General features: G+C 40.0%; 2 protein-coding genes across 3 annotated transcripts in view; both read right to left on the bottom strand.

Moving 5' to 3' along the window:
• Positions 1–3570, bottom strand: part of pappaa (pregnancy-associated plasma protein A, pappalysin 1a) — a 94097-nt gene extending 90527 nt beyond the window's left edge. The window contains exon 1 of the mRNA XM_071912651.2: positions 3180–3570. Within this exon, the coding sequence (XP_071768752.1) occupies positions 3180–3570 (391 nt within the window). The remainder of the gene's footprint in view (positions 1–3179) is intronic.
• A 21701-nt stretch (positions 3571–25271) lies between these two features.
• Positions 25272–70047, bottom strand: znf618 (zinc finger protein 618). Of its 2 annotated transcripts, none has more exons than XM_071912652.2 (14): positions 69813–70047; positions 57200–57539; positions 55335–55412; positions 54896–54940; positions 45932–46021; positions 45664–45744; positions 44628–44717; positions 37806–37898; positions 34754–34831; positions 33942–33986; positions 33111–33188; positions 31777–31935; positions 26471–27570; positions 25272–26224 (listed from the first exon to the last, which is right to left on the bottom strand). In XM_071912652.2, the coding sequence occupies exons 2-14, from the start codon at positions 57510–57512 to the stop codon at positions 25673–25675; spliced, it is 2802 nt and encodes a 933-aa protein (XP_071768753.1). In that variant the 5' UTR covers positions 57513–57539; positions 69813–70047; the 3' UTR covers positions 25272–25672. The 2 variants fall into 2 exon arrangements, with proteins under 2 accessions (XP_071768753.1, XP_071768754.1); XM_071912653.2 differs by having other exon boundaries at positions 37818–37898.
• Positions 70048–72089: the final 2042 nt, after the last annotated feature.

Here is a 72089-nt window from a genome sequence, read left to right as displayed (position 1 = left end):
ATTCTGTGTCATCACACTAAATGATAGCACCAAGATATGATATCTGTTATCGAAGCTTTTATCTGCCAACGTTTGCACATAATTGTCCCCAGCAGGTCATGGAAGAGAGCCTCTGTTCCTCTTGTGATTTATTTTCCTGTTCCTTTGATGCGGGACAACCCAACATGACCCGGATGCAAGGGCTAATAGGGCACAACAAAGTTTGCATAACATTTGGACACAGAACTCGATGTTCTGATTGTGTGTGTGTGTGTGTATGCGCGCGCGTGCGTATGTGTGTATAACTCTCATGAGGGGTTTCAGCCTGGGGCAGTATCCAATCAGCTTGAATTACAGCTGGTTGGTCGTACTTTCCAAATGTCCTTAAACCTGGGATCAATTCTGACCATATGTAACTATGTCACAACAGGGAAATGACAGAGCAAGAAACACACTTTCTTCAAACAGTCTAGCAGCTAAATGTAAAAGAAAACAAGAAAATCCATCCTAGTATTTAATGATGGTTTTGATTGGACATCTGTAGTGTAGAAAGTGCCTGCTATTGCCAGTGTGGTCATGGCAGTGGTAACTCCATACCTACTGCTGTGTTTGTTCCATTGGTTCTCATTACGTCCTCCAGGTCCCTAAACGTTCTATTTTCACCCCAAACTGATCAAAAAATTACAGCATCCATGACGTAACTACCCACTACTTTTGCTCTGGTTACGCATAGGGATTGTTATAAGCAAATATGTCAACTTCCCTTAATCTCACTCAGATTTAACAGGCATATAATCAGACAGAGAAATCTCATTTTTAAAGACTGTCAAGTTTACCTTTATATTTCACATATGATGACAATTGGGTTGGTCAGCCTTGGGGGTCAGTTACAGGCTCTTATACATTATGCCTAAACAGATATTTTGGCAAATCCACATCCACCCACAAACTGAATACATTCTCATGTGTCTAAGGACAATGGACAAACTCAGTTCGATGGCAGTTTTTTTTTATTTATTTTTTTACCTCTGTATCAATAAAACCAGCAAAACAAGCAGAGGTTGTGCTCATTGTATGTGTGCGTCTGTAACAGTATGGTATATCAGATTGAAGAAAGTAAGTTTAGTTGTGTGGTCTGTTGCCCTCTCTTACCAAATGCTGAGAAAACCAACAACATATTTAATGTGAATAGACATATAAATGATATATAAATGAACAAATAAGTAAATGAAATAATAGATAGATAGATAGATAGATAGATAGATAGATAGATAGATAGATAGATAGATAGATAGCAAAAAAAAAACTGTGGCGGTCAAAACAACAACAGTCAAAAAACAGCTGCAGCAAACAACCCTGGGTTGGGATCAAAACAAGGGGATGGGGCTTTTTTAGAGGCCCTGGGATTGTTGGGAGCCTGAGAGGCCTGAATTGGATTTAAAAGATTAGGCATTATTGCATTTGCTTGATGGTCATGTTCCTTCTCAAAAGGTCTCCCATGCTACACTGATCTGACTGCGATGCCAGCAAACGTTAAAATTGAACGCACAGGATAAGATAGGACATGGTTCACACAAGAGTAATAATCTTTTAAGCAGCAGACAGTACAAGACATGTATGTCTAAGAGTCACACAGCTCACAACAGACCCCCCCCCCCCCCCCCCCCCCCACTTCAAATGCTTGGGGAGAATCTAATAGGGGATTGGCTTCGTAGAGCATGTCCCTGCCAACTGGCTAGCACTACCTATAAAATGTATCTCAATACACAATCGCACAAACATGCTCACACACACACACACAAACACAGACAAGTCATCATTTGTGTATTTGTCTCTGTGTGTGTGTGTGTGTGTGCTATGTTTGGAGAGAGACAGAATGAGAGAAAATAAGGGGAGAGGGTAAAATCCATCATATAGCCTACTCCAGTCCCTAAACGTCCAGACTGGCATTATAGGCTACAAGAGGCTGAGGAGAACTAAGTTCAGTTCAGTTCAGTTCAGTTCAAAGCCGGCCATCTGCACTGGTACTGTAGCAGGCAGTGAGTTGTGTATGCAACGCTCCCTGTCGGCAGTCCAAAGCAACACGAGCCAGTCACACACCGTAACGCACAAACAGCGGTGTTGGTCACAACAGATGATGCAGAACAGTTTTTAAAATCTAAGGATGCAAGATGCTTCCTACGGCAAGGCTGCAGACCTGACTTGACAAAAAGGAGTGCGCACAGATGACATCAACCAAGTGGCAAGCTCTCCTCTGACGACATATACTCAAGCGTCTGTACATCCTCCTCTGCGCAGTCAATTGATAGGCGTGCATCAGTGACTATCTGATTGCAATATGCCGTTAGAATAGGAAGTCGGCGAACAGCCTATAATTTCGCACATGTGTCTGCTTTTTTTTTTTTTTGGAGACGGGAAACGTCACCGGTCACCGACACTGCCACTGCACAAACACAAGCAGCAGGGCAATTTCGCGCAAGGGGAAACCCTGGATCTCGGTCCTGTCTCGCAACGCCGGTAGCAAATCCAAAGGTGTCGATTTTGGGGGACACTCAAGATTGCGGCTTGCGCGGTGCTCTGGGCACCTCCAAATAGCCTAAAACTAATCTCTCCCGCTTTGTGCCCGCGGTGACGTGCTCACTTGCAAAGTTTTGGCCATTACATCATAGTTTTAAAATAGCTACTCGGCTCACAGAAATTACATTTTACGCACAGTGACATCAGCTGCCAGTCAAATGATGCAGTATAAATGATATCAGCAGGCTTCGGTTAGGTTTTAAGATCATATAACTACAAGTCATCGTTTTTCCAATCAGGGAAAAGTGTGGGGGAAAAAAACAAATTCTAAAACATCGCATCACAGCTGGATATGTGTCTGTTATGTGGTAAACTTAAATGCGATCAAAATCTTCAGTGACCCTACTACACCATGCTTGCGCCACCTAAAATCTCCGCTGTACTTTTCAGAGCATTACATCATTGTCTAGTCTGATAGATGAACTCATTTTCAACTCACTGAAACTGCATGTTGCTTTGGTTGATCGGTTGTATGACATTGGGAAGATATACATTTGCATGTAGTCAACTCGCATTACCCAATTTAACTCGCCAATTTCGGAGTTCGGCTAACTAATAAAAGGAGTTAGGTTAACAATAGGGTTGTTTCTCACTGGGAGCCGGGGATGTGTAGACAATCCTACCTGCAATCACTGTGGGTGATCGTTGACCTCCCTCCGGTTTGATCCACATCTCCAGAGTGAAATTTCCTCTGGGTATCTCAACGCCAGGCTTTAGCCGTAGTTGGTCTCCCCTGCCGGTAAAATAGACAGCTTTCCCCCGACCTGGAGAGTTTTCCTCCGCCTGCGAGGAGCGCCGACGTTGGCGAAGCACCCGTCGCTCCAAGCCGGGCAAAGACCGTTTGCCCCGGGGCAGACGTGTGGCACAAGCCCCTGGGATGGTGGCTTTCGCCTCCCTAATGCGCACCAACTCCCTCTTGGATCTCCCCTTTCTCCGGACTGTCCCGCACTCTGATCCAAAACACAAGATGAGTATCACCAGGCAAGACACCCAGGGAGATGTCCAAAGTTTCATTTTCAGGAGAGGAGATGGTAAAAAATATTTAAAATGAGAAAAAAATAAAAGAAACAACGGAATAACTAGGAAATTGGTAGGTCCACAATGTTCTCCTCTTTGAAATCTCCTCTCGAGTTTTTCCTTCTCTCTCTTTTTACAGCGGTATGCCAAACCGTAGAAACTGTCTAAATAAACCCATAAAGCTATGCTGTTATTCCCTCTTTATAATGCTAAGCCACGACCCCCTCTCTTAAGCAAAACTACTCTTCTGGAGACATTCAGGGGACACAGGAATATTTGATTCATGTATGTGTTCCACGGTGCCTTTTCAATGGGTCCCATTTAGCCAAAGGGATGACTAATAAGTAATCAATCAAGAGGGGGGTCCGGCCGATGCCCCCTCATCCCCTTTGGACGGTAGGAGTTACTCGCAGAAATCCACAGTTGTCCGCCAAGCGCTTGTCACACCTTTTTGTTGTTTCCTTATCCTACCCGTAAAACAGCATAAAAAATGCCACATATTAAATTCCAAAGAAAAGTGAAAACAAAGCGACCTCTCATATTTATTACACAAAACAAAAGAGGAAAATTGTGATTAAAAATGAAGCCCTATAACTTCCCTTTTGCCTACAGCCTGTACAAAAGTTGAAATGCACTATAATATCACTATAATCTTGTAAGGCGAGAGAGAGAGAAAGAGGGACAGAGAGCTGCAGAAGTAAGCATCGCGATCTTCATTGATTGCCTGAAGCAGATACACTTGGAGAGTCAGAACTGGTCGTCCGCTTTAGAAGCAGTTTCCCTGCAAGTCTTTTTAAGAGCAACTCATGTTTCAAATGTTCCGGGGCTGTGTTTTTTGAAGTGGGAAGTCACACAGGTAGGCAACTCTCACTGACGGCAATTTTCTCTATGGCACATAGTGATAGGATGGTGTTTACGGAGTTTGGAAGGCGTATATGTATCCCTCTAGCGGTTACAATTTAAACAATCTGAGAATCTACACTTTGACCAAGTCCACAGCAGAGGACCATAACCCAGTATCCTGGTAAATAACAAGAACTATTCAAGCCCCTGTTTGTCTTGGTTTAGACCCACGCGTAATATCTTCTTGCTTTGTTTTGAAGTTGATTACGTTTTTTTGAAGTTATAGATGCCGGCTGCCACACTGATGTGTCAAATTCCTCAAGATGTGTGAGAAAAGCTTAGTTGAATGGATGGCTAATGTTTGATATGTAGGTCAAACTGGTAGAGGCAGCACATAATGTAACGTACAGAGCAACATAGTTTATCTAAATAGTGTTTTGAGAGGTGATATGTTATGAAATGAAAGAGTACATTTACAAATCTTAAAAACAAATATATGATCTACCACAATATGCTTTAGAATAGGCATCTCAACTTAATTTCATGGTAAAGTAATATTGTATTATTAAAGGTAGACCTAGTATCCAGTATGCCTTTTGAACATTTAGTAAGCACTGCATCAAAGAATAAGTACCGGATGACAGTAATTGGAGATCAATGATAAAGTCATAGTAGTTCCTGTCCCTTCTCTACTTAACTTGATTTGGTGGACAATGTGTCATTTCTTCTATTGATTTGACCACCATCCTTCAGTGTTTTTAGCCACAAAATGGCAATATGCACACGGTGTGTGTGTGTGTGTGTGTGTGTGTGTGTGTGTATGTGTGTGTGTGTGTGTGTGTGTGTGTGTGTTTATTGGAACCTGCCCCGCACAACCCCACCCTAAGTCTTTTATCCTAAATCAGTACAATTGCTTTAGGCTTTTTGTCAGTAGGCTACTTGAAAAAAGCAACACAAAATTCAAGGGATTTGCAAGTTTCAGGTTAACCCACACATCATTAGTGTTTACTGATCTGTCAATTTAGATGGATGTGAATTTCAACACCACACTCTTAACCAAGGAGGTGTGTAAATGAGACCAGTGACAAAGCCTTCGTAAGACCAATTGCTGAGTTTTTTTTATTTAAAAAAAAAAAATGCTTCAGGCAGTATTACTGTTACCCCAAGACTACTGTGACATGGGAAACAGAATGACTGGATGTTCCTTTTGATGGCTTTCCACAGAGACAGTCAGCTGGAATGTCAATATTTCCCTTTCTGTTCTCCCACGGTTGTTTGTTGTAAATGTATGCTTAGACAGCCAAAAATCGCCACCTACCATAAAGGCAAGAGGGAACAAACATTAAATATTTGCTTCGTTCTTCATATGGTGTTGTGACTTTGGGCCATATATTTCCCTTTGTCTCCTGAGCAGGGGGAATGACATATATTGAAAGGTGTATGACCTTGGAAGTTGCTGGGAGCAGCGTTTCAAATGGACCACATATTTTTAAGTTAATGTTCTCAGCCAAAGGAGACAGTGACTGGCTTCTGTGTGTCCAAACCTGCACACTACAGGTTGTATTCCCACATGCTCCTTTCAGATTTGGTTGTGTGGCAACCCTTCCTTCCCTTTTAAAGTCGTTATTTGCATGCTGGCCTCAAAGATGTCGCCTTTCTCACAGCTGATTTCCCTGAGATGGCTTACTTTTATGTGACATACAAATTTCATCACCAACACCAACAGTTAGAGTATAGTCTTATTTTGTCTCAGAATGGAAACCCAAAGTTCTTTCTAAGAGATTGGCTAACATCACAGAACCATAACATATTTAACACACGGCCATGAAGCATGTTCACATTTAAAAAATAAAAAAAACATGCTTTTCCAAATGGTCCATAAATAGTTTTTCAATCAGTAATAAATTGATGGGTCACAACATTGAATGCAATGCAGTGTTATGATGCTACTCTTGCAAAGGGACTTTTTTTTTATGAAATTGACAATGAATTGGTATCAAAACCTAACATAGAAGGGAAATGGAAATGCAAAACCACTTAGGTGCCAGAATATCATAATGACAGAAGAAGGAAGAGCTGCCTCTCTCCAATCTTGCATAGGTAATTACATTCTTCACCCAACGTCACACTGTCCCTCTGTCCCTCTGTCTCTTCTGAGGAAAGTGAGTGCTGAAGATAGAAAATATGACCTAATGTCTTATAGTCAGCACCCCTGTGGACTGGTACACTATGTACAGACAGGAGGAAAAAAAACTGATACATGCACACATAAAGGTCATTCACCATCCCTCCGTTATGCAAGGAGATTGAGTTGAATTGTTTTAGTATAGTCTTGCACCCACCACCCAACCCCTCAGGGCATGGACCAATCAACATGCTCAAAGTTCAAAGTACGCATCTCCCTAGCCCTACCATTTGCCAATGAAAGAGCGTCACAATATCTCCTCTTTTCAAAATAGGCTGATTCCCAGTTATTCCTGGATTTGATGGTCCAGGAAGATAACATCCCATCTTAACCCATGACCTGTGATGGTTCATGTCATGGAGCCCCCGTGCAATTCTGCAAATCCCACCGCAAATCTGAGTCTTTCAGTAAATCAAAACCCACTGTATCCCTTTCAGATGGACATCAAGTAATAGGTCAGTCACGGGTCATCAATGAATAGAGCACCGCTGGACAAACACAGACCTTTCACATTGCCATGTCAAATCAGGAAATAGGTTGTGCTTACAGGACACGCACGGCACATGGTGTTCAGCTGAAGACTGTCAAGCAGTGATTGGTAAATCTTGAACAAAATGAAGTGTCTCCCACTTTTTCCATTACATTAAAAATTCTAAGATCTATATTTTCTTTGCTAAGTTAGCTAGAATAACAAGCAAATAACAGTATTAGTGGTTATTGAAGTTCTCAGCACTGCTCTGGGATATGGTGGGCTTAGGTTGAGTTGAGTACAGTGTCTTTCTAACATAATAGATAATCTGAGGTACAATGATCTCAAATCAGATGGTCATTACAAATGCAACAGACTTGGAATTTGCCCTATGCCCTAAGTTATATCGCCCATACTGCAATGAGCCTGTTGGCCACCTGTCTCCTGATCTAGCCATGTTGTCATGATCAATCTTCTCTAATGTCCAAATCCAAGCATCTATCCTTCGATTTTTAAAATAACCCATTCATGTATCTTTATGTATCTCAGGCTAGGAAATTCACTGTAACGGTGTGGCTCCAGACCACCTGGAACAGATCTACATTGGATATAGACACAGTAAAGATTGATCCTTGCCCATGTTGACTGCATTCACAATAACCTGGAATATAACATAAACAGTTGTAACAATAACTGACAGGATTATTCACGTTCAACATCAGAATGCATGCAAACACATTTTTGCCTTTTTTTTTTTTTTTTTTTCCTCTTGCCACTTACTCTTGGCCCAGGCAGATTACAGCTTAATTCTTGCACCGGGCTGCACAGTCTAAAAGTAACAGCTTGGTTAGACGGGTAAAATGTGGCACATGTGATGGACACAGAAGTTTAATGGAGCTCAGTAAGTTTACATTCAACAGAGGAATGGGGAAAATATGGGTGTTTTTACATTTTGTTATTACTACAGTTGAAGACGTGTTAAGTAAAGAAACCATAGTAATTCTCTCCAACAGCATGTCGTTTACAGGGAGCCACACTTAAACTTTAGCTTTTGCTACAGCGTGCTCCAATGGTGATTCACCCATTGCTGTTTGCCTATCACTTCTGTTAGAGAGAAGTGGTTGCAGTATTGTACAATAATCCCACTACGTCATCTGAGTGAGTGGCTGTGGAACAGTGCGAGTCAAATAGGAAAAAAACATTGTCCCATAATCCATTAATGCACCCAGCTTAATCTGTGACAGTGGCTGTTCTAAAGTGCAAACCTAAATGCTTTTGCCTCATTTTTTTGTGGATGATCTGGAGGATAGTAAAATGATGTACAGAACGTTGACACTCAAATGTCAACAATGTAACAGTATAAAATATAAGTTTAATGCATATTAGGTTGACAATAAATATGGGCAAATTCTGTATGGTTGAGAGATATCAAAGGAACATAAAAGCGGGTTTGCAAAGCTGTAGTGACAATGAGATTCCATGATAGCACCCGAAACCTTGTAAGGAGATGTCTCTTTCTAAATATAATGCCGTTACAGAACACCCATTAAAGCCTTTAAGAATATAATCCCATGCTACCTACAAACTCATACCAGATCGAAGTTCCCATGGTTCCATGAAAACTGTCACGTAGACAGAATGTCTGGTAAAAAAGAATCCATTCCCAGCAACAACAGTCAGAATGTGCTAACTGAAACAGAGGTGTTTGTTATCACTTTTAAATAGAATATACTAAAGATTACTGAAAATGTATACATTCGCATAAATCGGCTTTAATCTTTTCTAATGCTTATGACAGCTGTCATTTATGTGCGCTTAGCATGGAAGGGCAGCCAGTTCAGCTGGACAGCGGTGTACTATATATGTATGCTGGGAATTGAGAATGCTTTTGATGTTATGGTTTAAGAATCAAAACACAATCAGAATATTGGCGAGAGGCAGAATGGTACATTAATCGTTACCATGCATAGCATACAGTGCTCAGAGTACAGTATTCGTATGCTGTATAAAATCAATCAGTTGTCATACTTTGTTGACATTTCCAGTATCGACAAATGACATGTCATTTATTCCATCCTGGTCTATGTGAATTATTACTTTCTTTACATGAATTCATCACAACAAATAGTACCTATCTTGAATCAGACAGTAGATAGATCATTCTGAATCACAGTATATAGTGACACGCTGATTCAAGCACATGGCTGTGTCCTAATTGCATATCTGTAATTCTATCATCTCTCCTAAGTGCATTTGTGTTATTATGTTGCATTGTGTTCGTACCCAGTGAGATAGTACATCCTAAGCTTTTTCCTATATGTCATCCCAATCCCCCTGTAACCCTCCGGTCTCCACCTTTATCTTCCCTTATCCAAGTGCTACATCATTTATTAGTCATAGCTTCCAGCTCTAGGGCAACGGGAAGCGAGGGGAGGGACGGATGTGGACTGTGTTGTGTCTCTGCCTCTCACCTTTTCTCACAACCGAGAATCCCTGCCTCCTATACTCCAATCACACTACATCTCCCCCGCCTCCTGATGCCATCCCCTCCACCTGATCCTTTTGCGTAGATTTTTGGCATCAAATCACAACTCATCTTCAAGATTTATACCCAAGTGGAAAGTTTACACTTAATTGCTGGCTAACACAATTTGGCGTGAACAAATAATGCTTGACTCAACATCTTTAACAGACAAAAAGCTTTATCTTCTTTGGTTTTGCTGTTTCTGGGTTTCTGGGAGCTATAACGTCATCAGGCTATCACAGCTTTAACCTGATATAGAAGCTTGAAGCACCTTCACACTCGAAAACATACACACACAGACACACACACACACACAAACTCATACACCACCTTACTTAACTTTTGGCATCATGTAGTGCGTAAGATGCACTTTCATTATAGGTGCAATTTAATGGCTATATGCTCAATCACAGGGCACCTCATTCATTTCTGCAACAGTTCATGGAAGCTAACCAACCAACATATATGGTGTCATTTCATACAAACTTTCCAGTCAGAAGTGAATTGGACCTGGCAGGTGAAGTGGGGAATCACACCCACTCTATAATTTCACTCTATAGGTTCATACCATTGCTGAAGCAGTCATATTCACTGTGGTAGGACATGAGTATAAAGCTCTAACCCTACACTGTAAAGAGAGAAGGAGAGGCAGAGAAGAGAGAGAGAGAGAGAGAGAGAGAGAGAGAGAGAGAGACGGGGGGAGATAAAAAGACAGAAAAAGATGAGAGCAGGAATGTCAAAACAGCAAGGCATGTGGCTAAGGACACCAAAGGAAGATGGAATTCTCTCTCTCTCTCTCTCTCTCTCTCTCTCAGTCTCTCTCTCTCTCTCTCTCTCTCTCTTTTCTGGTTCTCTGTCTAGTTTTTGGTCACCTCTGCTCAGAGTGCAATCAACACTGAAACAACAACCTAATTAGAATCACAAGGCCCAACTGTTGCCCCCTCTGCCTCATCCCATGGTCCTCTAATCTCAAACACATGATGAAGACAATACAATACAATACAATACAATGAGCAAGATGAGCAAGTCCATACAAGTGTATTGTATTGTGTATTGTAGGACTAGATAATAGTCCTAGTAGTCAGTACAATAATTCAAAGAGTTGGGTAACTTATGCCATTATTTCTGTTGTATTGAGGCTCTTCTAGCAGGTCAGTGCTAGAAAATTTAAATTAAGATAGATTGATGAAACGTTTAATTGATCTGCACACTGATCTGAGTGAATGATATAGATATGAATTGATCACCACTGGATCTGTACCAAGACTCAATGGGAGAATACATATGGATGTGAAATGTTTGCAGTTAAATTGCAATAGCTATGTTGTATGTAACCTACAAAGTGAAAACCAGGCAGTTCCTAGGCGTTTCAGTCGGACACAACTTCAGTAATTGCATCAAGGCATTGGTTAATTACTCATGGACCATACAGAACCACACTGAAGATCGCAATAGTGTCTGCATATCTAAACCTGCATAAGCGGTGTGTTCCTTGTCATCATCACATCCCAGCTTTTGGCTGTTACTGTGGGCTGTGTGGTAAACAATAACCCATAATGGCTTGCCCTCGGTTTAACTCTACTGCTTGTGGGAAAGAATTAAATGTGTAGGGGTGCAGAGTATGGCAAAGTCAGCACACCACTGCCTGCCACCACTACTGCCCCTCCGTCTAGTCGTTAAGGCATGTCCATATGGAGGTGGTTAAAAAGCTCATTAGTCGGCCTACTTGAAATACAGTCGCAGTGACGCTTGTCCATAAAAACACAAAGTGGAGTGGTTTCTGCAGTGGTATTAACCAGGTTGAGGCATCAAACCCCCAAGACTGACAACAATTTGGCTCAGGCCCCCAATTCACCAAGTGATGGCTGAAAACTGAATACTTTCCAAGAAATGGAGAAGGAAAGAAGTTTCCAGGAAGATTTCTGGAACTTTTTGCTGGAGGTATTCTGATCCGTCTTTGGGTGAGGAAGGATGGAAAAATGTCTGGTAAGGTGAATGGGATATGGTCCATTGGAAGAAAAATGGCTTGGTCTTATTAAAAACATTAAGGATCACACAAGGCTTGCTTCGGGGCAAGAAAAGGTTTGAGGAAGAGAATGCAAAGACAAAATTTAGTGATGTTCTTCAGATAAGAGATAGAGTATGTAAGTTTACATCTTTGATACTTTGATACCAGATTGAAAGTAATAGAATTATACCCATACATGAAAGACATTTACTGTACCCAGCCCCCTTTTCATTTGACCTCAGGATCTGTTTGGAGAGCTTTAGATTATAATAGGCAAGCCATAAAGTCACTCCTTGCCCATGCAACATCTACATTCAAGAAGACTGTTCAAGACTGTTTGAAAGGCTTCACAGAATCAACCAGCAATCCACATTTCTTGTTCTGTGTTATTTCTGTGTCAGGCCAATACAATCTGAATGTTCAGTCACTGCAAGTTATTTTCCAATTTGGTCCTATATCAAAATGCTAGTGGTAATTAGAAAATTACAAAAAACAACAACAAAAAAACCCTTAAACCTTTGTCTGATTTTCATCTCACATCCATGCGTCCTGCGTACTCTTACACGAGGGTGAAGGGAGGCTGTTGTCAAACCTGATAAATCTGATAAATCAGGTTTGACAACAGTGACCGCAGAGCAGCACAGTAACACTGCTAAGCACTATGGAGTGAAAACCTCAGACACTCCAGATAAAAGATGTGGTTAACATATATACAATAGGTTTTAATTGGGTTCACAGTGGAGGTAATGCTGCTGTAAAGCTGCTGTTTTTTTTGGCACAAATTGTTTCACCCAAACCAAAACAAAACACCTGCAATGGGGCACAGGGTCAGTGCATCACAGTGGCTATTTTTAAAAATAGAGTCATAGAACGGGGTATAATTATAGAGATCACTGGGGTTTTCATTATGTCTTAGCAGTTGTAGGCCAACTTGTGCTCTCTCTCTCTCTCTCTCTCTCTCTCTCTCTCTCTCTCTCTCTCTCTCTCTCTCTCTCTCCCTATATACGTATATATATATATATATATATATATATATATATATATATATATATATATGTATATACTGTATATATATATATACATACATATATATATACATCAGTGTATCTTTTGTCTACCTTGTCTATCTGTATTTTAAAATACAAACAATTAGGCAGTAATACAAAAACAAATGTATGAATATCTGTGTGCACTACTGAGCTGCAAATGCAAGAATGGTTTACACTAAATCAATGGCTGTCAAAAGTAGGACGAGCCCAACACAAGGACCTATCCACAAAGTCAACATTCGCTCAAGTATCCATTGTGAGCACATCTCAAAGCCCCGCACCTATTAAAGTGTTCCCTTTAATAAAACCAAGACTTATTGCACAATATCTTTGAGGCTATGGTTTTGACTGGCAGGGCATATTTACACTCATCCGAACAATAAAAGATAAAGTGTGTGCCAAATGTTCATAAAGCATCTGATTCAACGAGTGGCGCCAGTGTCAGTGCTGAGGGTGTGTGTGTGTGTGTGTGTGTGCTAGCATACTTGCATTTACACATCGCAGATTATGAATAGAATAGATTGTACGTGGTGATGGAGGTGGTGTTTTACCTGTAAGCAGAAATGGAAATACCCACACAGAGTAGGTGGGAGCCTCTGTTGTGGTGCGCAACACACTGTGTGGTTGTGTGTGTGTGTGTGCATATGTGTGTCTTAGTGTGTGTGTGTGTGTGTGTGTGTGTGTGTGTTCATCAAAATTGACTACACCTAGACATGGAATGCAATATTTCTCCTTGTCCTTGTCTGATCCCAACTTGCACTTGACATGCGTCGCCTATGGCATTCTAACATGTCCATGGAAACAATATATGGCAAAAAAATGTACATGAATTAAAGTTGTTCTTTCTCTGTAATGAGAGTAATTATAACAGTTTCTTCACCTGTAATTACTCAATAGTTTTGATATGATATTTGATTGACATTGCACCAGTTTTTTTTGTTTTTTTTTATCTAACTGGAGAAACTGCTCTTCTGTCAGAACACATTTACATAAAATATGATACAAGAATGTAATGTAGTTGGGATGATGCAAAGTGCATGCTTGTACATCTTGTACCAAAAAATCTGGAACATGATAAAAAATAAAAAAAAAATAAAAAAATTTAAAAAAGCCATCTGAATACCCACCTAAATAATTGGAACGTTTTGGTCAAGTCTAAGGTTGTTGGGTATTATGTAACTTTGCATTCTCAGTGGTTAGAGGTTTGAAACCAAGGTACAAATGTCTGACAGCACGCAAACAGATGTGGCCCCTCGCTGACTACACGCATGTTACAAAAAAGAGATGGAATGTCCAGAATGTTGTTGGTAAACAATGTCACCAAAAAGCGTTGGGCTTTGTAAACAGCTTATATACCTTATGCTATTTGTGTGTGTCAGAAATAATCTAGGTGCTTAGTGGAGTACATAAACAATGTTGAGGTTTTTGTAGACATAACATACTGTGTTGTGTAAGATATATATTGTACTGTGGTGGGGAAAGGAAACAATATGCACACAGTTTGGTGGTGAAGTCAGTGAGCAGAAAGCACATGCTGCTGTGCTCAGCATAAGTAAACAATGCATATGGCTACATTGAGACGAGCAAACAATGGGCACGTGCTGATTTGCAGTCAACAATGCAATGCCCGCACCTTAATGTGTCTGGGGCAAACAATACGCAAGCCGATTATGCAAATTGGGGTTATCGAGGGCATTGCAATGTAACAATGGCACCAAGTTGATTGAGCTGGGCTGTGTGTGTTTGCTACCCATCCCCTCTCTTGGGTCTTTCCCACAGATGCCCTTCCCAAAACCCCCTATCCTCTGCTCTCTATTCCGAGGCCTCATTATAGGGGCTGCTGTCAATCGGAAGGTCAAGGGTCATGGCAGAGGATCAGCCTGATCAATAACCCCCCGCCTGATCAATCAGCTTGTCTTTTCATCTCCACCAATAAGATACTAGCTTCCATCAAAACAAAGGAGCGAGAGAAAAAGAATGACAGAAAGAATTAGGGGGAGGAGGAAAAAGAGAGAAAGTAAACAAGCCAGCCTCGCTGAACAGATCCCCAAAGCTTTTTTTTTTCAGTGTAGGATGACATTGTCAAGGACTAGGACATTGATGAGTGGAGTGCGTCATCATGATGCACCTGTGATGCCCTGGGGTCCTTCTGTGTTTGCTCCACATCTGAGAGGTCTTGCGGGAGATTTAGATCACTGGCTGCATGGTGATCAGTTCCTTATGGCATTAATACCCACAAGTATACACAGGCCTTCCTGTTCTTCTAGTCGGTGGTAACAATAATGTTTTATAGTACAAAGAGATTTGTGGATACACACATTCAGCTGAAATCATTGCGCTGATTAAAACAAAAACAAACAAAAAAAACATAGCATTTTGCAAAACAGATTAAACATCGAGCTTTACTATTACCAAAGTGAATTTCCATCTAATTATAATTCACCTCAATGCATATATCCAAATTACGAGACATGTCTGTTCTCATTTTCCTTTAGCAATGGCAGAGTTTAGAAAATGTAAATGATCCATTAGCCTTGATTATCAGAAAGGCTTAATAAGGGGGCCATTTTTCAGTATCCTTGCAAATTGAAATTGCCCAGTTTGTGTTTTGAGTTGAGGGTCTGCTTCTGTGCCAAGGAGGAATTATTCTCCCTGAAGATTAATTCCAGGCAGCCAGAAGTTACAAATCATGGAAATGAGATGACGGAATATAGAATAAAAAGCCACTCAATGCTAAATCATTAAAAATGTACTGCTTTACCTTGGGTCCAGAGTGGCCCCTTGCATGACATTAGTTGGCTGAGAGCCAAATGGGGAGCAAGCTGGCCTGTCCTGTGGTAAAAGGTAATTCTTTACAAACCAACTGCAATATTCTGACAACACAATCATGGTCTGCTGCAGTAGAATAAGAGATTTAAGTGGATCTCAATCATCTTTCAAAGGTTCGTAATCCAATTTGAATGCTCTGAAAACATGCAAAACAATATACTTCAGTAATGGCACATGTTCTGCTGGTAGATGGAAGTCACACTCAAAACTGTTGTCTCTGTTAACTCTGTTAAGGACATTATACACATTCAGATTGCACGCCTTCAATTTCCAGTAAAACAATAACAAGACAAGACAAGACAAGACAAGGCAAAAACTTTTATTAAAGCCTCAAAGAATTACATGCAAATTTATCAGCAAATTTATCACAGGTTATGCGTCTGTATGCAATGAAAGCCATAGCAGCTATATAGAAAGGGGGATGGGAAAATTAGATAACTTTCAAATGAAAACTTAATGAAGATTGTGTTCTGTGCTGTTCGGACCACCAAACCGCACTCTCTGTCCTTCTCTCTGTTCCTCCATCCTCTTTTTGCCTAATGACTTATTCATGAGATTTTTCAGAAATACAGGGAAGTGACACAAACAGAACAGCACTCTTCAATAACAAACAAAGTGACAAGAGAAGAAAACAAAGGCACAAAGCATGGACCTTAACAAGACAGAAAGGCATTCAACTTAAAAAAAATCATAAAACAATGGTGTGCATTTTATAAGAATTAGTTAATATAAGGCTAAGACAAGATATAGGATAGGAGAGTCAGAAGTGGGATAGTTGAGTTTGAGAACATCTATATGGCCAAAGATCTTCAAATCTTTTGAAAAGATTGTTTCAAAGGCATTTTTTGCATTATTGGACAGTATACAGTGGAGATATACAGCACAAATGGTGGAGAGAGAGAGAGAGAGGGGATGAAAGAACAAGCAGGTAATGGATTCAACTGCTGGATTCAAACTCACTGTTAGAAGTGCATGGTATGTGCTTTATCCCAGTGATCCACCATCACACCCCAAGGGATTGCAAGATTCTGTCTAACAACTAAAACTGGCAGTGGAAGAGGAGGGGAAAGTTTGAACGCTGCAGCGGCATGCAAGCTGATCCAGTATCTTAAGACTATGCAGACACTGTAGAAACATAACAGGGGAACAAAAAGACATCAAAAAGAGGGAACACAAGAAACAGATTGTATAATCAGCCAAGCCAGAGAGGGATTGATTATTTTCAGGTTCTGTCATTGCATAATAAATTGTCAGCCAAATAACGCAATTCTTTATGCAATGCTACTTGTCAAGCCTTAGATTCTGCTGTTGCTAATGAAATATGGAATGGGGAAATTATGCCAGCGAAAAAAGACTACATTAAAAATAATGTCCTGGCAATGACAATGGTGGAAAAGTCCAGCGTTAGCAATCTCAAATACAGCAGTTTAACAAAAGGGCAATGATGTTTTCACACAAACCACCAAAGATGTCTGTTTCACTAATCCCAAGATATGTGAACTTCATTGTAAGGGTCTTAAATGCAGCTTAGATTCTTGTCCTCCTCTTGTCATTGTCATCAGTTGTCAGAAATTGTATGGTGAGGCTGGATGAGCTCCCCAGATCATGACAATGATTAATAAATAATAACGGTGAGATCAGGGGGACATCGCTGAAGGGCTATTTATAGCCCGGGAACAAATTCAACCTTGACCTCCTTTCGCACAGTGGCCGCACTTGCCTTCCTCAAGCCAAGACTCAAACATCATCTTTTCACACTTCACCGTCATCTCATAACTCTGACTTGGATATGAAATATTAAAATCCTGCACTGCCTACTGTGTTAGGCGGTGCTTTTCCTCCTCAGGAGCTTCACAGACTGTGTGTGCTTTGTCTCAGAGAGAGCTTGTCGCTAGCACCTGTGCACTGTACATACGGGGAGTGCAAAAACACCTGGACACTCAGTAGTGTGTGCCAGTGAGGGGCTTCATGGGGCATTTTATAGTTTGGGTCATACTGTATCTTACTTGGCTTTGGGCACAACCTGGCGGCATGTGAGACATCTCTGAAAGGTGCAAGAGTCTCCACATACTCAATCTTTTTGGCCTACTGTAATGCCCTGGCCGGCGTTAGGACTAAAATTGAATCTGGGCCAGAGTATGATGTGCGTGCATGTGTATATGTGTGTGTCTGCACAGGTGTGCAGGGGGAGCAAGGCAGGCAGGAAAGCAGACAGGCACATCGGGTGCCTGTGAGGTCAGGGGCTAGGTGGAGTGTTAGCGGGAACGACACCTGACAGCAACTGGGTGGATGCGCCCTGGCAGTTCTGTACGTTCGTGTCACTACTGATAAAAGTCAGCACCCGCTGAGCAGGAGAAACTACAGTGCCAGTGCCACCGGGTCCTCCATACAGGACAAGGGGAGGAGGATGAGAACACTTCCTTCCTCTTGTCCTTCCCTGTCCCTCCAATGCTCACTGAGCAGACACGTCTGGACAGCTGTGATGGCCATTGGTTGGGCAGAGGTGAAGGTGCCAACCTTGTCACTGCCAGAGGTGGGAGCAAAGCTGCTTGGCACCGCCTAATTTGGGCATGGAATACAAAACCTGGGTCTCTCTTTTGGTTGTGTAACAGGCAAGGGCAAAGGCATTTCTACTGAACTTTTTCTGTTATTGCAAACACAATGGGATAGCGAAGTGTGTTTTACTGAGCAGAACTAAACAATCAACTTTGGGGGCTGGACACTTTTATTGAGATTAGGACTACACTGGCTGAAATACCGGTCAAGTGCAGCAGAGTGTTGGTGCTGAGTGTGGAGCGAGTTCAAGACTATATTGTGTAGATACGGTGGCACATGGTGGCTCAGTGGTTAGCACTGTAAACTCACAGAAAGAAGGATGCAGGTTCAATCCACAGCCCAGGTCCTTTCTGTGTTTTTTGCATGTTTTCACTGTGTTTGCATGGGTTTTCTCCAGGTGCTCCGGATTCCTCCCATTGTCCAAAAACATGCAAGTCAGATGGATTGGAGAATTGAAATTGCCCCTGGGATGAACTGGCAACCTGTCTAGAGTGTCTCTCTGCCTTTCTTTGCTGGGATAGGCTCCTGCCCCCTAGGCCCTGAAAAGGATTAAGTAGGTAGAGAAAGTGAATGAACCCAGGAAGTCATCAGATCGGACCCTTGAGTGGCTTGCTTACCTCTTTTACACCTTGCATGGTACAAAGGCAATGACAAACACAATTTTGTTTTATTTCCCCTTGAGGGGGTCTACACTGAAAGAATGTCCCCATCCCCCACCCACCTTACCCCCACCTACACACACACACAAAAGATACCTTATATTGTTCTAAACCTAAGTCGAGGTAGCACAGTAGAGTGCCAAAACTCATCCCTCATTCTGGAAAGAATGAGGGAAGCAACTCCTGTCTCTGTGTATATGGAATACAGAAAAAAACATAAACAAACAAAGGCACAGGGGCCAAAAATTAAAGCCAAAACAATTAAGATCGGATGTACCTCGGGCTGTCTTGGCAAGCCTCAGCCCATTCAAAAAGATCTGTTTTGCCATCCATGTTCTGACATGACCATCTACGAGAGTCAGTGAAGAAAAAGGAACAACTGCCCTCTCAAACAAAAAAACAAAACAAAAGCAAAGCACAGCACATCCCATCCCAACCTGGGTTACCTGGACCTGTACAATATGTCAAAGTGCACCCAAAACACCCCTGCATAATGGCATGGTTAGGAAAAAGCCAGATACTGCCACCTAGTGTTCATGTGTTGGTACAAAGAGGGAAACCCCTTCACATTCAACTGCTGCTGTATTTACCATTCTGCCAATGTAATCTAAGTCCAAATTCAGAATTAAAGTTTAATTTGAAACAACGGCAGGGACTGGAAATGGTGACTTCAAATTTCTGCTTATATATGATTTGTATGCACGCTTGCTGAGTGCAAAACAGCCCCACACGTTCCCTCTCTTACTTTCCCTTAAGAAAGAGCTGATCTGCAACTTTTCCGTAACCCAGCACGTAACGGAAGCAATTGTCCAACGGGTGGGTTGTTTTTCCACCATTTCGCTTCTCTAAATGACTGCAAATGAGGGCCGGCTCCCAACACTTGGTGCTGTAAGCAAAAACAAACTTAGCATCTCACTCTGTGGTTATACGGTGTGGAAAAACTCACCTTCAGGAGGAGGAGTGGGGCTGTGGAGGGAGGGAGGGAGGGAGGAGGTGAGTGTGTGTGTATATGAAGGGGAGGGGGGGGGGGTAGTGGAAGAAGAGTGTGTGTGTGTGTGTGTGTGGTGGGGAGAGAGGGGGGGTACAAGGAAGGGAGGCAAAGTCGGACGCATGTGCTGCGAATTAGGCTTTCGCGGGCAGCCGTTGTGGTGGGAGTAACCAAGGAGACTGAGTGCGGGTGTTTCTGCATGGCTGCAGACTGCTGCGCCTTGGGGGCTCACTGACCCGGGTGCGAGCGGAGGAAGAAAGACAGTGAGGCTGAGACCAACACTCGCAATTTCCCTCTTTCTTTCTTTCTCTCTCCCTCCCTCCCTCGCTCTTTTGCCCCATCCGTGGCCCCTGGGGAGCCCTTGCACGCACCTCCAGCCAGCCTCTGTACGTTCACTCCCCATGTGTGAGTCTTCAATCTCTCTGTCCTTATATAAGGCCTCTTTCCCCCCTCTACATATGTTTGAGGCCCTCAATCTTTCTTTCAGCCACTGTGGAAGGCCCAGCTTCCTTTCTCTCTATGTGGGAGTCCTCAACTCGCACTGAAAACAAGCCACATACACAGTATATACCTCATTTTCAAAGGAAGGTATTCAAATATCTTCCAAACAAGTTCTCTTGATTCCTAGGTTTTTTTAGTTTTACTTCTCCCCTTAACTGAAAAAGATGTGGATCTCAAATTTAGGTTGGGGATGTTTATCTTTTAGTTTCTGAGTTTCAGTCATGGTCTGCTCCAGTGAATTTGTCTGCTTCTTCTAATTGATATGAGGAATTTGACATGTGAGGGATTTGACATATGTGGAAGCTACACTGAAGGTAGAGTGCTTGAGTAGACCTCCGCAGGGGCATAAAATCAAACTTCATGGCACTGAAATTCTTTCCAGGTCCTCCATCCTTCCCTCTCTTGACAACATACAGTATACACACAGCTTACATATGCATACAGTAGTGTTAGTAATCAGCACAGGATTGAAGGGCAGAGTTTGACACTGATTTGAGTTTATTCACACATCACATACTACAGTGGGTAATGTATTCAAGAAACATTGAACAGCGCTGCCATATATGACACAGAAAAACAAAAGACGTTGAATCCTTTCTTCGCCGTTATATAAAAATAGTGTTGCTACAAAAGTATAAATTAGGCTTACTAATAAGACAACTCAGATCTGAATCTACACAAGAATCTGCTGCCAAAGTGCGATAAAAAAGACAAATCAATAGAATCAAATAAATTTTTTGCATTTTAGCAGAGTATAAAAGGAAGAAATGCCTGTAAAATAGGATGAAAGCAACACTGATTTCTTAACCTGATTTGATAATACAGACTATAATCCATACTAAAACATAACAGATCTCCATGTTAGCATTCTTATACCATATTTTACACTTTTAAGTTTATTATTTGAATAAGTTAAATCCTGAAACAAAATAAACCTTAAAACTGAATTCAGTTTTCTAATAACAGTATCTAGCTTGAGTTTTTGTCATATCAAAACCTTTTGAAATGCTACTGTAGAAAAAAGAGGTATGGTGTTATTGGTGCTCCCTATCTCTGAAATGAAGGCGCCCCCTTGTGGCATAAAAACAGCAGTTCTCTTGTATTTACACAATGCATCCTCTGAAAATGGATGATGTCACCCCATAAACACCAACCCAGGATCAGTGTCGCTTTCCCCCTCATAAGGTTACAATTCAGACTGGGGATGCTTATCTGATTGTAGATGAGGGTTTGAAGGTAACATCTACTCAGAGCCAACATGAATCACTTCCATTTTATAAGAAACACTCTGGCTTATAACTTTATAGATCAGTACTCTTATTAAAAGCATGCATATCTTAGTGATAATTCTCATTTCACCAACAAAAGAATGTTATAGGTAACTTAAGTTGTGTTGACATCATTACGTCAACAATGGCATTTTGTCCCAGAGCATATCCTATTTGAAATACTAATGTAAAAACTACAATAAAAATCCATTCACTTCAATTCAACACTTCAATTGAGGACCATTGCTAAAGCCCACAACCAATGTACAGCATTTTTACCATTTCTGTGACCAGGCTTAAGTTTTGTATTAACAGCTGAACTCCAATTCATGCTAAAACCGCAACATCAATCCTGTGTATTGATAAATGCCTCTCACGACTGAGGTACAACATTTGATCTGTAATTTAAAAATCAAGTTTAAAACAAATGGATCATTTACAACCAATGTTTACCAAAATGTAAACGTGTGATATTAATCAATTTCAAAACGTCAGTATACATCTTGACTTTAGGACTGCAAATTATCACAATGCAATGATGTATGTCTTGGGCAGCCTTTTGCTATTAAAATGTTCCTCTGAATCAATAGTCATTCTTCTGCTTCACAGAGAAACATCAGATGAGCAAAATATAAAACTATATTTAAGTGTGACCAAATCAACTCACACATCAAGAATTAATTCAGTGCATAAATTAAACTACAAACAGCCACATGAGCCTAGCTCTTTTGTCAATTTGATTGTGGACATTGTAAAGAAACTGTTAAAAAAAAAGGAAAGGGGGCATTTATGACACATTAATAAATACAACATATCAGACAGATTGAACATAACAAAGGATGCCTTTTATATTCAGTATTAACGTACGCTTAAAAGGACAGTTCAAGTTTTCAAGAAGCCTATTTGATATTTCATGAAATTAGAATCCTTTAGGTCCATCCAAAAAGTATTTGCATTAGTATATTTGGTCATTTAGATATTGTAAGCAGGAGTTGGTTAGCACTTGTTAGCAATGCTAGTGGAGATCAAAGGGGCTGAAATCAATTTATCAGAAAAAAAACCCCCTCCTCCTACATAGTTGTGAAACAGGAAACCGTTTGGACCTTGCAGTCTTTGACTTTTCAGCTGACAAAGTTTGTTATCGTAATAATCGACACAGCTGCATTTGGGTGGACTAAAAAGATTCTCAGTTTAGTAAAACCGCAACCTGTTCTTGACTTGACATCGCACTTTGTTCACTGGAGGTCTAATACTATCAAGTAGTCAAGTAGTCAAGTAGTATACTGCGACCCTGATGAAGACCTGCTAGACTGATAAGCGCTTGTCCGGTTTTCAATCTACTATGGAGCCAGTTCAATACAGGCTTTACACAGTGGGCAGTTGTGCCTAGGCATCTTATTTTGGAGGGTCAAGATTTTTTATTTTATTGGTTTTATAAACCAAGAGTTGACTTCAAAGCATGCATACTTTTCCTAAATTGGTTAGGTCTCTTAAAATTCTGAACTATTCCTTTAAGATGGATTAAGACCACATTTAGTGGTATATTCATGTATATGAAATTGAAAAGTTATTCTTAATGTTTGCTTATTTTGTGTTTGGATTCTGGAACTAGTAATTCCCAATCACAACAGAACAATGTTATTTTTCAGTTTGCCCTTGGCTATATATGCTTCATGCTTAATAACAAGCTCATACATAAAACTCTATCTTAAATGTAACTTTGGGATAAAAAGCATTAGTCCAATGGTACAGTTGTCAATGACTGAAAGGTCCATATTAAACCACCAGAGGACACTGTTTCCAACTGCCAGCCATAAGTCCCTTTAGGTCTACAGGAAAAAACACTACTGTATTGTCAAACAACTACAAGCTGTAGAAGAGATTGTGAACAGAAGGCCATTAAATAACAATGTAAAGGCATGATGTTGGTTCTAACTGTAGGGATCAAGGTGATCACGAGAGAGCGACTTAAGGCCCAATGACAGAGATGACAAACTAGTACTTGACTAACTAGTACCAGATGCAACAAACAAATTCACATATTTTGATCCAAGTCATTTTAAGAGCTACAAGCTCAGGTAATTTTATTTTCATTAAATCAATTCCTAAAAGGATAAATAACTTGACTTCAATAGTATGTGTCCGCATGGTGAATCATGTAATGACTGCATAACTGTTTTCCGTGTCCTAGTTTATTTCTGAAAACTGAAATTGTTAAAACCTCAGTGATCCGTTTTTGGTTTGTTGCAAATGGCACTAATTGTATTAGGGGTGGAACGATTCACAAAAGTCACGGTTCAGTACATACCTCGGCATTGAGGTCACAGTTTAGTACGTATTCGGTACAGTGGGGAAAAAGTGTCAGTGCCTGCTGGTTGCGCTCATTCCTGAGAAAATCCCCATTAATTTGACTAACAGAAAATAATTTTTCATTAATAATTAACTGCAGGACCTTTACCAGAACAGTCATTTTTGAATAGATAAGGTTGTAAACTAAAACCTACAATAAAGCTTATTGCCTTAAAACACAGTGAAAACTCAATTTTAAGTTGCTCGCATGAAGGAAGACTATTTTTATATGGAAATAATGGGATATATATTTTCAACTTCCCTATAGACAAGACAAGCCTTTTCTCACCGAGCTTTGAACACAACAAAAAGATGGCGTCTACGGAAAAATGTAATGCAGATATCAGTAGCCTATTTTCTGTTGACACCACTAGCTCACACAAGTGATGGCTAGCAAACATTACTGTTTTTCATCTGATGGCACAGCACAGGGAAAACATCTTCAGTGGTACAAACAAATGTATTGAATTAGACTGTGCTGTTTGCTTGTGTGTGTCTGTATGTGTGTGTGTGTGTGTGTGCATGCGTGTGACAATTTAACTGCTTATTAATATGCCTCTATTCACAAAGCTGACTGACATGGCATTTCTGAATTACCACGCTGGAGAAGAAGGCTAGCAATGTTGTTTAGTTGACCTGGAAGCTTCCACCAAGCCAGCCCAAACCGCCTCATGTCCCCATTATCATAATGTATTTACTGACATAAAGTATATTAAGGCTGAATGCAATCAGTGTTAAATCTTGGAGGATATCCTGACAATGTGTCATGCAGCAAAACTCGGCAGGTCAAAAACTGATTCTGATACAATGCCTTCCTCTTTGTGGATAGAAAAAAACAACTACTGTGTATGTAAAGAAAGTCACTCAAAAGTTGGATTTTGTCCCAAAATTAACTTAGTAAGTCTTACAACATGGACAGCTTGGCCCTTCTATGCAACTGCAGCATTGACCAATGCTTGACTTGCATACCTAGCAGTCTAAGACTTACTAAGTTAATTTTGGAAATAAATCAAACTGTTGGGTGACTTTTCTTTAAATATTTTTTTAACATACATCCAAGGAGGAAGGCATCATGTCAGAATCCACTTTGGACTAGCTGCTTTTTGCCACAGTGATTGGATTCAAGATGTGTCAGTACATGCAAATGAATAGCAACTATATTTTGAGGCCATTGAAGCTACCACCAAACTGGCTCCCAGTTATCTGCTCAGTCCTCATGGCCAAATATCACACATGGGGTAGAATTATAATTCTCAGTGGTGCATGGCAGTGAGCTTTCACTGCTCGAATTTACTGCCATACACCACTGAAAATTATAATTCTACCAGATGTATGGTATTTACTGCCATACCCCTTATGGCAAAATATATCTGGTAGAATTGTTTTTTTTTTTTTGTTTTTTTTTCAGTGGTGTACGGCATTAAATTCAAGCCGTGAAAGCAAATTTTACATTACAATGTTGCCATGTCATGAAAATAATAGCATATAGCCTGAAAGTAGTTAAGTTATTAGGCTGGAGTTATTCAAATCTCTGGCCATTAGACCGAAAGTCATCCTGCTCACATGTGCATCCCAAACCGAGGGTGGCGTACCAAACAGGACAATTTTTTGACAAATACCGTTCCACCCCTAAATCTTGTCCACAGTACTTTATGATTATCCTTGCCCACATACAGTATTTAACTAGCCTTATTGTTTTATGGATGTTTGCAACCTCTACAGTTTGCATTTTCCTGTAAGTATTTGTCTTGAGGAGTACTTAATGTCCATACACATTTATGTTTACAGTTGGTCTAAAACCTATATAAATATAAATAGTCTTGAGTCATTGGTTGGAGGTGGATGTTTGGTTAGGGTTGGTTGGTTCTCTTCTAGCCCATGTTGGAGCGAAGGAAAATGAGTTTGTTCATCTCCTCAGCTGTTACCTGCTGCCTCCTCTTCATAACCAGGCTCTGCTCACACACAGTCACGCACTCGCTGCGTACTCCCACAGCAGGCACCGCAAGTAGCCACAGCGCCAGGCGAGCTAGCTTAGGGAACTTCTCACTAACTGCTGAGCTCCAGTACTGGAAGAGGTCGGGTGTGCCCTGAAGAAGAGGCTCAGCCAGGTACTGAAAAATCTCTTGTCTAACTTGGCTCTGACTCTCATCATTACCAGACATTGTGCAAGATGATGACGTGGTCCCCCTGGAGTTTCCGCCATTGCTTCCAACCCCATCTATGCGGCCTCTTTTAGGAGTCGCGCGGCCATCGGCATCCCGATCTTCGCCTCCTGATCCACCGCCAGCACTTATACCCCCGTCCCGGGTTTCAGTGGCCATTTCGCACGCACGGGAGATGATGTCCTCATGCTGGTAGGCTGGCACTGAACGCAGCTTCAGCTGTGGGTCCAGGACCATGGCCACTTGGTGGGCTCGCTCCACCTAGAGACAGAGAAACATTTTCCACGATTGAAAGTGCTTCCTATCTTAAAATAGTTCTGGATATGCATTCATTGTACATCAAGGTCTCCTTACAAAATGAAAAAAGTGGAATATTATGAAGCATTTTTTGTCTCTTAACATAATACTGGTTTAAGAAATCAGATAAATGCAATTTTGTCAGTGATGTTCCGAGGTTAGATCCAATTATGTGACTAAATGACTAAACATGACTGAACACTTTAATACCTTGAAGTTTTCCTTGAGTGCTTCCAGGAAGTAGTGGCAGAGTTTGCTAGCAGTGCCAGTTCCTGCCTCCCCAGCTTTGGATGTGAAGAGCTTCTCCAGGCGTAGGTAGACTGGCAGCACCTGTTGTAGGGTTGGTCTCCTCTGGCTGCTCAGCTCCAGAGCTGCCAGGCGCAGAGGTGCCAGCAGACAGGCCAGCGTCCCCAGCAGGTGTTTGTTAAGACCTTGGAGGATTGGAGCTGTGGCCTTACTGCGCCCATAAGCCTCACAAATCTGTTCAAAGTGAGCATGTACCTGCAGAAGGGCTTCAGCCGTACGATCCCAGCAAGGGGGTGTGGGGCATTGGGCAGGAGTGCCCTGTGTACCCTCCTCAGTTGCGTTTGTGGATGTGTTGGTAGAATGTTCCTCACGAAGGGCCAGGCTGGTGGAGGAGGAAATATCTCGGCACGTTGACAAAAGCTCAGCCAACTCATGGAGGCCCCGCGCCTGGAGGCTGCGCTTCCCGAGGACCGCCTGGACTACTGCACCAAGTGAACACCCTGCGCACCGCAAGCATACCCTCCCCCGCCCACCACCTCCCAGTGGTGAACCCCCGAGTCCCGCTGCCCACACCCTGGGCTCTGACACGTACACTGTGCGGATGTCTGACATCACAAACTCTGACAGCACATTCTGCACCCAGTGGTGCACCTGATCAGGCCCCTCCCTTAGCTCAGCCTCCCTGACACCTAGCACATAGCGCTTCAGTCTTGACCCCTCCACTTGGTAGGCAGTTAGCACATAACAGGCATCTGGCCCCGCCGTCTGGGAGTGGCAGGTGACAGCGATGCCAAGTGAAGCATTGGAGCCTAGGGCACACGTGACCTTGACCTTGACCTGGTTGTACATGCGAGGCAGCTGGCGCAGCGCCAAGGCACTCATGTTGCCAAGGGCATCACGGGTGGAATAGGCACCGTGACGAGCACCCGTATCCACCAGGGTCTGTGCCAGCTTGAGGAAGTCCTTGCTGTTGAGCACATTGAGCATGCTCAGATCTGAGCACATTACCCGCAGGAGGCGCTCTGCCACCTGCTGCCGCTCCTTCTCAGGTAGTCCGTTATTCTCTGTCAGCAAATATGACAGATGGATGGATGGATGGATAGGAAGAAAAAAGAGAAGAAACACACATTACAGGGAATTGCCTTTATAGAATGTGATAATGGTAACTTATACATTGACTTTTTGCCATCTACAAGGGGTATTCCCATCATGCTGATCTCAAACTGGTATCTGTAAAAGTCAAGATTGGATTCCTAATCAGAAAAAAAACATGTTAATTTTAATGACGTCTAACAGATAGGTGTTGCAGAGAACATTTCCTTCTTGTGCCATCTATAGCAAATAGCTTTTATTTGTGTAAAAAAAAAAATGTTTCTCACTACTTCAAGCTTTATGCTACTTATTAATGTGTAGAAAGACTGCAAATAACAAAAGACTATATTGCAGGGTTTACTTGAAAAGATTATAGCCAGTCCTGTTGTTCTGTCCTGCAATATGAATTGGTTTTTTGCCAGCTTGGGGAGGCAAATAGTATTACAGCAATATTTTTTTTTGCTAAATCATTAGCACTATTTAGCACATTTATGTGCTATAAGTTCAAGGAACATTGAACCACAAATGGACTCTTTCCCAAAGAAAACATATTCAGCCACAAGCTTCTGTGCATTTTCTTTGCTCTGAATTATCTCCCATTGTTTGAAAAAGTAGTTTAAAATCCATGTTCTTAACACAAACTGTATGACTACAGTGATTGACATCCTTTTATCAATGTATTTTATATATTTGTGTTTTGTACTCACTTTGTAACAATTATTATTATTATTATTATTATTATTATTATTATTATTATTATTAGTAGTAGTAGTAGTAGTAGTAGTAGTAGTAGTAGTAGTAGTGCCATAATAGTAGTAGGAGTAGTATTGTAGGGTAAGAATTTATTGTTCATACAATAATAATAATGCAATAATACCTGTAGTAAGGGCCCACTGTTTGTTTGCATGTTCAAAATAGAAGTTATAAGTAGCCTATACCAAGTTTTATGAAGTGAACCTGAGTTATAAGAACTGTTATAGGCCTTACCTATGGAGGCTCTAGTGTGCCTAGTTCAGTGATTATTATCAATAGATACATTTAAAATTTTATGAAGCGATTTATTAAATTCACATCACAAAATGTCTAAAGAAAAGTAATAAAATGTTCAGTAAATGTGTCAATTAATAATCCCATTTAATTATTCTGTCCTTAAATGATGGATAAATTACTGAATTTATAAATGGATTTGTAAAGTGATTTTTAACAAGACTAAGAGTCTAACAGCCCCGCAACGTTGAATTTTGTGGAAGCGTCTCTGCCGGGAATTGAACTCGGGTCTCCTGCTTGAGAGTCTGCAGTCTAACTCCCTGCGGGCCACGTGACCATAAAGTGGTGAACAGAGCGAGCGACCGACCGACTGACCGACCGTCTATACCATCCATAGAGCCCCTGCTGTCGTGGGGTCTTTTGTCTACTGCGCTACTATTTACACTTCATGCTTGGGCCACACTTTATTTTTAGATGACCAACAGCATTGGAGTAAATCCAGTGGACGGTAAGAGCTAGCATTAGCCGTCAGCTGGTGGTAAACTTTAGCTTGCCACCATTAATTAGCTTATGAGCTACCTAGCTTCGACTAGCACATCAGCAAAGACCAATTTCTCAAAAGAACCATCTATAAGATCATTTCACCCTACTGACTTACAATGGCCTAAATTTATATTACTGCTAAGAGGTTTTGAGAAGCTGGGATTTGTTCAGTATGCTGCTAGTAGCTTGATAGCTTGCAAGCTAATCTCTGGTGGTAAACTAAAGTCAACCCTGCTGCTATTGTACAAACTGTGGTAGACATTAAGGTAAGCTATTGATAGGCCACACTCTCTCTCTGGTAGGCATATTGTGGATCCCTGTGGGCCTGTTTGACTTTTAATGAATGCCAGTCCAATTATAGAATGTACAAAGTTTCATCAATATAAGATGCACTGTGTTGGTGTTGTGACATTTTAAACTTTTCAAATTTTATCTGAAATTGCAGTGCCTCTATGAGGCCTGTTGGAGTAAAGTAATGGTTCCTTTTTGTTCTACAATCCCACTAAATGCATTGCTGTATTGAACAGTTTCTAAGACATTTTGGTAGATGGATAAACAAGAAAACACCAACACATGCAACGCACGCAAGCAAACAACAAACACAAAACACCTCTGCAGATGTGGGACATAATACGGCCTAAGCAATGTGTGATGTCACGAAGCCTGCCTCGTTTCTCTTTTTTATACCACTTCAAGCCCTCACACTCACTAGCATTCAAACACTACTCTGAATACACCGCATACAAGTCTGTGAGGGCTCAGTGCTCCGGCCAGAGGCTGGACATTGAGATTCCACCACCATCATTTGCCTTGACTTATTCTGCATAGGGAGCAGGTACAGCAGTGCTCACGCGTGCCGCTCTGGTGGTCAGAGTACCGCATAGCAACGCAAAATTGAACAAATTGAACCGAAATTTCATTGAAAGTAATTCTAAATCACATTTACCACCCCGTGTGATGGGCTGGCGACCTGTCTAGGATGTTTCCCTGCCTTCCACCAAATGCATGCTGGGTTAGGTTCCAGCCCCCTGTGACCCTGAATAGAGATAAGTGGGGAAAGAAAATGAATAAATGAATGAATTTACCGCCCCCAAATTATTACTTTCCTGTTTTGGCAGCCTGAAATTACACTTTGGTGACCTACATTCTACATTCGACATTCTATTAAAAAACACTTGGCTATAGTATCAGCTGATGCTACGCATCCCCTCAACAATCTAGCCATTAAACTATGTGACGTCTGGTCCCTTAAGACTTGGGTTCTTTTTATGGCTTCTTTTATGGTTCTTTTTATATAAAGTGAGCCATGTGACAGCTCACTTTTCTAGCATGTGTACTCTTTGCCATATCATTTTGGCATATGAACTCTTGCATCTAGAGATATTTTGATTGTTCACCTTAATTGGACTTGTATGTTACCATGGGCAATTCTATGAATGAGACTTGACCCATTACCATGTTAGGTGGTTTCTGCCTATTATGTGTTCAGTTAGTTTGCCATGTCATAGCATTTTGGGTGTCTGAACCACACTATATGTTTCCTAAGGGAACCCTTTGGAGTTTGTGGCATTTTGGACAAAAAAAAAAAAAAAATGACAATGAAGCTTCTGTACTCTAATCGGATATTCTTCTGACAGTTTCTGACCAATCAGTTAACAAGATCTAAGGAGTATTCTGCAATACAGTTCCTTTAAGTCACAAACTTTTTTCAGCATCAGAGGTGTAGTTTTTAAACTATTTTCCTAAGCAATGAAACTGAACAGAGTGATAAAGAATGTGCAGAAGATTGTGGCTTAAGTTTCCATGGGGCAGCTATTTCTGTGGTTCACTGTTCATGGAACACATATGGAGGGAAAGTGTGCTCAATAGTGATAATGTCCAAAGGAAAATGAAATATCACTTTTACTAACATGAAATGTATTACAGTTGTACTTTTGCTTGACCAACTTTTGACTGGCTAGATTAGCTTTTGAAAGTGTTAAACTGGAGCATGTGTGTGGTGCAGGAGCGGTGTTTGGGCGCATGCAGCAGAGGAGAGAAAAGAGAGTGTGTATTAAGCACAGTGTTAGGGACAGTTAACTACATGTGATTTAACTACTAATTTCACTACTTTGCAACAGTTTAGTGGTAGTTTAGCTAAACATGAATCTTATTAGTTTGTTTCTCAGTAGTCAACTACTTCTAGTCATTTAACTTATGTAATTAACTACCTATTTTATTTTCCTTACAAAAGTACAAATATTATGTACAAATATAATTTGTACAAATACAGCATCAAAATTACAGATATTAATAATGATTTAGTATGTGGATGTTTTACATTGAAAAGTAAATTCTTAAAAAAGGTGCTCAGTCCTGTTTTATGTTTCAGAAGTACATTTCAGTGACGCAGTGATGCTTTGGTTTCCAATATGTTCATTTTGCTGTATTTTTATCACTTAAAAAAACATCACCAAAACTTCCCCTTACATATGGGATTGTGCTTCCTGCCACTACAGGTGAAAAAAAAAAAAATTGGGAAAACAATGTGTATCGAGACTGGCTAACACATGAGAGCCAAAGACAGATCACTATTTTTGTTTATTTATGTTTAGTGGTGAAAAGTCGGATGGCACTCTGAGATCAGTGAAGTTCACAACAGTACTTACGGCTGAGGGTATGGTTCCTCTGGGGGTGACTATGAGGCTGGACCTGTAGCTGAACTGAGGAGTGGGCCTGGACCTGGGAGCCTCTCCACAGCGGCTCCTGAGGGCCAGAGGCCGGGGAGGTTTTTGGAGAGTCCCCTTTGGTGTGGTTCTCATTGTCCGCTGTGTAGACACAAAGATGAATCATGAGCCACAGGTGACAATATTGTAAGGTTTTGGCGGGCAAAGTGTATGTGGAATGTTTTGAATGGAGGAAAATGTAATCAAATTAGAAATAAACATAAAAATACATGGTTAAAAAAACCAAAAAGCCAAAGAAAAGATGAAAATACACTGCTAAGCCTCGCTCCCCATGTCTCTTAATATTTTCAACAAACTGTGCCATCAAAACCGGGTGTGAAAACTTGCTAAGGGAAGACCTTGAATTGAATTATTACCTCAGTGTTGTTATTATATAATGGAAATTTAGTAACCCCCACAACTAGGAAACTGACAGCCGTCACCCATTTCCTTGCTCTAATCTCACGGCAGAGTCCTTCTGTGTCAGTAGTCAGTCAGTCAGGAGATGCTTAACTTGAGTCTTGCAGGGTATGGCATTAAGTGTTGGTCGTCTCACAGCAATAATTCCGAAAACCAGCGCTTAAGGACAATGACGAACAGCAAAAGGTGATTTACTGACCAAAGTATTTTAAGAGATTGTTTGGATGTATGATTGATGATGATGATCACAAACAAGGATAGCCAACATGACTCCTTGATTTTTCCTAAAATTGCTGGTCTATAATAGGTAAGCGGTGCAATACAACAAATTTCCTGACAAACTGTAATTCAAACAATGCAGTAGACCTAAAACTCTCCAAAAACAGCATATATACAGGCACAGACGTGATGCTTTTGAAGCACACAAGATATTTCTCCAGCAACACCAGAACCAGACCAGCTCCCACCTCATTACAACACTCTATTGCTTGCAACTCAGACAGAAGATTACAGCAGATAACAGATGAAGAATTTATAAAGCCTACCTATGTAGTTGTAGCTCTCAATCCCTTGACAAACCCCCCACATGGCCACAAAAAACTGTTTTGGCCTTGGGTATTCAGGCTACTATGAATATACTCAAAGACAAAGCGTATGTACTTTTGGAGTATTCATTGCCATTTATACCTAGCTAAACACGCATGCTTCCTGACATAGAGTACAGCAAGTGTATAAAACGCCTACACCTCAAAAAACAGAAGGATTATGCAGGACCATGTGCACCGTCATATGCACTGGCGCCACCGTGGGTCGTTTGCCTATCTAGCTTAACATGCATCTATGTGCAGCGGACTCACCAGCGTGGGACTGCATGTGCTCCAGCAGGTTGTTGTAGAACTGGAACTGGATGCCACAGGCGCCACAAGTGTAGGGTTCTAGAAAATCACAAGGCCCAGAAGAGGGTTCACTTTGTCAAAGGCATTCTACAAAAATGCAGAGACATCTGTGGATCTGCCGACCCTGTATCCCCGATTTGTACTTGATCTAGGCCAAATGCAGCAGCTATAACAAAATGTTTAATTCTAAATATGTGACTTAGAAAAAAAAGAAAAAATATGGGCACATTTCATTTTATCTCTTAACACTGGGATTTTGAGCCTATTCAATAAAATCCTACCTTTGGTAACTATAGCATTAAAATAGTCATTTTGTACTTAAGCCTGAGGAGGTTTGATCGTGAGACATTTAGGAGACACTTTCCTTAAAAGTTCATTTGACAATTTTTTGTCCCACTCGGTCTATATTTGCAAAAAGAAAATTAATGTTTACACTATTGAATAAATGGGTTTTGGGTTTTGATGTCTGCCAGCAGTTTTTCCAACAATCTTGCTCCCCTGAGACAACAAAAACGGCTTAGAAGAGTATCAGTCGGTAAATTTCCAGCAGTCAGTCATAACGGAGCTAACCATATCTAAAAACTATTTAGACACACGATGAGCCTAATATTACCCAGCCTGGGCGGAATTGTCCCTGCAATGCTGCACATAATAAAATGTAAAGAAAATTATCACACCGAACAAAGAAAGAGAACCTAACGAAAATGGCAGCATAACAGAAAAAAAGGTGACATGAAAAAAGGGGGCGGAATGTAAATAATTTTTTGAGCAGGTGGGTGGGGTTGGACTTACTCTGTGATGTGGAGAAGGAGCTCGCCACCAGAGGGCTTGGAGTTCCTGTGGGCAAGACGATGGGAGGAGAGTAAGACTCCAAACACACTGTCTGGAAGTACAAGCACATTCTCTATTGCTTTCCCCCCCCCTTGTGTATCCAATCAATGCCTTTAGTGTTTCATGTGGATTTTTTTTATTTTTTATTTATGCAACCAAAAATGCTTTGCAATAACAGTGCTTGCTGTGGATTTCCATGATTTGCCATGGAAAATTGCAAGCCCTCTAAGCAATTTTGATCACAGTGGATGGTGATGGTGAGAATTGAGTACCGTCCATTTGTCAAAGTGATGTATTTTTATATAGTAACACAAAAACATGTTGATTGGTGAATATTTCCTGCACCAGTCCACCAATTTCCGCAAGAATATCATGGGCCTACTGATGTATATGAGAGTGTCGGTAGGTGCAAACAAGAGAGAGAAAGGTCAGCCCATTAAAAAAAAAATCCACTCCTTTCTAAGTCTTTATATGCGTCGTATCTGGAGTTGTTGGAATATGGGTTTTATACAGAAACAAATGATGCAAGGCAGGTTACACAAACCTCTTAGCATGCCATACTCTACTCCCCATCTATCTGCATTTTCATCCCAGGCATCAGTAGCAAAACATTGTCTACAGAAATGCCTTCTCCATGTTTATTGACATTCACAAGTGATATACTCGCAGAGTAGCAGAGCTGAAAATAATTTTCACTGTGGGAGCAGAAATGATACATTTACACACACAGACACACAAAACCCACATAAAATAAGAAGTGCCTCACTGCTCACCACTTGAATTCTGCGAGCTGTTCGTGTCAACCAGGCTAGACTGCATCGCACTCTCCATTTTCCGACTGAAAGGACTGTCTATAAACAACAATAGAGTAGAAACAATAAGTGACACGCCCATGCTAAATAACAGATATGATATCAACACCATTTTTTTTATTCAAAATACGAAACTACACTCAACAGTCAGGCTGGAGCTATATCAGTGACATGCAATTTGCACTTCATCATAGCTTGCGTCATTACACATCCATCACACTAACAGCGTTGACAAAGGATCCAAATGTTCATGTTACATTTGAATATGGGCCTAATTCCTCCTCTTCATTCCATCTTTTTGACCCACTTCTAGGATGTGAGTGTGTGCCATGCTTTAAATAGTTCTTTATGGCAGGCTGCTCCTCAGCACAAAGATGGAAGGGGGGGTGATCATGTACCACAAGATACCACAGTCAAAACAAAGAAAAGGGATTGATTTGAGATAGTTCAGGGAAAAAAAAGTTGTGGTGGAGCAATGGAGTAAAATGATCTAAAATTATTTATATTATTAGCAGTATTTGTAAAACGTTTCCATAACACAGGCTTTAATGCAAACGCTGAATCTGGAAATCTTGTGCTCAATTTCCATTTGATCTATTATTTTGTTAAAAGACATATAAGACGTATTTTTGATTTGAGTTTTGGGTCACGATGGAAATAATAAAGCAACAGACGAAGATAATCTGTGTATGAAGGGGCACATTATTTCAAACATAACAATCATAATTTCAATGTGGTTTAGGCCCCAAGGCAATACAAATCAAAAGAAAGGGCAAAACATTCTCAGTGCATTATCCCTTAAAGCGTTCCATTACCCGTTAAAGTCAATATTCTCCAGCAAGGTTGCCACAAACAAGGGACACTTAAACAGTAAAGGGACCTGGGCTGAAAATGGACACTCGTACCCAATCCTCTGGGTTCTCTAACAGTCAGCTTTACGACTTGAACCTCTTATATGTCAGCAATATGTAAAATTCAGAGTTTCTCAGTAGAGAACGATTTGTGGAAGATGCCAATTCATTCCTTCTGAAGCGGCCCAGTTCCTCTCTGTGCAGCAGCTCAAGATTTTAGATCTTGAAGAAATCATAAGTTCAAGTCTCAGTTCTCTGGTTTCTGACTTTCATGTTCATGTTCACTAGGCTTGGGCCGATTTCTTGTTTCACCAACATCAATCTGAGCTCAGAGCTGACCCAATTTTATTTTTCTACACACCAACGATGCCATCATTTATCATTATGAGATGAGTGGCCAATTACCAAAGTATCCTAGTCCTACATCAGCAATGCTAAATTCTATGAATATACTTGAATTTAAAGTATGCAACCTGAAATAGGGCAAGAATATGTCATCTGTGAAGTTCATAGTTGGCTCTGAGTACAAGAGAAGGATTCACTGCTCTAGGGCTACTTACAGTGCTTTCAAGGTGCAAGAGGGGTGTAGATCAAATTTCAATTAGTCACCGTCCAGAGGGGTCACAGTCATGTGTGTGTATTTTGAGAGTATTAGTCTTTGTTTTTAAGATAATGAGGCATGGCACAATAATGGCACATAGAGAAAATTGCAACAATATGGCAACATTTTGGATTTATACCCAACACTAATGGGGAGCCTAAAAATTTGGATGAAGCAATTTGCAAACATTGCATGAAGATGATGTTGGCAATAAGTAGATAGACACATAATATATATAACACATAGAATTTTCATGTACACTAGTGATAAAAAACAATCAATTGCAGCAGATGCGTCCTGCAGTGAAAGGGGGATCTAGGCCCTACATCCACAAGTCAATAATGGGCATTTGCAAAGGCCACCAAATACTTCCAGGACAGTGCACAATGGAGAGAACACAAAAACAATGACAACATTCATTGTCAAAGAGATAATCTCTTCCCGTATGGTGGGCAAGCAGTCATTCAGAGATATGACCCGCTAGAACGAAAGTGCTTTTCACAAGCTGCTGTCCCCAAGCTGCATATTCATTTGACCAATTGAGAAGCGACGTTCAAGTTTTAATCTCGGAGGGCCACCATTCTAACTGACAAGTGGTCAAGTACAGATGTGACTCCTTATGTCCCCAACCACACGTCATCACCTCAGGATGGCAACTAGTGTTGATGTACCTCCAAACCACCTTCTTCCCTGAAGACCACAAAATGGAGAACTTGGCTGGTGTGCTCAAAGAGTTCCTGCAAGACTGGCAGCTATTACAACTGACAACACAGCCAGTACTGTGGCAGTAATTGGATTGTTGGATTGGCCATGGCTAAACTCCACACTATAGTTGGTGCCTTTTCACAAAGCTGACTGAATAAATGGCACAGTTTGGTCTTGTGGATCACTCTGTGATAGCAGAAAGACAGTTGACCTGTCACATTCATATAGGTCAATAAACTTTATACAATAAACTTTTTTAACTATTGCCAAAAGGCTATGCTATTATTACATTTTACATCGTCAGCCAACAGGATTGTCCCACTTGTTGAGGCAAAAGAAAAACATTACTGAGCGCAAGTGGAACATTGCACCACAATCCATTGCATTGTGGCTGCCATGCTCACCTGACAAGGTACTGATGTCCTAGATTCAGTCAACAACACCCTCGAGTCAGTCAGTGTCAGTATCAGCCAGTCAAATTTGGGCAAAGGCCGATGAAGACACCAATCTAACCAAAGACCTAAAAGCTACCATTGTTGCCTGACTTGAGTCAAAATATGAAAATGAAAGAGAACTGTTGCATTAGTTGATATTTGCTATTGTGGGTATCACAACTCTGGTGTGGAGAATATTAAAGGGATAGTTTGGTTTTGGGGGAATTTGTCTATTTTCCCTACTTACCCATGGATCCTCTCTATGTGCAATTTGAAGGTATGGGAACGGTTATCTTAGCTCAATTGCTGGAAGTCTAGGGGATCAAGTAGCAGCTCCTCTCAAAAGTAGCGAAATGGACAACATCCAGTATTATCAGAAAGTCATGGGAGAAGGAGTGATAGAGACATAAAATGATGCTTACTTTTCTCCTTACCAGTTTGGCTGTGGGCGTATTTACTGATGTCAATGCTGCCACGCTGCTGTACCCGTGGTGACTTCATATCAAAGGAGCGACCTGCATCAAGAGAGACCCGCAGAATCACTTGCATGTGCGAGAACAGCATTTGAAAATTATATATGAAATCTGACTGTACTACAATTCTTTGTTACAGAGACAATGAAGACTACGGTTACAAAAATATTCAAAATCTTTCAGTTCAGCTCGAGACCCATCCAGGAATACCACGTTTTGAAGTTAATGATGGAAAAATGGGATCTCGCACCTCCCCCCTTCCAAACTTGACCTCCCATTCTTTTTATTTTGCTTCTGTAGGAATATGAACACAGAAATAAATAATAATAGAATAGAATAATAGAATAATAAAAAAAGACAACAAAAAAAACAGAAACAAACAACAAAAACACAGAGAGCAAGCTAACAGCTACCCTTGAAGGTGAGTTTGAGTGTAGCAGCATACAAGATGAACCTTTGGGGCAATAAACCTAGATTCTGTGGTCATTGTTTCTCCAACAGTTTCAAGAAAGCTTGCAGAAACTAATTCAAAACAGAGCTGCAAACTATTTTTTTCCTCTGGTGGAATCAATGCATGGTTCAACATCAAGGATTACCTGATGGCCCAGGGCCAGTAAGATGTCAAGTTGGGGCCAGTTACTGCCTCAATTGGGCCATTGCCCCAGAAAAAGTTTGTGGTCTAACCATTTCTCACCAAATGACATTTCTCACCCAGTGAAGTGCATGGTGTCTTTGTATCTGCTCTTCTATTTGCTTACACTGCTCTCAGAGAGTTGTGTGGAGCAGACATGACGGCAGCTTCTTCAAATTTTGAAACGAGAAAAAAAAAAAGTCTTTCTGTCATTGTCGGCGATTTCCAAGTAAGGCTCGATCTGCCTTAGAGAGGCTTATTTTTTGAAGGCACTTAAAATTACTGCAAACACACAGTCAATGCCCATGATAAGAGCTGGCAGCACCTAGCCTGTATGTTGGCAAAGCACGTAGCTGACAACTCCTCATCGAGTTTGATTAATGTTATTGGCAAGACACGTGAATGGGGACTCAACAACCTTATGAATTTCCACTCAGGCTTTTGTTTTTTCTCTGTTACACAGAAAAGCTTCTTTCAATTGGTTATGAGGGCTCAACCATGAATACAACAAGTACCTATTTTTAAGGGCTAATAATTTGGAATGTTATTGACAGATTATTTTTCAGATAGTTCTGTTGTATATTGTTAACATTTTATAGTAGTAATTTACCTACAATTATAATAGAGTGGTTATTTTCATTTTGTCTCCTGGGCCAATAAAAACACAAGTGAAGCTCTGATCTATTGGCCCAACTGGGCAAGTGAATTTTTTTGTTTTTAGTACAGACTATTACGTTTTTTTGATATTTTGGCAAGTTTTGACCACAGAATTTTTGTATAGTATGGAATTTTAAGGTTACCATGGAATTTTAAGGTTCTTAATCATTAGTGTATGCAATGGGACAAGAGTGTAAATGGTCGATTGTACTCAAGAATGAACACTTGTCCCATTCTTATACTCATGCTTTGAGCATGAGCATAACCTTGACTCTTGTTTTTGCTTTATTTTACCTAAAGTAAGTTTGTAGGTTATTGTGTTTATTGCACTAACAATACAGTTCTCTGCTGCTATGCGTACAATGTGAGCTGATCTCTATCTCTGTAAATTACAATAAAACATTACTACTAACCCTGCGCTGCCACCCACATTTTGTTCCGGAGACGGCTTCACATGAGTCCCTTTTACACATGAAACCTGTAAAATTGACGTTTAAATTTTTCTGGTAAAGGTAGCCGTTTCTGTTGTTCACACAAGACATGCCTTTCCGCTTTTTTAACGTAATGCTACCATTCACACAATACTGGCAATACCGTTAAATTGCACTGTTGTCATTTCCCGGAAATAGCGTTTAACCGCCGGAGTCACTACAGTTCTCTTATTTCCACATCTGTCCAATTCGACATTTTCGTCAAAAAAGTAAAGCTACCGCCCGTTGTATAGTGGTTTGTATTTCCCTCCTACAGTTTGACAACAGAGGGTCCTACGTCAGAGTGTCCTAACGTTGTGCTGCTCGTACTGTTAATGTTACCACATCGTTCACACATACGGTCGACATGGAACTTTACTAGTAACGTTACGTCTTGAGCAGTGAAATTGGCAGAACTGATTTACTGGTATTTCAACACCAGCTCCTTCACGCGACGGTGTGCCGTTACATTTACGGCTGCATGTGTGAAAGGGGCTATGCAGTAACAAGTAAATAGGCTAGAATAAAGCAGCTCCGTTCACATACCAGATTTTGGATGGAGGAGATGGTCTCCCTCATGACAGACCTCAGAAAAACCTATTTCACACAGAAAACAAACTGACACTACAGGTAGGCCAAATCTCTGCAATAGCGTGATTAACAGAGAAGCAATAGGCATGGGGCTGTTTTACATTAGTGATCAATGTACTGTCCTGTCTGACAACTATGAGACCTCTTAAATTGGGTTCCATTATTGCATAATGCATTCATGTTATACATCAACAGATCAAAATGAGCATGCACCGAAACAGAAACTGATTCATAGATAACTACACAGCTGTCTCAGCTATGTTTTCAAGGTCTCCCCATGAGCTTCTCGTTCTGAGTTCTGGCATCTTCAATACAACTTGACATGTATTTAAGTGCTTTGGGTCAAAAAGAATAACAAAATGGACCCTATAACAAAAGTAGATTTCAGTGGCTGTTGTTTTATTTAAAAAAATAAATAAATAAATCAAGTGGCACAGAGATACTTTGTGCTGCAGCAGAATGAAGAAAGGAAAATGTACATCAGGCATGTAGTTGATGCTTTAATATTATTAGCGAAAGGGTTGGTTACCTCGTCAAACCAGTAAATAAAAAGTCTCATCCAAATGAAACTTTTGAAAACAGCCTTTTACACAAATCGACCAGTGGTTGGGCTATGGTAAACGAGAGGTCACATTCCACTATGTGCACACACGCACTTTGTGATCACACACACGGTTTGGCAGTGATGCAGGTGCGGCTGTTGTGTAGTAGTATATTGAAGAACACGCACAGCAGCCCTGTGGCTGGGATTGGTGTTGCGGTGTAAGAATGCCTTTTTGCTGCTACTCCCACACAACAACTTTTTGACGCACACAGTACAGAAGCACGCACCCAGTTCTGTAAGTTTGTAGTTAGCAGTTTCCCGTCTCCACCCGTTTGATCTATCCATGCCCTTCTCTCAACTGAAACTGTGTCTTCACCAGCTTTTAATATCCTTGCTTCCATGTTTTGGTCTGATGCAAGCTACACCTCCATGCCAGTGACTCACAGGCATAAGACTGAAGGCAGGTTGCTCCTGATTGGATAGGACATTGTTGCACTCGCATACCATTGGACATTGTGAAATATTGCTTTGCATGACTGTATGTGATTGGATAAGCAGCAGCTACAACAGCAACCCACGTATAGCGGGGTCTTGCTGCTATGGCGACAAAGTTGAATCAAATGGGCAAATCATTTTGTGAATCTAAAGCGGCATCTACTCAACGCTTAAACAGCTGATCAAAATTAGGCACTGCAAGCACAGGAGCACCAGATAACAGGGTTTTCACTTGTTCAAAGGCCGACTGATACGTGCCAAACCAACTGAGCCTGACCTTTGGGCTCAGTAAGTCAGTGAGAGGCGCAGCAACAGCAGAAAAATTCTTGTAAAATCACCCATAATACCCAGAAATCCTCAGAAAACGGCGTAGTTCGGTTCTGGAGGTAGGAGCAGGATGTGCTAGAATAGCCTCAACTTTAGAACTGACAGGGCAAACCTGACCTCAACCCACAACTTCACCTAGATAACCGACAGTGGCTTGACTAAACTAACATTTTGCGAGATTGAATGACATCTGGCGCAGTGCTGGAGAACTTTAAGCCCTGCGTACCAACATCAGTGTTTCCCCCACATAGAGTTTACTTGGGCGGGCCGCCCAGGTATATTAACGGCTGCCAAAGTATATTTGGCGACCCATTTTAGCATTTTTTATTTTTATTTTTTTATCCGTCCGAGAGAACGACGCCATCCGCAATCGATTAACTAGTGGACAATCTCCCCTTGCTCTGCTCTACCCCTCCAGGGTTTCCCACACATAGAAAACTTTGTGGCGGCCCGCCACAATATCAGCACTGACCGCCACAAATTTTCTTTTTTTTCACCATTTAATTGTAGAACTGTGTGTAGCATATTGATTCGCTCAGCCCCTAATTGCTCCACGCGATCTCTCTCTCTCTCGCTCTCTCTCTCACTCTCTCTCTCGCTTGCTCTCTCTGTTGCTCCCCCTCTCTCTCTCTGTTGCTTGGTCTCTCTCTCTCTCTCTCTCTCTCTCTCGCTCTCTCACCGGACCCGTCTGTTCGCCTCCCACTGCACACGCATGAGGGATATTTTTTTTTCCATGCCAAGAAGACGGCCGACTGAATTCCCGAAAAGAAGAACTAACAGTTAACGTTACTTGGAATACAGCTGAGTTTCTGAGATTAGCACGCTGTATAGCCTAGCTGCTAGTCAGTATCCACTGAGTGGACTGATAACGTTAATATTAACTTTTTAACTGAGTGTTTGTTCCCTCAATCCAGATTAATGTTGCTCCTGAGGAGGAGCAGGGACAGTCTGGACCAGAGGAGCTGCTGAGCAGTAAAACAGAGTAGATAATAATGTCAAAGGCTGTAATGTAACGATGTAAAGATACAGGTGAGACTGACAGCACAGAGAGATGCAGCAGGGCAGAGGGCAGAACAGCTAATTTCTCTGTAAAAGGAGCCTCATTTCTATTCTTCACCTTGTAGACAAAAGCAAGCAACAAACAGAACAGTGTAGCACTGTTTATATTTTTAAGTTATGTTATCTTTGACACAAAGTACTTTAGATATATACAGGTTAGTTATTTGTTTGACAAATGGCACTATTTAAAATGGAGTACATTGGATAATTTTTCAGCCATCCAGGTAATGGGATCCTTTATTGATATTAGCCTACATATAGACAATATAAGAGAATACAAGAATAAAAAGGCACTCAACCCCCCCCCCCCCCCCCCGTTACCCACCTACCACCACAAATACATTCGAATTCTGTGGGATACACTGAACATAATATTAACATAGGCTATCACTTTTACCATTAGCTCTTCACACAGCTTCCATGCTCTCTACCCCCTAAATGTCATATGTCCGAAAAACTTGGGTAGCACAGAATATTCCAACAAATATTCCCCATCCATATTTAGCAATTAAGATAATTCTAACGGCACCCGATTGCAGCATTACTTTCAGGAAAGGTTTTGCCTCAAATCCAAAAGCCAGTTCTCCATAACAAGTTCTCAAAAGCAGATTCTCCATATCACCTCTAGGTAATTATGACACTTTTCCTAATCTTAAATCATGGCAGAGATAAATTATTATTATTAACCTGTGCAAGTTCCTTTCTTTGTTTCTTGACAAAGTAAAACAAATTTAATTCAGTGAATGTCTGCTTTGGGTTGTACTGCAGTTTTAACTAGGGATGTTCCTGAATCCGAAGATCGCCAAAGCCCGAATAATGCGTTTAATGGAATATTTGTTCCTTCTGATTTTTTTCAATATTCAGACTAGCTGACTTTTCTAATTGAACTCCTAAGAGAGGGGGTTGGGGTTTGAGTTCCAGTCTGCTACTCAGTCACTCTGCTAGTGTTGCTGTTACTGCCTGCCACACACACACAGCCAGAAAAAAAAGAGAGAAAAAAAAAAAAAGAGAGCGAGAGCAAAAGAGAGAGAGAGCTGCTTGTTTGTACACTTTTTGTTTGCTCTGGGATCTGTCAAATTATTTTGATTACTAATTTAGCATTACTGAGACCGATTCTTCGCTTTTCTTGTCCAGGCGGTTGGTTGAACAAATACAGATACAAATACAAGTAGTACCATCTCCAAACCCCTAACCCCTTGTATTAAGTACGAGCTTTAATGCAAAATCTGAAAAGAACTCCACCAGCTCTGTCATTCTAAAATGGACTGGCATTTACCAGATATAGTCTTTATTCAGCTTTAGAAAACACAAAATATTGCTTGAATGTTTTTGTTTTCTTAGGGAAATTCTGAATTCAAATTTCAGAGACTTGGCTTGATTTTTTTGTCACACTGGTGAGACCAAACTAGAAAAAAAAGACTTGTGAAATGCAACCACAAATGTTCACACTCTGGAGCCCTGCATAATAAGTACCCTAATATGGAATGACAGAAAGTGTGTTACATTTGTAAACCGATAAAACATTTATCCTTGATATGAGCCATCTCTTTATAAAACACTATTGCAATACATTTTCAGCATGGAATTAAGAATATCCTGAGATTGATAAACTACAGCTATTCAAATACTGAACACTGACAGTGGAAAAATGTGTAGGACTTTGGACTGCAGCACTGGAAAAGCTTGCACTTTCTCCACTGTGAATCAGCAGCTGTTCGGCTAAACTTTGGGCTGATAGAGAGAAGGGAGCATTTTTTTTTTAGCAGCCCTCTAGACCATTAGATTTGTGACAAATGACAAAATTGAAACCCATTCAAATGATCCTCAAAACCTCTGAAGGTGTGTTAAGCAAACTCATGCTATCCATTTTAATGTCTTTTACATACGTTTCATACTTAACACAAATCTGAAATGGAACTTTGGGTTGTTTGAATAATCTGTTTCAACATTATCATGCTAACAACAAGACCACCAATGCACTTGATAAAGCAGCTCACCCATCGGTGTGTGAAGAGCAACATGCTCCTGGTACGGGTTGAAATACTTGTACTGCTTCCCGCAAAACTCGCACACATAGCTCCCAGTTTCTGAAGAAAAGACAACACAAAAGCAAACAAGCAAACCTTTGTTTTCATTTTAAAACTGTTCATTTGATATCAGTTAAGCAAAGATCTCATTTGTTGGATGATTTGCGCATAATTGATACAAGCCAATAGACCCTCATTATCCCAATCTCAGACATCTAAACTAACCAAATGGGCGGAATGAACAAAGTATGCAACATGTGACATATTTTCTACCAACTGTGCTGCTCATACATGCAATTACGCCGTCCAACTGCAAATTACACTGCACAGGGTGCATAATTTGGAATGCATGTGCATGGAGAAGTCACTAACTCATAGTGACTAAACTATTCAACCACCCTTGACTTTTTCTGCTTTTTCTGGTGTTGTAGCCTGAATATTCAACCCGAGTCAATCCTTTGTAGAGTCACCTGTGGCAATGATTATAACTTCTTCAAGTCTTCTATCAGCTTGGCACATCTGGATTTTGTCGTTAGACAGATTTTCAATGTGATTCAAGTCTGGGCTTTGGCTGGGCCACTCAAGGACATTCAGACTCTTGTTCTGAAGCCGTTCCAGTGTTGAGTTAACTGTATGCTTAGGCTCATTGTTCTGATAGAACATAAATCATCACCCCAATCTAAGGCCTTTCATTCAAATCATGTCCAATCAGCTGAAATGGCCACAGGTGGACTCCAATCAAGTTGCAGAGACATCTGAAGGACATTCAAAGGAATTTGTACGCACCTTAACACGATCTGGAGTGTCAGTGCAAACTCAAAACATTTTTTAATTAATCTGTGAAAATAAACTAAATAAATAGTAAGTCAAGGGGGTTGAATATTTTCTGAAAGCACTGTATTTCTAGTAAGCTTTGATCTTGTATTGCAAATGTATTTCAGTCTTAATTTTAATTTCCACACTCTAAAACAAATATGTCCAAAACAAGAATATCAAACAGTCTTACTTGGTCCAATTTTCTGATAGGGTTCAACTGGCTCCTCCTCTTTAAGGTCATCAACAGGTAACACTACCTGCTCATATGGATCTAAGAAAGATAAGAAGGTATAGAATGGGGTATTTAGTTCCTTACTGAATACTTATTCGTATGACAAAATGTAACCAATGAAACAACCTGACGGAGATGAAGAAAAACTCAATATTGAACTAAAAAAAAATTAAGCAAGCTCCATTGTTTAATTTAGAAAAGTTGAAAGAACATGGAGGCTAGTTACCATCGACTGCGTGCAGGTCACGGTGCTCCTGGAAACAGCTGTAGTACTTGTACTTCTTGCCACAGATGTCACAGGAGTAACGGAAGCTACCTATAGACACACAGAGAGAGACCAGCACTGTTTATCTGTGACACACACACACACACACAGGCAATCAATGATTTCATATTTGGGAACTCACAACCAGTGTTTTGTGGATGACAAAAATGCAATCTGGGCCGATTACTGATTGCTCTACTGGACAGTTTACAGTAGAGAGAGACGTTGTGGGTACATAGTATGCACCTTAGCCAGCCAAGCCCCCCATAAGAATATATTTTTTAATATTAGTTTGAGTTCCATGAACTGTCCTTGAGTGTTCTTACTCTGCAGTTAACATTTAAAACCAGCTTGACAGTCTATTTTTTACCCTTGACAAGCTAAGCATGCCAATGCTTGCCAATATGTGGCGTGCCCTTTAAGCAGAAGCCCCAACATGCAGTGCATAGCACACAAGAAACACAAAAGTTGCACTACTTTTCCTGCAGGTAACTATGAAATCATAATAAGGTCAGAGAAGCTATAAGAGGTCAATATTGGCCTTTATGCCCAGAGGTGTTTAACTGCTTCTCACTGATTCTCCCGAAAAGTATTTCATTGTGCCACAGAAGAAGGGGTGGAGAGGGCAGACAATTGACAAAAATGTGCCATTCTGCTTTTTAAAAAAGGTGTATATAGATAGATCAGATAAATAGGATATACTAAAATATATAGGATAAGATTAGATAGTATAAGGACAGACAGACAGGCAGGCAGAGAGTTAGGCTAAATAAGATTAACAAAGAAAGACAGACAGGCACACAGACAGACCGGCAAAAGAGAAAGGATAAAGATTCTTCATTAATCCTTGGAGGAAAATACATGGGAAATTATTTTTATGACTAAGATACATACACACACAAACAAAGCTAAAACAAAAGAAATATATGCAAACAATCATCTCAACAACATCAATAATAATAATAATAATAATACAAACTTATTTGACATGACATACTTCACAGTAACATTTACAGATGACCAGATGACAGTGCTCAGCTCTATGGAAGTGTATAGTTAACTTTATTCAAATAGTTTGAAATGTTGCCAACATTTTGGGGCTTTCGGATTCTGTCCAGATCCCTTTTTTTCAGCTATGGAAAAAATGAATGGGATTTTTGGATTCTGTTTGCCAAACATTCTGTTCTTAAAATGGGTGAAATAATGCAAGTAGAAATGAGCTATGATGAAGTTATTACATATTTTAAATTGTTACTGAATTCTTAAAAAATATTTTGCTGGTGTGGATGTTGCATTACCTTTGCGTATGGCAGGCAATGTTTTTGTTTTTTCCATTGTTTTTCCAGGAATTAGCAGTGGACATAGTTAAAGGAAATCATTTTACACCCCTATTCATTTTCATGTTAGACTGAAAGAGGGCAGGAGAGCAGAATTACCAGAATCCCTTATTTGGGCCAAAAAATGATGCCACGCTTGAGAAGACAATGTTAATGCAAATTGGAGAGAATGAGTGAATGTTGGTAATGATAATGCAAAAGTATTTGTCATTGCCATTTAGTTTTGGTGTAGAAATGGCATGAGAATGTGGAAATATAATTGTAAATGGGCCCAATGCTTTTCTCTTTTCTTTCACATTTAAATGCAAGGAAGGGCAAGTCTTTGAAAATGAAATGTAAAATACATTCTTTCCCTGTCCATTTTAATTTGTCAAAGAATGTGCATACCAATACATCAAAATTCAAATGCAAAATAGTTTACTGAATTACACTTTTAAATCACTTAAATGCTGTACATAGAAAATAAGTATTTTATTGAAATTCAAATTCAAATCTGAATTATCATCTGAATATTGTTAACCATGAAGCAGGCCAAGCCTTTAAAAATGAAATGTAAAATGGCCTTTGCATTTCATTTGCAATTTGTCAGAGACTGTGCATACTAATACTGAAAATTCAAACGCAAATTGGATTATTGAATTTAAATTTCACTATGACCCAAAGTATGCATACATAAGTAGATTTCCAATTTGCATTAATGTTTCAATAAAGTTAACTATTCACTTCCATAAGCCCCTTCTTGTTGGCTGAGGTTGTAGAGGGCTAAGAAGGGACAGAGGACAGAGGAAGAGGTTGTAGAGGGGTAAGAAGGGACAGAGGACAGAGGAAGAGGTTGTAGAGGGGTAAGAAGGGACAGAGGACAGAGGAAGAGGTTGTAGAGGGGTAAGAAGGGACAGAGGACAGAGGAAGGTACATTATGTATACATGACAAAACCAACACGGGCATCCTGGTGGATCAGTGGTTTAAGGCGCGTACCATGAAAACGCAACGTCCTGGGTTCGAATCTGGTCCAGGACTTTTGTCAACTCAACATGTCAACTCCCTCTCTCTCTCCCAATCTTTCCTGTCTCTCTCTAATTTTAACTCTATAATAAACACAAAAATGCAAAAAAAAAAAAAAAAAGACATCTCAACAGTCTCCAAGCTATCTAAAGATAATATTGTTGCAGGGGGAAGCACCATAGAGCCAGGAGGCAGTTGGCACTTCAGAGCACCTAAAGTGCTCCCTGGCACACCTCAGTGTCATGAGTCACCGTCTGAAGGCAATCTGTGGCACTGACAGCCTGACACACAGCAGGTAAAGGACATTGTCCATAATAGCAGAGTTTTACTTTTCTCCAGTACAGCCACCAGTTAGTTCAGGCTCAGCCCTATGAACTAACTGGTGGCTGACAATGTTTTATCATTTATTTATTCTTTGTGCTTAGAACTGCTCTATTCCTCTTAAATGTTGTAGCCATCCAATTAAAATAGATTTTACTTGCTAGGTAAACTAAGCTAGGGGCCTTGTGTATAGATAGGCTCTCAACATCTTGTGGTCTTTTAACTGCTTAAAGCTTATTTCAAATGTAGTTTGTTAGGCAGAGGACCCTCCCCTGCTACACAGTCGGCCAAATCACACCTGTTAGTGATTGTACTCATGGGAAAGCTAGCAAACTCCTGTTCCCCACCCCCCAATTTCTTTATTATTATTTTTCTCTCCAAAACTTTGGACTCAAAGTGCTTCTACCTACTTTCAGCTAGTTTATTCAAACTTTCAAATGTTCAGGTACCTTAGGAGATATGCAGAAGTATTCAAATTTATTATTAATAATTGATAGTAAACACTTTTAAAAGATTAACGCTTTCTAATCAATTCAACTTTTTAACCATTCAAGCTGAAACCTGCACACTTCCAGCAGGTTTCAGCTAGCCAACATATTTTCTACAGAAATGTTCTTTTCTGGTTTTCTGGTAATGGCATAACTGGGCCTCAGGCCCTTACAGTAGTAGAAGGAAGACAGCCACATCAAACACTCATCTTTGACACTCTAAGACTCAGGCCCAGATCCACTAAAGGTTTGTACAGGGATGAGTGCACACTATATCAACAAAATGACCAAATCAGAATACCATGCTATTCAGAAACCGTCTGCAATGAGCGGACAGCGTGCCTAATAGTGCTGGTAAAAAAACAAAACAAAAAAAATCGTGCCTGTTATGGTCTTGCATATGTAAATTATATGTAAATATCATTATTTGGCCAACATAATATTATTTGTCAGAGAGGCCATGCAAATTGAGATTACGCCCAATTCGATAACTCTTCACAACACAAACTCCTACAAATTATCATAGTGCATATAAGATTTTTTGAAAAGTGAGGAAAAGACTCAGAGCAATGAGCCATTCTGAATGTCCCAAACTGTTTGCGCAAACACTGGTCTTCTTGTGTTTTGCATACACTGGTCAGACATGACCAGCAAACACACCGGGGAGGTCTGGCACCATGTAGTTCCTAGAGCAGATCAGATCAGCACTCCAATTATAAAGGGTGCTTTAGGGCGAAAGGGTTCCAACCTTGGTGGATTAGTCTTACAGCTGAAGCATGCAATTTGCGCATGCAATTTGTGATGAAGGGGGCTATTTGCTTGTGAAGTGCTCTTTTTAAGCACTATCTGCATAGTCCATCAAGCAAGGCCATGACACTGCCTATTTGTATTTATTTTATTTTCTCTTCTTAGAACTTCTATCTCCACAGCATGAACTTAAATTCTATCACTCTACTCTTCTTGCAATTTACGTTGATGTGGAAATCCACCATCACCGCACTGTATCTGACCTCATCTATCCATCTAGGACTCCTTGCACTCAGACCATCATCTAGCAAGGCCTGTACATCGGTAGTCCATGAGTCCATGTTCATCTCAGCCTAGATCTCCCTCCTTCTTCTGCCTTTCCTTATTGTCTAGGATCACCTCAGTGAACACAGCAACACCCACTGCCCTCTTGGCTGCATACAGTTTCATGTTTTCAGGTTGTGGTGGTGTCACAAGTTTACTCATCTCTTCTGAGTGGGAATTCATTGTTACACCTCTTTCATGTGTCAATTTCACCATTTGCACATTTGAATTCCTTGCTCTCACTGTAACCCACCCCGACCTCTTTCACACTGTTGTCCTTCATCCCTTCCACTCTTCTTTCTTTACACTAGATCACTTGGCTCTTGTCCTCACATCCCATAACTTCTCCTACTATTGCTTTACTGACGACACTCAACTTTCTTTTCTGTCCTTTAAGGGCCGGTTCACATGCGGCGCCCTAAAACGCTTGGAAAACGCGAGGCGCACTGCTTGCATCATTTTATCAAGGGCGCTTAGAAGGTTGCAACCAAAACCAACCAGGACTTCAGCTAAAATAATGGATTACCATCGGCGTAAAACCCTCGTAGTAGCTCACCAGATGCCCCAAGTTCTGAGCTTATATTCCTTCAGGCATTGTTCTGTCCAGTAAACATTATTTTGACTTGAACAGACGGGTCATACAGCTCCGGGTATCCTTGAACCAAAATTATAAGTCTCTCCTCTCTCCTCCTGTAGCTGATTGGTTATGTCCCATCATGTGACATTTGGTGCGTTTGTGGCGTTCTAAAAAGTTGAGATATTTCTATCTCAGTACGCCATGGTCGCGGCTGAGTACGCATGTGCGTCACGTCAACATCGCTCTCACGTTTGTGCGTGTCAGCAGTGTGCCCATATTGAAAATAATGGATTTGCGCGCTCAAAAGACGCCGCATGTGAACCGGCCCTAACACTCATTACATATCTCCGCTTTCCACTTCAAACTTAGTCTTGACAAGACTAAGCTGCTCTGTTCCCCTGCCCTCGACAAGACCTTTCCATCACCACTGACAACAACATGGTGGCACCTCCCAGATTGAGAAGAATCTTGGTGTGATTCTAGACAACCAATCGTTGTGCAAAGTTCACACTGCAGCCAAGACTCAATCTTGCAGGTTTACACTCTACAAGATTTGCTGAATCAGGTATTTCCTCACCTCTGCTCAGAATTACTGCAACTCCCACCTAATCACACTCTCCACTCCATGGGGTCTTTAAGTGTGGACCAAGCAGAAAGCGGAAACAGTAAAGCAGGAGACAAATAAACTGCGAGATGGAAAATTAATAGGAAAAAACATTAGCAAATGGAATAACAGAAAGTAAAATTTAAAAGCCTCTTTAATAAAATTCATTTTTCAAATCCATTTATAAATTCAGTAATGTATTCATCATTTAAAGACAGAATAATGAAATTGAATTATTGACACATTTACTGAACATGTTATTACTTTTTTTTTTAGCAACAGCTTTTTTAATTGCATTATCTTAATGTGAATTTAATTAATCACTTTATAAAATGTTTTTTTTTTTTTTTAAAAGGTATCTATTAATTAATCAATAATAATTAATCACTGAACTAGTCTATAATAATTAGGTTGGCACACTAGAGTGGACCTGTGTCTCTTGTCTGTTAGTCTCTACATTCTATCTAGAACTTTAGTGTTAATGTTCTTTTCGATGGTAAAGCTGTTAAATTATGTTAATTTGCACTGTAAAAGGAAAAATAATTTATGTGATGAGATTCCCACTATACTAGTTAATGTTGGAAGTTAATTACTGCTAGCATGTGGTACCTTTGGTTTAGGTAGCAGCAACTTAATAGCATGTCAACCTCTCTGGGGTGCAGTGATAAGGTCATTGATCTGTACATGACATAATTGCATAAAATCAAGAAAAATAATGCAAACATAAATAGAATAATTAATCAGAAATGTGTTTTTACTTCCACATGCATCAGTAAGGCCACTAACATACACATATAGCCCATTTAATAAATATTCAAGAGACTCAAGTTATCTTGATTATGAGGAACCGGAAGAGTTTGATATAGACCGTTATATAGGCTGACTTTCAATAATCCATCCTTTTTTACAGGCAGTTTCAGTCAAACTCCAGTAAATGCATCACAACTGGACATGGTCCTGATTGGCTCCCCTCACTAAAGAATTACTAAAATCCTTCCAATCAGGCCAGTTTGTAGAATTTTAACTGACACACCCACTGGAAAGCCTTTTTAAAGCCTTTTTAAGCCATTTTAATTAGAGGAGCTGGTGTTGTTGATCAATAAGGCTCCAGCACTGTTCTGCCTGTGATGACTTAGTCTTCAAATTCATTCAATTTGACTAATTCAATTCAACTTTTAACTTAACTACATTTATAGAGTTGAGGCAAGGGCGTGAAGACATGGGCATGACTATTTCCAGGCTCTGACTGCAATCACCCCATTCATCTTTCGCATAAACATTGTCACCTGACATGCCATTCAGAGTGTTATAAACGTTGAATGAACTGAACCGCTACGGGATTACCCATTAGCTCAAATGAGAAAACTGCATCGAAAAAACAAGGATAAATGGAAAAAAAAGGCTAGGGTACAAGGATGTGTACATATGGCCGTTACGAGGTAAATAAACTACTCATCCCAGAGAGAATTGTCCCATTGAAGTCCCCGAGTTCCTACAGAGTTCAGAGAGCACAGTAACTTGTCGCTCTGTCATCTTGTCATGTGGGAGAGACAAAGTATAGACCTAATGTTACAACCACAGACTGTAAAGGGTTACAACGTTAAGACAATAAGAACATGGTCCAGTGTTTTGTACCCGGTTGCAGCTATTGGTCAGGAGCGCACAACGGCACTTCATTCTACCGCTTTCCATCGTCTCAGTCAGCGGAGAAGCGGTGGATGTGACTCATTAGGTGAGTTTAATGAACACTTTATCAAAGCAGGTATCAGAGAACTGCTGGCTAGCTCACTGGGGCATGCACATGCACTACACAGCTGTCATCTCTATAGCAACATGACGCTATACTGAAGGTTTATTTTCTGTGAAAAACATGCATACGTTCTATAATTCTATGTCTATGTGCTTGATACACATACCAAATCGGCGTTGTCACCCACTGCGCAAGTTTGTTGTGGTATCACCATAGTAACGGCCTATAAGGGTCATGGATATTGTAGTGTTTGGTGCCGTTTGAAAGATGGAAGTGACAGAAAAAACACAACTTGGCACTAACAAGGTTGAAACATTTGTAATAGAGGATCATTACAGTAACCTTGAGAATCGTTCTCTGATCTCGGAGACTCCCAGGGTTTTCTGTTGTGTTATATGGCGACTATCATTAAAATGAAAATCCCTACGAGTCTGGGGGCTGGAGAATCTGCGTCAAAAGCGCTTCCAGAACCGAACGTCTCAACTCTATTTGCAAAACATCACAAAGAACATTATTTTTATCCTGAGCCATAATATATTTGAAAACAAAATCCTGAAAATGGAATAATATGGGACCTTTTAATGTAAAATGTCCCACTGGCATTTGGCCAGTGCCCCCAACTGACCCCTTTCAAATCACAGGCAACAGACACTTACATACACATATAAATACAGTTTGCACTGAGCACTGCTTTTTAGGTATGCAAAAATGTTCTTCACTGCAAACTTTCTCACAGCCAATTTCTGTCAGTGTTGTTCACCTTTACTTGTGATTGGCAGATCAGCAACATGCTGTACATTTACAGGCATGACTGCTGGCTGCATGCCAGACACACAACCCACTCCAACCAACTCAGAAAAAGACACTCTGTTTTGGTGCAAATGTTATCTCGGAAGGACGTTTCCAAAATGCCAAAAGAGAATCTGATGAAGATGAGAGATGCAAAGCAACCAATGTGATTCAATAGTGCGATTCAAAAGTGCGCTTGTGCTTTTTAGGTGCTGTGGGGGTATGAATGATAGGAGTGAAACTATGTTGACAAAAAACTCCATCTGTTAACACCTTAGCGTATCTAAGAGAAACGTTGAACAAAATATTGAATTCATACGGTGACTTACCTGCAAGAAAATCACTGAGCTACTTTCCTGCTTGTTTGACTTCTACCATACTCCCTGGTGTACGAGCGCACACTGTATTTCCCTTAAGCAGGACTCTAAACAGCACATACCATAATTCCTCCAAGCACTGCACAAGGCAAAAAGTGTTACCCACGATCGAACACACACACAGAGTCCAGCGCTTATAGAAGTGCTCCTCCTGAGCGCCTCTATAACAACAAACAAAATCCAGATTTTGGCTTCTGACATGTACCAATCAAGATGAAATAGATTTTTTTAAAGATTATTTTGATGGCATTTCTGCTTTATTGGATAGTCATAGTGAAGTGAGACAGGAAGGATGGGAGACAGAGAGGGGCTTGGCATGCGACAAAGGTCCTGGGCCAGATGTGACATTGCGGGTTCATTGTACTGTATGTGCCTTAGCCAACTGAGTCACATGGACACCCCGTGAAATTGTTTTTTTAGAGATGTGTCTTAAGTTATGAATTGTGGTGGCTTGGTTTCAATCAGACTGCATGGAAATCTAAAAGATGTGTATTAATATGAAATAATGACCAACTGTTAAATGAGCCAAGTATGAAATAAACAGCTTGTGCTGGCATGCTAATAAACATGAGTGTGTTGAATAGATGAGTGTGCAGAAGTCTACTCACTGTTGGGAGTCTGGGGTGCACCATCTCCAACCATGCTCTCTGATTCTGCAGAGGGAAAACCAGAAAAAAATACAATCATGAAGAAATCTGTGATTAGATGAGTGCTAAGGCCTGTATAACAGCTTCTCACAGTTTCTAACCTATGCTAAAAAATGCCAAGATAATTCAGATATTAAACCAAAGAAAGAAAAATCACCATTTTAACTGCTAGTAAGTGAATGCACCAAAGAAATTATCGCAAACACAACAATCTGCTACAAATCAAATTCTGACGAAAATAGGTCTCGCATGACTCATCTATATACTGTAAGCGTATAATTTTAGGCCCATACTGTCATCCAAGAGAAGATTGTTAAAAATAGAGAGACTATTTTGAGTTAATTGCTCTGTGGCCTTTCATAAAGAACCAATACATACATACAAAACTACAGTGTCTTACCTCTGTGTGCCCTGACATGTGTCTGAAAGCAGTTATAGTACTTGTACTTCTTCCCACATACCCCACAGACATAGGAACCTGCATGAGAAGGCAAAACAATGTTATAAAAACAAGGTGACAGTATTAACAAGAGTGCATAAATGTAACTAATTTGGCTGTCATATCAAATGACAACTTCAGGAGAATTTAAGACATTGGTTCCATCTTGTCTCCTAAGAGAAAGAGTCATCTCTGTCATAACTATCATGAACATCTACCCGGCAATTACCTCTCTGAGTATACACTGAAATAATTACCTAACAATCACTTAACGTTGTAATCAAGCTCCTTCTCATATAGTAGCAGAGTGCTTTCACAAGTAGTCCTTTTTAAATAAACCAATCTCAATAATCAGGGACGTAATCAGGAATGTGAAAAAGCAGGAAAAAAACAACAAAAAACAGGGATATCCATTAGAAATGAATGGAAACTATACGTCCTTAAAGTACCTCTAAAATACTGAAAATACTGAAATGTCACATTTATGAGTATACTTAAGTAGACAAAGAGGGCCAAGAACAGATAAACTCAATTCTCTATGCTTTCACTCCACCTTGACTGTTCCTGTGTCCAGGCTAAAGACTAAAGGCCCCTAGGCTTTGAAACAACTTGCCTAAGAAGCTCAGGCTGGTTGAGTCGGTTTCGTCTCTTAAATCACTTCTCAAAACTTACCGTTATCGTAAGGTCTTTCTATAATCTTTTACTTTTATTCATTTTAGCCTTGTTGTCTGTTAATGTTTTATTCTATTTGCCTTATCCTTATGGCTGGAATATGGCTGGAATAAATATGACATAAAATAAATTTGGTTTTCTATGTCTTTATTGTGTAGAGATATACCCTAAAGTCAAAACAGTGTTTTTCCACACTTCACAGACATAAACGGCTCAGGCAAAAATACACAGAACAGAACGGTGACACCCGTCTGGCTCACGCGCCGCGACCGCTGGACACAGCAACACTAGATAAAATGGCCCCTGTGTCGGCTCCAACACACACACACATCTAAATGCCAGATCAAATGTCTGGTGGACATTGGCCTTGAACCCGGGATCTCTGGCGTGGCATACCTATGTTTTATCAAACGAGCCAAACTCAAAGTGATGCAGCAAAATTTTTGGGACCGACTGACTCATACTTTCTGTTGATCTCAGCTAAAAAGCTTATACTTAAGTCATAAGACCCTCATGTAATTTCATCAGTCATATCAAATCTGATTAGGTAGATCATAGGTAGGTCATAGTCTGTTTAAAACATTAAGCTATAAACTGTTTCAATAGAATAATCACACCCATTATTTTTCTCCAATACATCAAGTTAAAAAAATACATTTTTTCATCCAGTCTTTTCATAGAAAGTATGAGGATTGAGTATGAAAATATATTTTGTGCAATATATTTAAACAAATGGGACTAATAGGAAAAATGCAATATATTAATCAATGATGTCATGTGAGTTGCATTTTCATTTCATGAGTAAAAAACTTCCTGTGCCCTAATAAATCTCACCAAAAAGAGAGAGCTTAATGTTCACAGTGCCAAGCATACTCAAAAGTGTCCAAAACCCAGGCCACCTCTTGAGGAGGTCTGTGTTTGGTTTATTTAAGCAGAGGTCAAGTTCATTTTGAGCTTTCAAAAGTGCAAACAGTGATGAAATAACTCTTGAAAAATATAGCCCAATTAGGTGTAAATAATGGCAGGTGCAAAGGATGTCCTTATTGAGTTGTTTCAACAGGCAGAAAAGTTGTGCACCTCCATAACGCAAGGTCAAGTGTCGATAAGCCAAACATGATTGCAGTCAGGAAATGCATGTATATATATTCACACACCTATGCATGAGTCTGTGCTCTTCGTTGGGGGAGGAGTACCAAGGGCAAACATACCCTGGGTCTGAGATCCACGGGATCCACCTCCACTTCCTCTTCCATCATTTCCTCCAATGACCACGCAGATCTCAGCAGGGTTGGCATCCCCAACCTTCCCATTACTGGTCCCCGGGGTCCCAGGCTCTTTCTTTACTGTGACAGTTGGTGGGCTAGTGCTAATGGTGGTGGTGGCTGAGGTGGATGAGGGGCCATCCTTGGCCACACTTCCAGCTTCCACCTGCTCCTTCCCAGGATTGGGCGCCTCTTGTGCACTCATGACTCTGCCTCCTCTGGGCCCGTGCTACTGCAAAGAAGGGAATAACGACAAAGACAGACACAGATTTTACCTTATTGTTCTTTAACAATATGTAGTCTTGATATTTCGAACTAGCCTGATAAATTTATGAACAACATCAGCTCACCAGGTCAGACAAAAACCCATGTTTTCACACTGCCATGGCTAAACATCCAACATCCAGGAATATAGAGATATAGAGTCGTGCAAAGGTGGCAGGTTTGGTGCTATGTTTGACTGAAGTACCTTTGAGCGAGCTGCATGAAATAAGCAGTAGCCTGCATTTGGTACCTATTCCAAAAGTCTAACAAGAACCAATTTGCGAGACAACCGCTCCTCTTTCCTCTAAATATAGAGTCAAGAGGCTTGTGAGTGGGGATGACATCTTATGGTTTTCAAAAGCAAACTAACCATCAAAATGTACAGGAAACATAACCGAGACATCAGTCACATTTCATATACAGAGGAAAACACACAAAAATAACATGTTGTTAGCCACAGAGAACAGAGCGGCTTTACTGTTTACAGGTGACCTTTGGTGACAATAAGTTCCACAGCTTTGGGGTACCCAAGTGCTCTAATTTCAGAAATATCCAAATTATCCATCTTGCTACTTCAGCACAAGACTATAAAGGAGCAAGGCCTTGTCAAGAGAATGTGCTCAAAATGCAACCAAGCAAAACAGAGTTATGCCAGGATGACTGATTTTGTGGAAAGAGGGAAAATTAGTCTTCTAATAATAGCACACCAATACAGCAACAATGAGCCTTTTCATAGCCCAAACACACCTTTCCTTGGAAATGACATGACTAACCAAGTAACTACAACAAGACTCAGCAAACAGGCCAAAGAATTAGATCATGTTGACACTAATTATAAATCACCATTTCAGGTTTTCAGTTCAGCTAAGGCGATATCTTTTTTGTATAAAGCAAAGAGCTGGTAGGAGCTGACCGATACAGCAACGCATTGGTTGGATGCTAAGAACTGATGGGGTGTAGCAGGATAATTGATTAAGTGCTTGACTGAATTTAAACAGAAAACGTCACCCTGAAGCTAATTCAGGTTGTTTTCAGCTAGGTGTCACTGTAGCTGGGACCCATCATTTACAATCTAACGTTCATATTTGTGGCCGCTCTAATTGATAATGGGCTTATTGGAGTTATGCTTTGCTTTTCACATGTCTGGCAGCTAGTGGTGGGTGATATCCATTTATTATAAAAAAAAAAACACAATATGCATCACAATATTTTGCATTTTGTACATGCCAACAAGAAAAAAAAAACTTTAAGTCAATCAGTCAAAGTAGGTTTTCCAATCTACCTTTTGAGATTCATTAAAATAAACAAGCACTTGCCTTCAACTCCAGCAACCCAGGTTCAATTCCAGCCTCATGCAAAGAACATTTCTGCTGTGAGTTAAGTTTTCATTTTCAGCATAAGTTTTTCTTATTTAACATGACCAAAAACCTTTCCCTAGCCTTAATCAAATTGTTTAATCTAATCTTAAAACGTTGTCTAGTTTTAGTTGCCCAACCTTAACCATGACCTTAACGCAATGAGACAAACATTTTGGTAGAAAACGGATCCAGAACCTTTTTTTTTCACCTGCTGGTAAGTCAATATATAAGATAAACATGGGAGAGAAAAAAATAAATAAATATGTATGTATATGTCTATGTAAATGTATATGAATATATAAATAAATTAGTTCCCAGGTTACCAAGATCTTTCAAAATGTTTTAAGTTTAATTTTGTGGTGCAAATAAAACCTAAGATTCATCATTAGAAATGTGGAGAAAGTTTTCAGATATCTAACACTTCATATCTGCTCTATTCATCAACACTACTTGTATCAAAGGGTTTTACAAGCACATACAGCGGTGTATTATTGGCATAACAATGAAAAGAAACAGGTTTCCAAATTATATGACTGAGAGAACATGTCAATACAGAACAAAAATGGATCCCTCACTGAACCTTGATATACTCCACAGCTAAACTGTGCTGACCGACACAAGATTACTCAATCCAACAGAGAAGTGAGTATGAGAAACAAGGTATAAACCTATAAAGATCAGTGTCTTCAATTCACACAAAATCTTTTGATCAGTTAAGACAATGTGATAAACAGAGTCAACAGGAGTGATAAAGTTAAAAAATAGTGTAGAAATTCACCAGTATCTGCTGTTTGTTTTTGTTTATTCACTTCAAGTAAAGCAACTTCTGTACTATGTTTAGAATGGAAACCAAAATGGAATTTTTCCCCAATAAAAGATTTCTGCTCATGTATGCAGTAAATTGCTTATAAACAACTTTTTCTTATACTTTAGGGAGGGTAAAAATAGGTTTATAATTACTGAGAATGGGAAGGTCCAAACTAACTTCTTAAGAGGAATGTTTGCATTTACAAATAAACAGGATTTGATGTTGCAATCTTTTGTGCCATAATCCAGGGTAAAGCATGATGTTCTAACTATAGTGACTATAGATATCATAAATGTACAGGACCATCAGACAGGTTTTGGTGCAGTTTTTTTACCTGGCTATGTGCTGAAATGTCTTTTTATACCACAATGTTTTGATAATGTATTACATGACTATTTATTATTTCTTCTTTTTTTATCTCATGATGTGTACCTTTTAAATTAGATATTATTGTGATACTCATGTATTTCAGATCACTTCTCAGCTGCCATGTGAGTACTTAATAAACTTAGACAGGCAGCACCATTCACAAGCCACCTAGTCTAAATATTATATAGTGTGTGATATGCATATTATAGTGTGTGAGTGCGGGTATGTCACTAGGGTTATCAAGTGGGCCCCTCCCATCACAGATGTTTAGTTGAATTAGGCTCACAACACCTCCAGAAGGCTCAACAGTGATTTCTGGCATTAACAGAACCAACACCCTCGACACCCGCTCTCCACATCAAATACAGCTTATGCAGCTAAAATCGCCTACACTACCCCATACCTATGCTTGGGCTTATCCTTAGTTTCCACCATAAATAATAACATCAATAACTTCTGAACTCACTATTGATTTCAGTGACAATAAGCTAATGGGACGGCTGACACTGCTGGCTTGGAACTGTCCGCTCAACAGTTCAGAAACCAAACTGCATCAACAATTAGCATATAAATTCTATTAGCAATAGGCCAGAGGGATGGCTGATTCTTCTGGCTGGAGAGAAAATTAATGAAATATGATGAAACTGATGACTATGTCTAGTCAGTATTGTATTTAAGTGACATGATGAGAATTGCATGTCCCTAATCTATATGTTAATGCCATGCTGGTATTTGCTTTAAGGAAGTTAACGATGTGCTCATTTGGGAGCCTTGAAAGCTGTATGTCACAAGTTGATCACAGTGTGAGACACATCTGAAGTCCCTGTTGCTTCCAACAATTCCATACGGGAGAGTTGCTGCATCACATTATGCTTACTGAACAGACCAATCAATAGGGGTGGGACAGAGTCACACTTGCTTGAGTCACAAGTCATACGGTCCAGGTCTCAAATGTCAAAGGGCTCAAGTCTCAAGTGTTAAAGACGGGGAATGCAACTTTGGAGAAATGAGCAAGGACTTGAAAGTATACAACAAAAAAATCCCCCTCCTCCCTCCCTCCAGTAACTCCTCCCTCCAGTAACTCCTCGCTCCAAACGAGGCTCAGGCACGTGCATCAAACTTAATAAATGCAAAACCTTTTACACAAAACACCGCTCTACTTGTTCAATCTAGTTGTAACTAAAACGCCAACAAAAATCATTTTTGGCAGCAAAGATTAGCCATTGCTACAAACCTTGGACAAGCGAGGTTCACTCTACACCGGAGATAGAGCGCAAACTTGATAAATTTCAAACCTTTTATGCAAAACACAGTTCTGCTAGCTCACTCTGGTTGTTAATGAAATATTTGCCAGCAAAACAAATATTTTTTTGTCACTCATAGATTAGCTACTGCAGTTTCAAAGCCATAGCTTCCTAACACCGGTTGACTGACTGACCTGAATGTGGCTCCTTCCTGATGAACAGTCTTGTGCAGTGGGCAAAATAACACAACACACACTTACACAAGTTTATTCCAGTCCAAATATTCAGTTTGGATTATGGCTGTTTCACCTCATCTCTTCTGTGGATATATTTGTTTTCTCTCTGCAGTTTGCAGGCTGGTCAGAACTAGACTGAGCTATGCATGCTTGTGATTGACAGGCAGTAGGGACGCCTCCTTGGAGAGAGCTGTCCTGATTGGTTGTTAAGATCCAGGGACACTTATTTGGAGTGGCTGATAACAGGGCCTGGGACAGCAACAGAGACCGGATTTTTTCTCAGGGCATTTGATTTATTTATAGCTGTCGGGATGTTAAGAGAATTTTACCAAATATTACCAAAATGGTTGTACAAAAAAAAACTGCCTACCCCAGCTTTAATTCCTGATAAAAGTCAAGACAAGTCGGTTCATGCATACAATTGAGTCAAATGAAGTCAACTTTAGCTTAAAGCTATTTGGATGTCAGTTTAGAAATAAAAGGAAAACAGGCTCTTTGAATAATGTGTTAGACTTAGCACTATAGAGGTTCTACACATAATATGACACTGTAGTGAAAATACAAATAAAGCTGCAGCTAGCAAGCATAGTTATCATCTAACTTCCTGCTGTTCAGACTTTCAGAAGATATGTGTGTGCTTAACACACATATCTTTGAGTAGTGAAAGTCTGAAAGTTTGTTTGACCGATACCATGCGCACCATCATAGGTCCAACACAACTATGATCACTATGGTTCACTAACACTGTCGGTGTTTGACAGCATTAAGTTGCACCCAAAGCATCATCACAGCACCCTGACTAAATATAAAACAAGAATTTATTAGAGTGGCTCTTAATTTACCTAGACCGGCCATTCAAATATAATAATAATAATAATATAGCCTAATATTTGGAAAACACTCCATAGCCCATCAAAATACATTAGATTGGTAAAGATCACTGCACTGCATTGTAAAGATCATTGCCTGGCCCTGGGTCCCATGATATTTCATTCCTAGGCCAAGATCATCCCTGATAAATCACAACAACAAAAACGAGCAGTTCATGGAGCTGGATCACAGGTAGCTCTCAATAATGATACCAAAAAATATGTTTTTCCTTACAATCTTAACTGCAATATTGAATTCTGCATCAATTGATTTATTAATAAACAAAGACATCAAGATTACTACTCAATTTTCACTCAGCTTTCCTGGACTCTAAATAGCATGGTGTCCTCATTCAACCATGAATCGCCTTTGAAACTTAACATAAGACAAGAAACATCTTTATCTTTTTCATTTTCATTTATCCTTTACTTAATGAGAGTCTCATTGAGATCAAGATATTTTTGTAAAGAGAGAAAAAACAACAAATATATATACAGTATATATATACACACATACATTATATATATATATATATATATATATATATATATATATATATATATATATATATATATATATATATATATATATATATACACACACACACACACACACACACACACACACACACACACACAGTATATATATAAAATCGATAAAGAAACACAATTCAGTCACTGAGGGTCGACGTTAACTTTTCCTAGCGTCTCTGGCAGCAAATTTACACCTGTCTAACAGGTGAATCTACTTACTAAAAATTGGCTTCCATGCAAAAACAAACCATATTTATATCCATTACAACCAATTTTGTAATTTAATAGGTCAACAAAACTTGGCAGCATTACAGAAATCATATCAAATGTTAAAGTAAACAACACTCAGAGGCAAATAAATATAATAGAATTAAAGAATTTGATCTGTACTATCTTATCATAATTCTTTTTATTTTTATCTCTACTGCTTATTGTAAGCACCTTGTCAACGGATGGCAGTGATAGGCAACCACGTACCATGGAGGGCTGAGAGTCTGCAGGTTTACGCAGACACAGGGTGACTTCACTGATTAACACACCTTCAACCGGAGAGGGGAAACTAATTAATGAAATCAACTGGTGTAGTGTTTGGTTGGAACGAAAACCTGCAGCAACCTGCAAAACCTCCATGGCACACAGTTACCTGTCCCTGATGTATGCATTCTTTTTTCTAACTTAATTAACCTAACTTAAAAGACTACAGCCTAGACAACAGGCTGGACTTGACTGCACAACAGACAGGCAGGCACAGAAACACAGACTGACAGAACAGGATACACAGATTGGAGTAACCAGTCCTTCAGCTCTGCATCCTCTTACACAGTGCGATAGTGGTGTCATACTTCTTAGTGAAGAGGACACATTGATACATACAGTCACATGGAACATACGCCTCATTTCAGATCAGAGAACTTGTTTTTTTGTTTTACCCACACAATTGTATTTTTTTTTTTTTTTTTTTCACTTCTCTATTTTTTCCACCTGTCCCAGGCAATCGGACAACCATTGATGTCATACGCTGCTCACATGTTCCAGCAGTCGAACAGTCAGCAACATAAAGGGACATACACTATAAATCACAAACATTGTAGAGAATGTGATATCTTTGCTTTAAAACTCAGTGAGGGGGACAACAAATTCTAATTTCAAATTGCTTTGCAGTCTGTTCCATTTATAAGCTGCATAGGACCAGAAACCGGTCTTGTCAAGTCCAGAATTTGTGTGTGGAGTTTGTGGGTTGTGCGGTGTGGGTTTCAGGTAGAATTTCTGTAAATCTGACTTTTGACATTTTAAAAAACATTCTTGCAGTAATACAATTAATCATATGTGTCAGAATGCAATGAGATAACGTTTGAGATGTTTGGTGAAAAACAAGACATGCTAAAAAAAAATGTGATGGGTTAGAGGCAAATAATTCCTTTACCTCTGAACTGTTAAAACCTACAACAGGATGTGTGTGTTTGTGAGCGTGTGTGTGTGTATCGAAAATGAAAACCGCTATACCAAAGTGACCCTTACCCTAACCCTAGTGTGCATCAATCCAACTTCAGTTCTGGTCATTTATTTGCTGCATCTTCAATGATAACTAAGATTATGGACATACTTGGCAAACCTTAAATCTCAGTGCGCAGAGTTAATATTTATGGAAAACCAGCATGCCAACATAGAAGAAGGGAAATCTGCATTTAGATGTTGTCCTTAACTGTATGGGAAAGTCTGCAGGGCTTACACACTGTTTTCCAGCAACTCCCTGCTTCACATTTATATAGTTACACATCCACACCTGGGAGCTGCCCAGTCTGTCTAAACTGTACAATACTTGTGTCTCTGCAATGCTTATTTGTATGCATTTGTTTTATTGTTTAAATGTTAAATATATATTTTAGCATTGATATTGCAGAGCACACCTGCAATTAAATATTTGTTCTTGTTGTGTTTATCTCTAAATAAAGATTGCCAAATTGAATTTTTGACTGTGTGAGAGAGACATAATGGGCTATTATGAAGTGGTCACCCTGTTGTCTCTAGCTGTCTCCACCTGACAGCTAAATGGCTTCTAAAAATAGATATTTTTATTTTATAATTCCATCCATTGTCAAAATGAAACATAAGGTGGCACCATATGTTGTTCACAATTTCTACATTTCGGATATGTCAGGGTGTTGCACACTCTAAAAGGAGCCATGAAAGTGCCCCCTCAAAAAAAAAAACAGTAATGTGTCATTGCTTAAAAGTATGAAAGACTTGGCGAAGACCTTCTGTCAGCTTAAATGCCAGCCAAAACAAATGAAGACAGCACAAATACAAGAACTCTGCACTTGTAAAACCCATAGAAAATGGCACACTGCATTTGGCCATTGGCTATAAAACAATTACCATGCTAGAAGAGATGCATTGATCTCCTCACCTCCTGTCGGGTTGAAACTGTTGGAAATCAACCAATGGCCAAAAGGTTTTATATTGAGCAGGTTTTTATATCACTCTTATTTCTCACAGATTCCATTAGAAAAGGGCTGTGCAAAGCTTTTGAGCAAAGGTCATATTGCTGGGGATAAGAATTAGGAAGCAATGGGTCTCGCCACCTCCTAAAACAAGAATTCACTGACCTAAATTCTTTCCTTTTTCATCTGTAATCAAATGAAATTATGGCGAGGACACATCTGAATTTTGATCAATCACTCTGTTATCCATGAAACATTTCCTGTCCAATATTTTGAATGCATACCCTGCATGAATAAGTAAAATGCAGGCTGTTGCCTTTTTTCCCCTAATCAAAGTCAAAATGCAAAACTAGCCATCTGGCCCTCTGTTCTTTTATGGTCACTGAGGCTTTCGATATCAAGATGTTGTAACCTACAGTACCACGGCGCTACTTAAGGACATAAACCAGATGCACGTTTGCACTGATGTTGCTCACAACTACACCGCAAGCTAATCAACCAAAACCAAAAGTCAATAGAGAAGCTTATCAATTTCTCAAGGCCCTATCAACCAAGGTTATACTAATCCATCAAATTTCATTTGCACCTGAACATTTCAACAACTTATAGCAAGCATCATTCTAAAAAGCTTAAGAGTTTGCAGAGTGTGTAGATGGGATTGTGGGTGTTTATTATGCCCATTTATGAAACTGGTTTTGCGACAGACAAGCACATTTGGAATAGACTGTTCTCCTCATGATTCGGGCCAGCTGTTTTGTGAAATGTCAGTGCATGGATATTAACCACAACGTGTTAAACCACTGCACTAGGCTTATCTAGAGTTAACGAGTAAGGAGGCTAGGCATGCAAGGAAAACATCTCTAGGACGTACCTCTATTCAGAATTCTGCACTTAGTCGAGGTACTTAAAATAATTGGCCTATATGTGGGCAGTACTGTGTCTGCCTCCGCACAACAATGAAGTAAATCAATCACTGCGCTTGGTTAAACCTAATTTGTTCCTGTGTTTCTAACTTATATTAAGAGGTTTCATTTTATTTCCTTAGATTTTTCTTTACTTCAACAAAATCATTGTGCTTTGCATGGGAGGCAGATCGGAATAGAAATTCCAAACATAAACAAAACAGAAGTACGTGTAAGGCTCACGATAATGTTACTATTCCTGAGGGATTAAAAATAGGAATCAGCTGAAACGGGGGGTGGAGGGGTCACTTCACTGCCTCACTGGTTTCACTGCATGTTTGCAATATCCAGAGAAGAGTCAGTGGCGAGTAGCAAGGGATGACCAAAACCTGTTTCACACTAAATGCTTTGCTTTCCCTCTTTCCTTAATCAAATGCACATTTTCCTGTCCTCTGTAATAAATGTCTTCCAAGATGGTCTACGACCAATGATTTCAAAAAGCAATAATGCAGAGAAATGGATAAATCCCCCCACCCCACCCCCTCACCCCACCCCACACACACACACACCCAGAATGCTCTGGAAAAAGAAACTGTGTCGTCTAGTAAAATTCCATCCGCGTACACTCCAAAACCCCCATAAAAACCTTTTCAATCTATATGTTAATGCCATGAATTAAAATTTAATAACAAGAGATATTGAAAAGCAGACTCGAATTATACAAAAATAAATCCTGAAAGATCAGGCCCCTAAAATTAGAAATTCAGGGCGGCATCCGGTCTGCTGCTAAACCCTTGTAGGCTGGCAGATTAAATTTTTGATGAAAATCAAAATTACACTGCAGACTGAGGCAGGCGCAGCAAACCTGGCACTATTGTGATTTATGGATTCATTAAACCCGCGGGAGTTTCACCCCTCCCCTTTTCACTCAAAGAAATGAGATTTGCTTTGCTGAAAATTTGTATTTTCAGAAAAGCTACTCAGGCTCTGCTCTACCTTCAGAAAATGGTCAAGGAAAAAAGAAGCTTCTGTGTACATAACCACTGCACGTAAACAGGCCTAATTTTCGTTGCTGCAGCAATTGAACGTCCTTATGCATTATTCATGAGACCAATAAGGTTCATTTTTAAAAAGGAAGAGGCAGGCAAAATATGTGCAGAATGCACAGAATTTTTTAATGCAGCATCCCCAAACCCTGAAAAGCCATTCCCTTGAGTCTAATTTAAGTGATGCCATTTTCGGACATTTTCAACATGCCACTGAGAATATAAAAACTACAGGAACATAAGGTGTTCTGGCAGGTTTGAAAGGGTTGAATGTTTCTTCAGACACAGCTGAGTCCAAATAATAGGGTTGGAATTGCACTTAAACAAAGGGGAATTGGCATGATATCCAGGATAGTGACTACTTGTGCCAGACACCTTGCTGTTTAAACAGAACACATGTACCAAGTTAATGAGAATTAGAGCCACAATCCGGTTTCACACATCAGCCCAGAGGCTGTGGTACCAGCCTCAACATGCTGTGTTCATCAGGGTCTGGAGGGAAGAGTTTCACCTCTCTGTCCAAACTATTCTCTCCAAATAACCTGAGTGGAACAGAGCTTTTGTTTGTTTAACTGTTGAAAGACCAGCAGCAATCATGTCGCCTTCCTTAACACCAGGACACTCCCAATGTCCGACATGACAGCTCCCAACAACTGAATCATCACAGTTTAAGGTGTCTTTCACTGAAACACTGCATCATTATTCCTGAGAGCTTTATAACTTATTACTTGGTTATGCTGGCATTCTGCATATAAACATTTCCATCACTCATATGGTGCACACATCCAACCCTATTAAACTCATGGAATTGGTTGCCTCTCTCCAATTTCGTAATACAACTGAGACTCCTACTATGTTTTGATTAGTATTACTGCGGAAAGGTCATAATTTACACCCTGATTTTGCATACAAAACATACAATTTCCACTAACTCTTTAAATTTATACAGATTTGAAGGTCAACATTAAAATTACCAACGGCAAAATGGCTCCCACAGATTCCCTCACATTACAATAAAAGCAAGCCATGCAAGATGGGAAACTGTTTGGCATCTGCAGGATTAATATAAACAGTGGAGACACTGGTTGTGATTGTTTTTCCTGTCCTCAAATTGTGCTGACATGGTCATCCTTCTTTCAGTGCTGTTCAGTTCACTTTTGTTAGTTCCATTTTTTTCCTTTAACATTTCCAAGTTCTAGAAATATGAGTGTAGATTGCTCCATGTTGACCAAATTAAGTAAATAGTATTAAGCTACATCTGCATACCCATGACACACACACACACACACACGCACACACACACACACACACACACAGGTAGCCTACACAAGGAGAAACACACATACAATTAATAGTGAATGTGTTTGCTGTTGTTCAGCCAAAAACAGAATAATCTGACAACATTCAGGATGGATTTGTTGCATCTTTTTTTCTTTTCTTTATCTTTATGTAAGCTACAGGCATATTAATTAAAAGACTCCTCAAATGACAGATCAAATAATTTTCTAACATTCTAAAAATGCTTAAAAGATTAGCAAAATAATTGCAGGCCACAATAAAAGAAAACGTAATAAAGAACAGAATTAACTTGCTCACTGCTTTGAATACTAGTTTGAAATCGGTTTGCACTATTTTGCATGAAAAGCAGGAGGTAGTGTTCATTTTCATTAGAGGAAACGTCAAAACATCGATTACGGGTGATGACTACCTATGTCAAAGGCGTTTTGACATGTGTTTGCATTCGCATAAACGGCCATTCGCTTTAATAAACAAGTCTCAAACTAGTCTAATTACAATTTCTTAATTTCCCCAAAATGACTGCCTACAGGTGGCGCCAATTACACAAAGAAAAGATTGAAATCCTGAATCTTTTTGAAAATAGAAGTAAAAAAAATACTTGACATGGCGATATTCTATGCGTTTTTCCCGTTAATGTACAGTGCATTGTGATCAGATGTGGTAAAAGTGCTGTCATGCGAGTTTATGGGATGAACTGCGAAGCCCTGGTCAAATTTGCAGGAAAATTCACAAAACATGGCTGCAGGAGGTTTTTGTGTTTCAGATTGTTCCTCCCCTCATCGTCCTTCATGTTGCCACTATCGCTTGTTCCCTTGCTCTGTCGGACTACACACCGTATCTCCTAAGTGCTTTAAATGAACAATCTGGGTGCACAGTCGACCAGTTAGCAGTTACACGAAAACTTTATTTCGAAATTTCTGTCCAAAAAAAAAAAAAAATCAACAGATTAGGTCTATTTCGGATAGCTTCAAACGCCTGCACCCCGGTTTAGTGGCAACATTTCGTGCATTAGTGCAAAAGACCGCCACATCTCATCATTCCGGAGGGATGAGAAAACTTAACAGCCGCCTCTGAGAATTTAAAATTTACGATTTCTAATTCAGAAAAAAAAATACGAAAGAGTGGTTTGACGTACCTCCCAAAACGATGCAGCTCATGCGAGTCGGCTCCCGCTCCACAAATCTTCCTCCCCCGACCAGAGGTGACTGCACAACTGCTTCCTCAAAATTGTAAATTAGTTATTAGAAATTCCAAATGTTAAATTTCACAAGAGCTTTATTTCCGCAACGCCGCTACGTTACATTTTCAGTAAGGGTCGTGGCGTATTGTGGATCCAGGGTTTTCGCGAGGTTTTCTTCGGTCCGTGCAGGCTCTCCGTTTCTGCCTTGCACAGGGGTTTGTGTTGCGGTTCCTCCTGTGGAAATTTTCGTCCGCCATATACAAGGGCAGATTCCGAAATTGCAGCGCCGGCCAGCTATATTAGCCTACATGAAAAAATATTCTGGGAAGAAGGCAGAAAAAAACGGGCTGCGCGACTATAAAGTTACGCCGGGAAAGGAGAGACTGGAAATTGCCCAAAGGAAAACATTCTCATGTGAAACTTAAAACTCGAGTGTCCCACTGTAACAGCAGGCTGCAGCGCTACACTGTACACAGTTTATTAAGGAATATTTGCATATTTCCATCGTTTGTTCCTGAAAAGACATTGGGATTATTTAGCTAACGAACCATTGTTTCCTGAATAGAGATATCATGTATGTAAAATTGTAGATATATTTTCTCCAGGCTTGGTAAATAGTTTCAGAAATGTTTCCATGCCTCATTATTCTGAAATCTTACACAGTTATCGATAATCAGAACATATATGTTCTGATTATCGATTGTATCAGATGATGATTATGATTATCGAAACATATATGTTATGATTATCGAAACATATATGTTATGATTATCGATTGGTGTCAAACAGAGGCGCTGGTTTTGTTTATTTCCAATATTGCTACATTCCCTGCTGAGTTTGCCCAAATGAACGTTACAACTATTTATTGGCAGTCATTGCCCAAAAACAGGGGAAATGGTCCACCAAAGCCAGTGTTTGTGGTTGTTGTTATGTTTAGCCTATTACTGCTGAGTCACCACAGATTTGACATTTGTTTAAAAGTGTCTTAATCTCGGCTATAACTTTGTTGGGTATTAGCATGATATCAATCAATAGCCTACTGTTTTTCAAGGGTAGGATTTTGTTTGGCCAACATTTTTTTATTTCAAAACCCTAAATACTGAGAATTAACCTTCCAATGTAAGTTTTTCAGTTTAGTTCAGTTTTTATTAGAAGTTCTGCTGATATGGTTTTTAAAGCACGAGCTTTGCTTGAACTGTCAAGTCAAAGTCTAAATAATCAGTTAAACAGGCTACTGTAGTGCGCAGGTAGAAGTGAGTCAGGTATGTCTGAGTTGCTTATAGACGAATAATTAACATAAAACACAAAACTACAATTTTATGTACAAGCCACTACAAGACGTGACTTAGTTTATAAGATCTCACATGCATGCAGAAGCATCAGCCGTGAAATTAGTTGTCGATGACATAATCATGGAGACTATTAAAAACCCTGGCTGTTACTACGTTTTTCCACAATGCTGTTAAATGACTCTGTCCGGATAGGATATGTAGTCTACATGTGGGAGGCGTCAGACATTCAGCCCTGCTAAAAGAAGTAACACAGCGCTTTTAGTTTTATTGTAGCCCAGAGTTTGTTTACTCATGCCGCCTTAATTCATCCAAACGAATAAATTCTACTCAACTGCCTCGGAACAGTTCCGATTCTGCAAACAGGAAGCTCTAGTTCTGCCTCAACTGGGGATTGTAGTTCTTTTAACTAAAGAGCGGTTGTCAGCGGTTGTTTTCCTGAGCACTTCCTTATTTGAATACAATGATTCTCAAAGCACTTTGTGACTTGGAAAGTATTGCAGTAGGCTACCTACTTACATTACTGTCAACTTTATAACTTTTTAATTGTCATACTAAGCTTGTAGGCTATTGTAGGATAGCCCATAATTACTTTAGGGTTGTTTTGTAAAGATTGGCTGATAAGCTATCTGTATGTTTGGAATGGGATTGATGCTCCGAATGGTTTCTGCATCCTTTTGTATGTTAACTTTTTAGGAGTGTGTACTGTACGTATACTATTTTGGAGTTTTCCTACCCATCATTACACTCATGGAAGTCTTATATGACTCCTATATTAAAGGGACATAACTTGTGAGGACTTTATCAATCTGCCAGAATCTAATGGCTTGAGACTTTGTGGCTATATGCGTGAGGTTTTTAGAGATTTAAGCCTTTCGTGGTCCTATACTGAACCATTGGAGCCTCACTAATTCAAGCAGTGGTGAGCACAAGGTGGAATGGC

This window comes from Centroberyx gerrardi, chromosome 2 (genome assembly GCF_048128805.1).
Source record: "Centroberyx gerrardi isolate f3 chromosome 2, fCenGer3.hap1.cur.20231027, whole genome shotgun sequence".
Classification (NCBI taxonomy): Eukaryota; Metazoa; Chordata; class Actinopteri; order Beryciformes; family Berycidae; genus Centroberyx; species Centroberyx gerrardi.
Note: the sequence above shows the minus strand (reverse complement) of the source record. Positions and strands in the feature narration are given on the sequence as shown.

Excerpts from the sequence above, each read along its gene's own strand:
- znf618 (XM_071912652.2), bottom strand. The coding sequence starts at position 57,512 with ATGAGTGCACAAGAGGCGCCCAATCCTGGGAAGGAGCAGGTGGAAGCT. Across the intron at positions 33,189-33,941 it reads CTCCTTCTCCACATCACAGA|AACCCTACACTTGTGGCGCC; the intron begins GTAAGTCCAACC and ends GTGATTTTCTAG. Across the intron at positions 26,225-26,470 it reads CACTCAAGGAAAACTTCAAG|GTGGAGCGAGCCCACCAAGT; the intron begins GTATTAAAGTGT and ends CTCTGTCTCTAG.